Here is a 72,089-nt window from a genome sequence, read left to right as displayed (position 1 = left end):
CAAAGGATCTGAAACTTTGGATAAGATTATCAATGTGCAGCAGTCTCCTCTAAACAAGACAGGTCTGGGCTACAATGGAGAAACCTCTCAAGCATCCACCTCAAAGAGTTATCTTGATGCAGCAAGAAGAAATGAGCAAAAGAACAATGAAGATCATCAGGTAAAGCAGGGACGAATTACAAACAGAAACTATCAGGGGCAATCCATCTTAAGGGTGAACCAGCCACAGGTAAAATCTTCTCAATTTGGTTCAAGAATAGATGAAAATAGAAATTACAATCAGTTGGCTGGTAGATTCGATAACCGCAGAAGTTTCTTCAATGGACAATGCTTTTCTTGTCATAACTTTGGTCACAAAGCAGCTCAATGTGTTGCATATAAAACAATCATGACTAGGGAAGCTCAAAAACAAAGAAGTATGACAGGGATTACAAAAAGGACCTATAACAACTTTTCGGTTCTTGAAAATGAAGTCGAATGTTCTATTTGCAATAACTTTGGTCATGAAGAATCTGAATGCAGGAGCAGGTTTCAGCAGAAAAAGGAGCAAGCCTCAAGCACCAAAACATGGAGAATAAAGGAACCTCAAACAGAAAGATGTGGGATAGCATTTTATGCAGAAGGACAGGAAAATCTATGGTACATTGACAGTGGATGTTCAAAGCATATGACAGGCGATAAAGAAAAACTTGAATCTTATTCTGCTCTAGAAAAAGGAAAGAAAGTCTCTTTTGGAAATGATACTCCTGCAACTATAAAAGGAAAAGGCATTGCTCAGTTAAAAGAAAAGGTCAAGGCTGGAAATGTTTTGTATGTTGATGGATTGAAGCATAATCTTCTAAGTGTCAGCCAGATGTGTGATCAAAGAACCGAGGTTATATTCAGATCAAATGGATGTCTTGTTCGTGATCTTGATACAGTAAAATAGTGCTCAAAGGCAAAAGAACTCCAAATAATCTGTACATATTTGAAGAAGGACAACAACAATGCTATCTGAGCAAGGATGAAGAACACTGGTTATGGCATCGAAGGTTGGGACATCTAAGCTTCTCACAAATAAGGAAGCATGCAAATATCAGGCAGTTCGCGATCTTCCAGATATCAAAATTCCTGACAACACCATATGCAAATCATGTCAGTTTGGAAAACAAACCAGAACTAACTTTCCAGAGAAAGAAGGATCAACTAGCATGCCTCTTGAGCTAGTACATACAGATACATGCGGTCCTTTCAGAAAAATAACACCTCAAGGAGAAGAATAATTGATATTATTCATTGACGATTTCTCCAGGTTTGTCTGGTTAGGACTTATGAAGCACAAAGATGAAGCATTCGAAAAATTCAAATCCTTCAAAGCCTTGGTGGAAAATGAATCAGGTCACAAAATTAAGTGCCTCAGATCTGACAGAGGTGGGGAATTTACCTCAAATGAATTTTTTGATTTCTGTGAAGAACATGGGATAAGAAGAGAATCCTCTACAGCAAGAACTCCCCAGCAAAATGGAGTTGTGGAAAGAATGAACAGAACAATCCAACAAATGGCTCGTGCTATGCTTGATGAATCAGGAACTCCCGCTACTTTCTGGGGTGAAGCTGCACATGCTGCGGTTGTTATTCTCAACAAAACGAATGTCCGGGTGAACAGCACTCAAACTCCTCATGAGCTTTGGAATGGTAGGACTCCTTCGGTAAAGTACTTCAAAATCTTTGGGAGCAAATGCTATATCAAGAATACTGATGAGCAGCTTGGCAAACTTGAACCTAGAGCAGATGAAGGCATTCTTCTTGGTTATTCTCCATATAGCAAAGCATACAAATGCTACAATAAAAGACTTGGCAGAATTGTTGACAGCATTGATGTAGTGGTTAATGAGAAGGGATACATTCCTAGGCAAGTACATCGTGAAGACATCGAAGAAGATGAAGGCTACCCTCAAAGACAGAATGATGAAGAAGAAGAATCTAAAGAAGAACCTCAAGAAGAACCAGAGGAGCAAACAAGAATAGAAGAAAAGACTCCATCCAGATATGTTCAGAAGAACCATCCAGAATCTCAGATTATGGGACAGAAAGAAGCAGGTGTACAAACTCGAAGAACAATTGCAGAAGCTTCAAGCTATTTAGCATTACTCTCCTCAACTGAACCACAAAATGTGAAAGAGGCATGCAAAGATGAATGTTGGGTGAAAGCAATGGATGAAGAACTTGAGCAGATCGAAAAGAACAACACTTGGGAGCTGGTTCCTAGACCAAAAGATAAGAATGTTATCGGGACAAAATGGGTCTTCAAAAACAAATTGAATGAAAATGGAGAAGTAATTAGAAACAAAGCCAGACTTGTTTGTAAAGGGTATGCACAGCAAGAAGGAATAGACTTTGAAGAAACCTTTGCTCCTGTTGCAAGACTTGAGGCCATCCGAATGTTTCTTGCTCTCTCAAGTTTTCAAAACTTCAAAGTATTTCAAATGGACGTGAAATCAGCCTTTCTGAATGGAGACTTGGAAGAAGAAGTATACATTGAACAGCCAGATGGGTTCATTCTTGGAAATGATCCAAACCTTGTATGCAGATTGAAAAAGGCCCTCTATGGTCTCAAACAAGCTCCAAGGGCTTGGTACTACCGCTTGGACAAATATCTTCATCAACAAGGTTTTTCAAAAGGTTCAGCAGATAGCAATCTATATATAAAAGTTGAAAATGACAAATTGCTAATACTTGTTGTGTATGTAGATGACATTATTTTTGGCAGCAATGAAGAAGCTATGAGTCAAAGCTTTGCCTCGGTCATGCAGAAAGAATTTGAAATGTCCTTGCTAGGAGAACTGACATATTTCCTTGGTTTGCAAATCCAACAAAAGGAAGGAGGAATCTTTTTATCTCAAACCAAGTATCTCAAACAGATTTTGAAGAAATATGGCATGGAGGATGCAAAACCAGTATGTACACCCATGGTCACAGGATGTAGTCTCAGTGCAAATGATGAATCTGCAGCAGTACATCAACCAACCTACAGATCTATGATTGGAAGTTTACTTTATTTGACAGGTACCCGACCGGACATCATGCATGCAGTTGGAATAGTTGGAAGATTTCAGGCAAATCCGAAGGAGACTCATCTTCAGGCAGTAAAGAGAATTTTCAAATATCTTCAAGGGACTCAAAATTATGGCTTATGGTATCCTAGAGATACAGATCTTACTCTTCATGCTTATACAGATGCAGATTGGGCCGGAAGCGTGGATGACAGGAAAAGCACAAGTGGTGGTGTGTTCTTTATGGGTTCCAGACTGGTATCTTGGTTCAGCAAGAAACAAAGTTCGATTTCCTTGTCTACAGCTGAAGCGGAATATGTTGCTGTTGCATCTTGTTGCACCCAACTCCTTTGGATGATGCAGACTTTGCAGGATTTTCAAATCACTTGTACACCACCTATCCCCATCTTATGTGATAACACAAGTGCAATCAGCATCTCAAAGAATCCGGTTATGCATTCAAAAACCAAGCACATACCAATCAAGTATCATTTTCTCCGGGAACAAGTGCTTGAACAGAAGGTCAAGTTGGAGTATGTTCCTTCTAAGGAACAAGTTGCTGATATTCTCACCAAACCATTGCCCAGGGACACTTTTGAATACCTAAGGCAAAAGCTAGGGGTTGTTGATGCATCATCTTATTTTTGAATCTTTTCTGATTGATGGTACAGGTTCAGGGGGAGCATACAATGCATTGTTGGCATTATGGAGGATGGTCAGAAGGAGATCTTGGAAATAGCTGCAATATGTCTCTATCTCTTTCATGAAGGATTATGGTTCTTTGTTGCAGATCTGGTTCAGGGGGAGCATGATCTTAGGGGGAGCATACCCTTTGCCCTTGATGTCAAAGGGGGAGAATGAAGCAAAGTTTGTGAGGTTGCCATCAAGTCCAAAGGGGGAGATTGTTGGCATTATGTTTCAAGAATGGCTATATATGTTATAGTTGTTGTACTTGATGGCAACTCCCATGGCAAGGCTCTCTTTTTTATTGAAAATAAAGAAGGACGCAGGAAATCAGTTCAAAAGATGCGTACCCGCAGGTACACCATGCAGAAGCCGCGTCCAGAGACGCAGGCCAGCCGTTCAGGAGGTGCGTCCACCCAGTGCACACATTTTAAGGCAGAGAAAAGCACACGTGCGGGTTTCTTCTGATTTACTCTTGGTATCTAGCCGACGGTATTGTGTTATTAAGGTGTCGGCTCGTGGTATTGTTCCATGATTTGAGGAGGAGCTTGCCTATATAAAGCAAAGGAGATCATTTGGTTTGGGAATGTCTTTGGTTGAATATCTTATGGGGTGAGATCTGGTCTAGATCTAAAAGGCGAATCTACTGAAGGACTGAGATCTCTTTGGCGCAAGATCAGATCTGTAGATCTGACTGTTTGGGTTACTCTTAAAATCTTGAAATCATTCATACCCGAAGGTACGCAGGTACAGTGAAAGGAAAGCGCGCCGGGATGCAGTGTAGTATCTGGAGATCTGCGTGGGGACGCAGGGCAGACGAAGTTCAGGTGCGTCCGGGACGCCGTTCAGTAACTGGAGATCTGCGTGGGGACGCAGGGTGATCAAGGTTCAGGTGCGTCCCTGAAGCAAAAGGACGCGGCGCGATAGTGTTTTTGGGTGCGTCCCTGTAGCAAAAAGACGCGGCGCGATAGTGTTTCTGGGTGCGTCCCTGCAGCAACAGGACGCAGAGCAGTTGAAGGATCAGTGCGTGGGCACCCAGCGCAGCAGAAGGATCTCTGCGGGTGGACGCAGGAAAGCATAAGGAGAACTGCGTCTCGACGCAGGCCACAGAAGGGAAAATTGCGTCTCTGTCTTAAGATGTTCTGTTGATTGAATTTCTCTGTTGATAAGGTGTTCTAGGTTAGTTCTGTTATTACTGATCTGATAACTGTAGTAGACTGTAACTGCTATGTACTTGATGATCGTTTGATGCTTTATGAAAGGAAGTAGGGGGTTATAGCTCCCTTCCAGGAGAGACTGGAAAACGAGAGAGAGTTGTAGCTCTCTGCAGGTTGCAGCCTGCGTACTGGTAAAGGACTGCACCAGTACAAAACCATTGTAAAAGAAGTTTCTAAGTTGAAAGAAGACAGAGACATATTGCAGCAGGTGGTTTTCACCCACATTGGGTTTCCACCTTACATCTTGTGTTCTTTGGTGTGACTATCTGTTTTTCCTTGTTTATGCTCATTATTTTATGGTACTGACATGCAAAAATAATTCAAAGAACAAATAAGGAAGATTGATTAAAAGAGTTAGATAATACTGATTCACCCCCCCTCTCAGTATTATTTCCAACAATCAATGTTGTCAACAATTCTTCCAAGTCTTTTATTGTAACACTTATATGCTTTGCTGTGGGGAGAATAACCAAGGAGAATGCCTTCATCTACTCTAGGTTCAAGTTTGCCAAGCTGTTCGTCATTATTCTTAATATAACATTTGCTTCCAAAAATTTTGAAATGCTTTACCGAAGGAGTCTCACCATACCAGAGCTCATGAGGAGTTTGAGTGTTGTTTACTCGGACATTTATTTTGTTGAGAATAACAACCGCAGCAAATGCAGCTTCACCCCAGAAGGTTGTGGGAGTTCCAGACTCATCAAGCATAGCACGAGCCATTTGTTGAACCGTTCTATTCATCCTTTCCACCACTCCATTTTGTTGAGGAGTCCTAGCTGTAGAGAATTCCCTTCTTATTCCATGTTCTTCACAGAAATCGAAAAATTCATTTTAGGTAAACTCCCTACCTCTGTCAGATCTGAGGCACTTAATTTTGTGATCTGATTCGTTTTCAGCAAAGGCTTTGAGAGATTTGAATTTTTCAAATGCTTCGTCTTTGTGTTTCATAAGTCCTAACCAAACCATCCTGGAGAAGTCGTCAATGAATAATATAAAGTATTCTTCTTCTCGAGGTGACCTTGTCCTAAATGGACCACATACATCTGTATGGACTAGTTCAAGAGGCCTGCTGGCTGATCCTTCCTTCTCAGGGAAGCTGGTTCTGTTTTGCTTACCAAACTAACATGATTTGCATATGGTGTTTTCTAGAATTTTGATATCTGGAAGACCATGAACTGCCTGGTATTTGCATGCTTTCCTTATTTGTGAAAAGCTTAGATTCCCCAACCTCCGGTGCCATAACCAGTGTTCATCATCCTTCCTCAAATAGCATTGTTGTTGTCCTTCTTCAAATATGCATAAGTTATTTGGAGTTCTTCTGCCTTTGATCACTGTTTTTCCTATATCAAGATCACGAACACTACATCCATTTGATCGAAATATTACCTTGGTTCCTTGATCGTACATCTAACTGACACTCAGAAGATTAACTTTCAAGCCATCAACATACAAAACATTTCCTGCTTTGACCTTTTCTTTCAACTAGGCAGTGCCTTTTCCTTTTATGACTGCAGGGGTATCATTTCCAAAAGAAACTTTCTTTCCCTTTTCTAAAACACTATATGATTCAAGTTTTTATTTATCACTTGTCATATGCTTTGAATATCCGTTGTCGATGTACCATTGATTTTCTTGTCCTTCTTCATATAAAGCTATCCCACATTTTTCTCGATGCAGTTCCTTCATTCTCCATGTTCTGGCACTTAAGGTTTGTTCCTTCTGAGTTGTCTTCCAAAACCTCCTCCTACATTCAGACTCTTCATGACCGAAGTTATTACAAATAGTACATTCAATTTCATTTTCAAGGACTGAAAAGTTGTTATAGGTCCCTTTTGTGATTCCAGTCATGCTTCTTTGTTTTTGAGCTTCTCTAGTCATGATTGTCTTATAGGCAACACATTGAGCAGCTTTGTGGCCAAAGTTATGGCAAAAGAAACATTGGCCATTCAAGAAACTCCTGTGATTTTCAAATCTACCAGCCAAATGATTGTAATTTCTATTGGCATCCATTCTTGAGGCAAATTGAGAAGGTTTTACCTATGGCTGGTTGTAGCTTCTATTTGTCCTTAAAGTAGATTTTCCACGATTTTCCTGATAGTCTTTGTTCATTTTGGAGGAAAAATGTCCCTCATTTACCTGATGATGTCTATTAGGCCTTTGCTCGCTCCTCCTTGCTGCATCAAGATAACTTTTGGAAGTGGATGCTTGTGATGCTTCTCCATTATATCCCAGACCTGTCTTGATTAGTGGAGAACGCTGCACATTGATAATCTCATCCAGAGTTTCAGATCCTTTAACAAATTTAAGATTAAGAGCTTTTGTTTTCTCAATCTCTTTTCTAAGACCAACAATTTCACATTCCAATTTTTCATGATGTTTTTCCCTTTCAGCCAGTTGACATTGCAGAGAATCAATAATCATATTTTTCTCTTCTAAACAAACTTTGAATTTACAAATTTCTTCATAAAAAACTTCATCTATAGCATCCATGTAATCATCATCTTCAAAAGCCATTAAAAGTTTATAATTATTACCTTGTTCATCTTCATCACTATTTGAAAGTCCATCACTATCATCATGAGTGTAATAGCTTTTCTTATTTGCATTCTGTTTCTTGTTCCATCTAACAGGTTCCTTCCCCTTGTCAATCTTATCCTTATGAGGACATTTGGCAGCATAGTGACTAACTCTTCCACAAGCAAAGCATTTGAAAGGTAACTTACCTCGGAATCATCCAGCACCCTGTTGAAGATTTCTGACGAAATTTGATTCTTCTTCTTCTTCTGACACGTGTCCTGACTCATAGTACTCTCCTTTGCCTGAAGCCTTGAAGGCAACTTCTCTCATGTCTGATGGACCTCCTTTCCTCATTTCATAAGCAGTTAGAATTCCATGCAGCTGTGACATTTTAAGATTTTGTAGATTCTCCTTTTCTTCTATTGCAGAAACCTTAGATTCAAACCTAGGGGACAAAGATCTTAGAAATTTTTCAACCACAACAGTCTCTTTTATTTCTTCACACAAGTTTTTCATACAATTAACAATCTCATCTACACGAAGAAAATAGTTAGCCACACTTTCATCATTGTACATTCTGAGATTTTCATACTGAATTTTGATGGTTTGAAGTTTTTCTCGTTTTACCTGATCATCTCCTTCATAGCTCAGAACAATCTTGTCCCATATTTCTTTTACGGATTTATATTGCATAACCTTGACAAATTCTGATTGAGATAGACACCCTAATAGAGTATTGATCGCCTTTGCATTTGTTTCGTATTTCTTCTTCTCAGCCGGATCTGTAGGAGTTGTTGATGGAAAAGTATACCCTGTATCTATGATATCCCAGACTTCTATACCAAGAGATTGAAGATAGGCAGTATGATCCAGGTGGATATTGGTGGCCACCTGCCAAGTCCACCTGGACCCCACCATTGTTCCTCTCAACATTTTCAGTTTCCTTAATTATAGCGCAGTTTACTATTTTTAGCAGTTTTTCGGGTCCTAAACTTCTGGAGCTGTTTTGAGGCCCTAAACGACGTTTTTTGGGAAATCTAGCTCCACAATTTTTTATATAAAAAATTGTCTTTTTCGTTGTAGTCCTCAGAGAGATCTTTCCAACGGGCTATCATGCGCGTAAAATGGAGATCGTATGCCAAAGTTACGACCCCGGGAAGTTGATGTACCAATTTACCCAAACGGGGCCCATAGTTTGGCGTTTCATCTTCTAGGGTTAGGCTTTGGAATGTTAAGGGTTTTCCATTGTTTCTCAACAATAAATAGGCCTTCGAGCCTCATTGTAAGACAGTTCAGAGGCATGTAGCCGACACATCTCTTCTCAGAGATAAGCTACCAACGCCCTAGCTGGGTTATTTCTATTTCTATTTGTAAGCATATTTTAGTATTTTACAGTAATGAAATGAAGTATTATTTCCGCTGCATATCTGTCTTTATGGTTATCTCTGTATTTTATTGCGTTCCTTTTTAAATCCGAATCAGTGGTATCAGAGCGGTCTGTTTTTTCTCTGTTTTTCTTTGCATGTCCCCAACGAGGTCGGGATATAAGAAGTTAGGGCTTGAACTGGTCGAACCTTTGCGAGACCAGCCTCGCAAATCCCGACGACCTCCCATGGCGGATGAGAAGAAAGACGAGGGGGCAGGAGATCCTATCAAAATCTTGCTCGAAGAAGCCCTCGAGCGACAACGGAACGCGATGATGGATAGTTTTGCCCAGATCCTTCAGCGGCTACCTAGAGGCGACCCATCGGCTTCCAGCAGCTACTCTGGAAATGCCACGCCCTTTAAGGTACAAGTTAATTTTGAAATCCCCATATTCGACGGTCAAATAGACGCGGATGCCGTAGATAAATGGTTAAATCTGCTAGAGGGTTATTTTTCTGTTCATGAATTTTCGAGTCGGGAAAAGATTGTTTTTGCTCTTCTCAAAGCAGCCCCCCACGTCAAAGACTGGTGGGAAACCTACTGCGAACAGAAGGATGAGAATACCGGCTCACTATTTTCAGCCGCACCCACCTGGAATTCATTCCGAGATGCCATCAAGGAGCAGTACTACCATGTCGGAAGCTATGAGGATGAATACATAAAGTGGACCACGCTGCGGCAGGGAAGGGACCAAGACGTGCCGAAGTTCACCAATCTTTTCCATACCCTTCGCACAAAGTTGGGAATCAAGGATACGGAACAGCATTTGATACTCAAATATCGCGGCTGCCTGCATAAGTACATCCAGGAAGAAATAGAATTCCTGAACATCTCCTCGCTTGGCACAGCATATCGATATGCTGTCAAGATCGAGCAAAAGTTTAAACAAAGGAAGCGAGACTTTGGATCTGCGAATCAGAAGCAAGGGAAAGGTGCCCCTAAACCACAGAACAAAGGACAAAGCCAAGGCGGGGCAGCCCAGGACAACCCGCCAAAGCTGCAAGAAAAGAACAGTTCCGCGAAGCCGAAAAAGGACACGGGAAAATGGTGTGAGTTCCATAAGAGCTCCACTCACAACACAAGTGAGTGTCAGGCCAAGCAGTCACTGGTGGCTGAGCTAAAGGTTTCAGAATCAGATGCATGTTCCGACTCTGAGTCAGAACCCGACAAGGGGAATGACAAAGGGAAGTAGATCATTGATGCAGATCCCAACGCCACTGTTGCTACCGCCAAGGTCCAGAAAAATGAACCCGAAGATCCAGAGGAGGAGGAGTGTCTCTTCCACTCCCAGATGTGGGTAAAGGGCTCCCCACTACAGTTCATTGTCGATAGCGGGAGCCAAAAGAACCTCATTTCGGCAGAGGTCGTGAAGCGGTTGGGCTTACCAACCACAGCACATCCACAACCATACACCATCGGGTGGCTTCACCAAGGACGGGATCTTCGTGTGAGCCAGCAGTGTCGCCTTCCATACAACATCAAGCCCTTCACGGATGAGGTATTGTGTGACATTTCTCCCCTTGAAGTTTGTGATGTATTATTAGGGCAACCATACTTGTGGAAGTGACATGCTGTGTATGAATCAAGGCCCCGTGCTGTTATTATTACATTTGGAAACAAGTTGTACAGGATACCAGAGGTAGCACCATCTACCGCCATCTCTTTGATTACTGCAAAATAATGCAGTAAGCTCATTTCCAAAACCGGGAAATTTGCTTTCCTGATGATATGCCCTCAAGGAAAGAAGAAGACGGTGGCCACAGCTTCCAGGCAGGGCCCTTCTGCACGACAACTATAGATGGACAAGGTCGTGGAGGAATGCGAGGACATCTTCACCTCCCCCGCAGGGGTCCCTCTGCACTGTCATGTCAAGCACTCAATCGATCTGACCCCAGGTGCACCGTTACCCAATGGACCAATTTATCGACGCTCCGTTCTAGAGAACGATGAAATCAAGAGGCAAATTCAGGAGCTGTTGCATAAAGGTCACATCCGTCCGAGTTCATCGCCTTGTGGGAGCCCGATCGTGTTGGTACAGAAGAAGGATGGGACTTGGAGACTCTGTATTGACTATCGGGCGCTGAACAAGATCACTGTCCGTAATATGTACCCAATCCCACGGATTGATGACCTCTTGGACCAACTAAAGGGGGAAAAATATTTTAGCAAGATCGATCTAAAGTCAGGATATCACCAGGTACCAATCGAACCCTCTGATGTGTGGAAGACTGCCTTCAAAGCCAAGCAGGGCCTTTTCGAATGGTTGGTTATGCCTTTTGGATTGACGAATCCTCCTACAACCTTCATGAGGCTAATGGATGACATCTTGCAGCCATTCACCAACTCATTTGTAGTGGTATACTTGAATGACATTCTGATCTTCAGCCAGAGTTGGGAAGAGCACCTCCACCACATCCGACAGGTTCTCCAAACACTGCGGCAACACAAGCTATGTGCCAATTTGGAGAAATGCACTTTTGGCATGACCCATGTTCAGTATCTAGGATACATTATTGATGAACAAGGGGTGCATGTGGATCCAGCCAAGATCCAAGTCATTCGGGATTGGCCATCTCCAACCACTCTGACAGAGCTCCGCAGCTTTCTAGGTCTTGCCAACTTCTACCGCAGATTTGTGTTGGGGTTCTCTCATATCACTTGGCCCTTGAGTCAAGTCACCAAGGGAGGAGCGAAAGCAAAGTTCTTTTGGTCTGAATATCAACAGAAGGCATTCATAGAGTTGAAAGATCGCCTCTGCACGGCACCAGTGCTTGCATTACCAGATTTACAACAACCATTTGAGGTCGAGACAGATGCCTCTGACTATGCTATTGGGGCAGTCCTTACTCAACATGGGCATCCAGTGGCATATCACAGTGAAACACTTTCAGACACGGTCCGGAAGTATCCCACTTATGATAAAGAGATGTATTCCATTGTGCAGGCCTGCCAACAATGGAAGCATTACATTTTGGGGAAGGAAACGGTCATCCACACAGACCACCGACCCCTCCAGTTCATACAGACCCAAGGGAAATTGCAGAATGATCGCCATCAGAAGTGGTCTACATACCTGTAGCAGTTCCATTTGAATATCAAATATTAGAAGGGTAGCACCAATAATGTTGCAGATTGCCTCAGTCGACCACCGATCATGGCGTTAACCACTGTGCTCAACTCTTGTGGGCACGAGACTTCTGATTGGCCACTTCTCTACAAAAGCGACCCAGAATTTGGCCACACATACCAGACACTCTTGGAGGGTCGGCATGTTCCAGATTTTCACCTCCAGGATGCCCTGTTATGCCACCTAGGTCACCTTTGTGTTCCTTCAAGCGAGCATGCCAAGATGATTTGGGAAGCACACTATAGTCGAACTGCTGGGCATTTCGGGGTCGAGAAAATGGTGGCAGTACTGCAAATATATTTCTATTGGCCAAATCTTCGACAAGATGTCGGGAAGTATATCAGATCATGTACTGCTTGTGCCATTGCCAAACCGACCATTAAGAAGCAAGGCCTCTATAACCCGCTGCCTACCCCTAGTCGACCTTGGGAATCCATCTCCATGGATTACATGTCAGGCCTTCCTTCCACTAAGCATGGAAATGACTGTGTTTTTGTGGTCGTCGACAGGTTCTCGAAGATGGCCATTATGGCAGCCTGCAAGAAGAATATCACAGCAGAAGCCACTGCTAAACTCTTCTTCGAATGAGTGTGGGTGCACTTTGGGATCCCACAGTCTATCATCTCAGATCGGGACAATCGGTTTCTCAATACATTTTGGTCCAGCCTCTGGTCAATGCTAGACACCAAACTCACTAAATCCACAGCTTTCCATCCTCAAATTGATGGCCAGACAGAGGTTGTCAATAGGATGATTGTACACATTCTGCGCATGTACAACTCAAAGCATTCACGCACATGGGACGAGAGCCTCCCCTATGTTCAGCACAGCTACAACCGAGTTCTTCATAGCTCGACTGGACATATCCCTTTTCAGGTGGGCTTGGGATTCCAGCCACTATGCCCCATTGATGTGGCCATGCCACTTGTAGCTACTCACACAGATTCAACTCGTGTCCAGTCCGAAACAGACAAGGCAACCAGCTTCATTGAACACATCCAACATATTCGCCAGCAGGTCCATGACATTCTGGAGAAACCAAATTCCAAGTACAAGCAGCGACATGATCAACATCGGGTGCCACACAAGTTTCAGGTGGGCGACAAAGTTTGGTTGCATTTGCAAAAGGAACACCTTACTGGAGCCTATCAGAAACTGAGACCACTCTGATATGGTCCCTACACCATTACTAAGGTTGTGGGAGACAATGCATTTGAACTCAGCATTCCCCCATTCCTTGGCCTGCACCCAGTGTTCAATGTGGACCGCCTGCGGCCATACTTTCCACCATTGCTAGATACATCCGACATTGCAGAGCAGCTCACACCCACAGAATTAAATCCAGATTGCATGGAACAAGCTGCAACTGATCAAATCATGGACACACAGATCAAGAATACTCGCCAACAGAATATTCAATTGTATCGAGTTGTCAAAGTAGGCCAACTCCCTCACAATGGCAAGTGGCTAACCAGGGACCAAGTTCAGCAAAAGTTTCCCCATTTCATGGAGGAACTCAACGCAATGGGGACCATTGCTTCCTAAGGGGGGAGGAATGATCCAGGTGGATATTGGTGGCCACCTGCCAAGTCCACCTGGACCCCCACCATTGTTCCTCTCAACATTTTCAGTTTCCTTAATTATAGCGCAGTTTACTATTTTTAGCAGTTTTTCGGGTCCTAAACTTCCGAAGCTGTTTTGAGGCCCTAAACAATGTTTTTTGGGAAATCTAGCTCCGTGATTTTTTGGGAAAAAAGTCATCTTTTTTGTTGTAGTCCTCAGAGAGATCTTTCCAACGGGCTATCATGCGCGTAAAACGGAGATCGTATGCCAAAGTCACGACCCCGGGAAGTTGATGTACCAATTTACCCAAACGGGGCCCATAGTTTGGTGTTTCATCTTCTAGGGTTAGGTTTTGGAATGTTAAGGGTTTTCCATTGTTTCTCAACAATAAATAGGCCTTCGAGCCTCATTGTAAGACAGTTCAGAGGCATGTAGCCGACACATCTCTTCTCAGAGATAAGCTACCATCGCCCTAGCTGGGTTATTTCTATTTCTATTTGTAAGCATATTTCAGTATTTTACAGTAATGAAATGAAGTATTATTTCCGCTGCATATCTGTCTTTATGGTTATCTCTGTATTTTATTGCGTTCCTGTTTAAATCCGGATCACAGTAACTCTTACCTTCCAATATACAAAGTTTGTCCCATCAAAAACAGGTGGCCTGATTGATGCTTCCCTCTCGTAGTTGCTCATGATGAAAGATCTTCCTTCAAGCGATCAAGCTTCTTCTGAAGGACCTGCTCTGATACAAATTGTTGGAAATAATACTGAGAGGGGGGGTGAATCAGTATTATCAAGTCAAATATTCCTTTTTCAAAATCAAATGATATACGCAACTTCGGTTAATTAAACCCGCGTATATACGCAACTATGAAGAAGGAAACTAGCGTATACAAGGCAAACTTTTAATTTACTTTATCTTTCTGATGTTGATTGTTAATCTGTGTTTTTAGAATCAAATAACCAGTAACCAGAAACAGTAAAACAGAGCAAAAAGACAATCGCACACAAGAACACAAGATATAAGGTGGAAACCCAATGTGGGCGAAAACCACCTGCTGCAATTCATCTCTATCTTCCTTTAAATTAGAAACTTCTTTTACAATGTACTGGTGCAGTCCTTTACCAGTACGTAGGCTGCAACTTGCAGAGAGCTACAAACCTCTCTCATTCTCCAGCTTCTCCTGGAAGGGAGCTACAACCCCCTTAGCTCTTGCACTAGCCAAGATACTAGTACGTAGGTGCTGGCCTACAGAAGGCTACAACCTTCTCTTTCTTTCAGGGACCACGTTTCATAAATTTTCAGACTGGATCCACAAATAACATCAATCAAACATCAAGAATTTCTGCATCAACCAATAACCTTTTCACCAATCAAAACTGAATCAAAATAAGCACTTCTCTGACAACTATACCCAGATCACAGTGACAGTAACCACACACCAGATCTAAACCCAGAACACTACAGTAATAAACAGAAGCAGCTACTACTCAAAAGATATACGCTACTTCAATAACCTGAAACTTGTGTGCATACACTTCTGCGTATGGAACAACCTGCGTATACGCTATTTTCATTCACTGAACCAGCATGTAGATGCGCCTTTTCTTCACTAAATCTACGTACAGATCTATAAAGGATAATTCGCACCTTTAGATATTCAAATACTAATTAACCCAGATTATCAGATTTATAGATCAAGCAAGCGCCACATATAACAGATCAAAATCATAAAAAGACACTATCATTCAAGCTTAAATATTATGATCCATCAATAGAACTTGTCCTTCTCTTTTGCGCTAAGGTTCCTCCTTCATTAAGATCCAGATCTGCACCATAACCCAATTACCAATATTCCAGATCTAGCACTTTATTAGATATTCAATAATAATTCAAATGTATCTTTGCCACATGATCTCCTTCCACTTTTATAGTTTTAGGCCTTCCACAATACCACGATCCAAAACCATAATAAACAATACCAAGGACCTAATACCTGGGGTCAACACTTCTGACGAGATACCATGGTCCAAAACCATAGGTTCAAATACCGAGGACTAACTACCATGGACCAAAAGTAAGTTCTCCAACATATACGCGCTTTTGCTTGCATGAAAGTGCATGTATACGCATATGCGCCTTTGTAACGTCTAACCCACGTGTATACGCGCCTTTGTCTAGGTGAACATGCGTATATATCTTTTTCTTCATTTTGAAAGCCTGAACTGAGATCTGGTCCTGAGATCTATCACCAAAGGGAGTTGCCATCAACGACAACACCTGTGCCATAGCTCCAAACTTGTGCCATAATGCCAACACCTCCATGGTTTGCTGACATAACAAACTACTTAGTGGATGCACAGTTCCTTCCAAAGTTGTCTCTAAGGAAAAGAGAAGAATTATAAGAAAGAGATCCTCATTCACTTGGATCAGGGGAAATCTCTTCAAGTTAGGCCCAGATCAAATTTTGAGATGTGTCAGGGAGGTGTTATTATTTGTCATCCTTCTAGCCTATCATGATGGGCCTTGTGGAGGTCATTTTGCAGCCAAGAGGACATCCTTCAAGGTACTGCAAGTTGGTTACTACTAACCCACTCTTCACCAAGATGAAAAAAGATACACCAATTGATGTGGCTAGTGCCAAGGAATGGGGAAACCTACTGCCAAGGATGAAATACCTTTTCAACCTCAAGTGGCTCTTGAGCCATTTGAAAATTGGGGCATGGATTTAATTGGGCCCATTAATCCACCATCAGGGCAGAAAAAGTACATAATTATGTGCACTAATTATTTGACAAAGTGGGCTAAAACCAAGGTTGTCAAGGTAGCAACAGAAGTGAAAGTGGTTGAGTTCTCAAGGGAGAACATATTTTACAAGTTTGGGTACCCTAGAGAGCTAGTCACTGATTAGGGAGCTCACTTCACCTGACACCTGATTGAAAATTTGTTGAGGCAGCATAAGATCAAGCACGGGAAGTCAACTGCTTATCATCGTCAGGAAAATGGACAAGTAGAGGTTACCAACAGAGAATTGGAAGGAATTCTTACTAAGGTTGTGAGTAGCAGAAGAAATGATTGGGCTAACAAACTAGTGGAGGCCACTTGGGCCTATAATACAACCTGGAAGACAACCACTGGCTTCACCCCTTATGACTTGGTCTATGGGAAGAAGGCTCTTCTCTCCATTGAGTTTGAGTACAACACTTTGAGAATGGTAGCACATTCGGATTTGGATGTTACAAAGGCACGGAAAGAGAGGTTTCTCCACCTCAATGGTTTAGATGAATTCAAGATGCAGGTCCTCCTACACATAAAAGTGACTCAAGTACAAATAAAGGTTTGGCATGACAAAAACATCAAAGTCAAAGTTTTTCAAGAAGGTGATTAGGCTCTGCTATATGACTCCAAGTTCAAGAACTTCAAAGGAAAATTGATGACCAGGTGGTTGGGTCCATATCTGATAGAGAAGTTCCATGACAATGGGGTTGTGCAACTAAGTACCATTGATGAAGAAGGTATCCCCTTGACAGTCAATGGATACAGATTAAAAGCATATAAAATACCTCTATCAAGGGAAGAGTTCATCAATACCATATGTAAGGAGTGAATATGCTTGGAAGTGTCTTAGCTTCCAGCTCACCAAATTCTTGAAGACTATTTTATTTTTGAAAAAATGAAAAAAATAATAATAATAAGGGACCTAGGTGAAAACCTCTATTAGGCACCTGATGCCAAATTTTGGGTTTAAAACCTCCTTGAGGTAGCCCAAGAGTGAAAAAAGGAAAATAAAAAAGATTCCTGGGTGAAAACCTCCCTTGAGGCGCCTTGGGCAAGAAGACAAGTTGAAAACCTCCATTAAGGTGAACTGTGTGTCTTTCAAAAAAAAGGAAAAAAGAGAAGAGAAAAAAAATGACATGGTAGGGACCTCAAACTTGCCCAATAATAAAGTTCTTTGATTTTTGCAGGTTTTTAAATGAAACAAAGGACTCAGAGTTCGTAGGATATAAAGCCAAGCAGCACCCCATTCTTCCTTCATTCACTTCATATCTCCCATGCCTACTAGGTCTCCATCATCCATACTCACTTTTAGGCATCAACAACCAGTTTTTATGCAATTTTCTGACATCTACAGGGTTTCCAATAGTTACTACAGGAATTTCCTGTACTACTACAAGATGTCCTGAAACTCTATAGGAATGAAATTACGATTGGGAAATGATGATTCAGGCCTGTTCTAGGTTGAAATATGGGGCCATACACCTCACCACCTGTTACCCAACACCAAATCATGATCATACCACCCTCTGTGTCCATAAAGAAAAAACACTCACAAGAATAAAAAAAATTACAAAAAAATATAAAAAGAGAGTCCAAGGGCCATGCCATCATGGGCCTCACTCACCTACCACTCCATCTCCTCAATTTCCATCCTTCCATTCCTACATCACCACCCATTCCTCCTCCAAGTGAAAAAAAAAAAAAAATTATGAAAACGACAGCTACAATATTCCCTATAGTAACTACAGGAAACCCTATAGCATCCTGCTCTCTCACAGCAATAGTTCTCCATGAATTCTCCTTCAGCACCAAGGCAAGCAAAGAGCTCCATCACCCCTGCAAACACTATGAATCCCATCTAGAGCTCAGAAGCAGCAACAACAAGACCAAGCACCTACACAAAACAACAACAAAGAGGACAACCACATAAACAGGAAGAAACATATAGAAAAATGACCAAGGAAAAGCACTTACTTGAACAAAAAGAAGCAGAACAGAGTAACCCTCCAACATGCAAAAACCAAGCGAAAAAAGACACATTTATGGCACATCATTTGAATTCTTACCTAAGTACGATATCATAAAAGGGTAGGAATATGAAAAATTGAATTTTATAAGCTGGAGGTGGCCAGTTAACTTGGCCACCATTAGCTTGAAAACAAAAAGTGAACTCCTAGTCATCCTGACACGTGGCAACATCACATCAAGAAGAATGATTTGAAAAGTTGGTCGAGTTAAGTTGTGCGAGAGTGGGTAATGATTACGAGGAGAGGTTGCATGAAAAATAACGGTGGGCCAACAGTCCCAAAGAGGAAATATCTTACACTGCCAACCAATACAACGGTTCAATTAATCGACCATAAAAATAAAATATTCCAAAATATCATGCAGCATTTGTTCATTTTGAGATTAGACAGGATCAGGACCACCTTGTAAATTCATAAAGGAGGCAAACCTATTTCAGCCACCCTATGGGAAACAAAACTAGAGAAGCAACTAAAGGAAATGGAGGGAACTACAGGAAACAGTGGAAATTCACAGAAAACGCTAAAAGGGGGTTGCATAGGGTCCAGTCGCTCATAAATTATCCTCATACAAAGAATCACAGTGAAAGGTAGGTGGCCCATATCTCCTATGATTTCAATTGATAGCTAGGAATAGAAAAAAGTGAGTTTTTAAGTTGTTGTAGCTCTTTTATTTTTGATAAGCTAGCCATTAGATGAAAAAATCAAAATTCCATAGAAAAAATGATAAGTTAGGATATGGACCAAGAACAAAATTGAAAATAAAAAATGTTAGGATTTATTTATTATTTCAGGTCCATATCATAAAAAATGATAGGGTAGTTTCTCTAAAAAAGGGAGGCAAATGAAAAAATGTTAGATAAGCAATAAAAGGAAATATTTGCTTTCGAAAAGTTAATTAAGTCTGCTAGTTCAAACGTGCCTTTAAATTGTTGTTTAGTTTTAAAATAATGTTTAAATCCTCAATCAGGGTTTAAATTATTATACTAAACATGATCGCTTTTCAAATAGTCAATAAATATGATGTTGTCGTAAACGACGGAAACAAAAAAAAGTCAAATCAAGCACCGAATAACCACCGGGTACCTTTCAATGGATAGGATTCACTCCACCTAGATCAATGACAGAGGAAGCTTTTTGGCCCCCCTTCGGACGTTTCTCGTTAACACGAGGGGGGGTTCAAAAAGAAATTTTAATGGCTGCAATTTTTTGCTACATGGAATTCCCGTAGCGTTTCGGGCCCCCAAATCTCTAAACCGAAAACCACCGCACCCCCGTTGAAATATCAACGACAGTTTTCCTCCATCCAACCGTTTCCCTTGTTCCCATGCCATGGCATAGACCCGTTATCCCTTCCTCCTTTCACAACTCTCCACGTCAATAGTCCATCATATCTCACCCATTCGTCACCCGCCACATCGCAAATTCGTTGCTCCCTACGCTCCAAAGCCATTACCAGCCTCAGTTAACCATTTGATCTCCCGTTAGACATTAATTCTCACTCCTCTACAAATTAATTGCCTACATGTAAATTTAAACAACAAATTAAGCCCGATTTCATTAATAAATACCCCATGGCTCTACATTTTACCACTTTTATGCTTTTGTCCTATCACCTAAAGCCTTTTTTGCTCTATGTATTTTCCCCTGTCATCCGTCTTTCAACTAAAAACAGTTTCCAAATCTCTCACCCGCAAAAAAAATGGCACCCAAGGCTAGAACACAAAAAGCTATCAAAGAAGGAAATCCATCTACAAAATTTCTTGATTTATATCACCTTCCCCTTGTAGACTCCTTGTTCAAAACTACTGACTATGAATGCGAATTCAATTTTTACGAATTGCATTTATGGTTAAAGTAAAAATATGCTAATAAATAGGATCCCATTCATTTATGGGAGACACTTTTTCCCTTGTACTCCTTTCCCAAGACTCATCACTTCCCTGATTTAGTCACTTGGTGTCAAGCCAGGTATGATCTTGTACAAAGAACAATGATGACTCGGGATGGAAAAATCCTTATCACCATCACTGCTCAGAGCATAAACCAAATGTTAATGATACCTCCATCTAACTCCCTTAGACTTTTCTCACCAATAGCTCTCATGGACCTTTACAATAAGCTCACTTTCCCATAGAGGGCCCTTATCTTTGAACTTTTTCTACCAGAAGATATTGAATTACCCAAGACAAATCCACCTTATCCATCTTTTATGTTCCCTAAAGCCACTAGGCATATTACATCCCTACTATCATACCTCCTAGGCTATGAAAACGATCAATATGCTGATTTATCCATCCTTGGATTCTTTTCCATTTTCAGCAAAGAATATCAACCTGCTTTCATGTATACTTATATCCAATTTGTGGCTGATAATATACATGAACAATTTATGAGTTTCACCACTCAAGGAGTTTTCAGATATAGCTCAGTCATAATCCATTTGATTTGTTTCATCAGGGAGATTCATTGGCCATTCATCTTAACAAACAAGATGAGCAAGGAGTGAATCAATCAATGATTCACTGGACAGAGTTAGTGAAAGCAACATCATCAAAGTTTATTTCCTCTCGGTTGATAGATTATTTTGTACATCCACCTCTTCAATTACTCAATAGCCAGGTAGAGCCCAGAATTGGGGAAGAGATTAAGAAGACATTGCACTTATCAGAGAAGACCAAGACTAGTGACTGGAAACTCTACCAGAACTACACTGAGATTAGGATATATGGCAGTGAGTTGGCTCCATACAAACTACCTAAGTATGTACCAATGAGGATATTCTCACTGGAATACATCAGGCAGATGATAAATATGGATGAAGTCCATTTTTTCATAGTTCAAACTCAAAGACAAGGTAGGGACATTCATTTGTAATACTAGGTTTGCAGTTACAGAGGCAAACAAATTATTGAAGAGTATGAATCTCTAGCCAAGCTTCACCTGGTCTTATGATCCTTTTGGGATCATTTTAGCCTTAAGAGTTTAGTTGAAGGCAACACCTGACAACCATACTCCAAGTCCAGAATTGGAGAAGTTTATGAACTAGGAGCAGTGGTCTAAAGGAACTATCATAGAAGCAGGTGAACATGTTATATCCACTCCACAAGTAAAGACTCTAGTCACTCAAAGTGCTCAACATAAAAGAGCCAGAGAGGAAACTTAGTCAGCCATAGAATCAATTAAAGAGTACTATATACTACAAAAGAAATTGAACACTAGATTGTCACTGTCATCAGGAAGCAAGCCACCAGAAATCATTGATCTTGGAGATTTAGAATATGTTTCATTAGTAGGGACCACTGGTCCCAAACCTCCTTCTACTTCTTAAAATCCTTCTTCAACTGAACCAATGGATATTATTCAGTCAACTGAGACCAACTTAGCAAAAGATACTAATATCTTCTCGACATTTTTGGAAATCAAACAGAAAAATGAAAGTCTTAAATCACAAGTATACAGTTAGTTTTGGAAGAAGACATCCGCTTCTCAGCACATACTTCTCTCTTCCTTTGACAGTGAAAGAGGAGGGATGCAAATGGAATTTTTGCAAGCTCAAATTCCATTTCCCAAATCTACAATAGATTACAAGAAGACCATATTTGTGTTTGATGTTAACCAAACACATCCTATTGACCAAATGAATTTGCATAGGTAATCAGGGGAAATGTTATTTTCAACAATGACTACAACTGTCATGTCTCTTTCAAAGCTCAGAACTGCCTTGTCAAATGTGCAGTCACAAATAAGATTGAAAAATTGTCATCTTTACCTAAAGATAAAAAATTAAAGTCTTTAGAAGATATTATTATCAAAATTGGATATGATCCCCAAGATTGTAAATCAATTGAAGAAATACTCCACAAGAAGAATATAGAGATAAAAATGTTGAAGAAACAATTGAAAATGCCTTCAACTGAGGATCCCCAAACCAAACAGATGGCAAAAAATGAATAACACAGGGAGGAGATGTTGAAGCTCATTATTGAGAAAAACATACAGATCAAGAAAATGGAAGAGTAAATAGAACAACTGCTCAAGGAAAAAGAGGCAGCACAACTCACCGTGACCTCAATAACAACAATTCCCATAATAGGTACATATTTAAGCTCATCTCCTACTAACATTGCTTCCTCTTCAGCAATAGTTGAAGCAACAAGATTATCACAGGAGTTACAGGTACAAAAATAGCAAAATGAAAAGCTACTCCAGAAGTTCCAAGCCCTGGAGTCATAAAAGGTAAAGAATGACACCTTGTATGTAGAGGAAATGCAAAAATCACACAGGTTAGAACAAAGGGTCAAACAATTAGAGAGTGAGACTCCAACGACAAAATCTTTGGCACGGGCCAAAGAGGACATCTGGTTAGATATCAGCCACTCCATAACAAAAATATGGCCATCTATTCAAATTATTTTTGAGTAGCAAGAATTGATTGCTAGATGTAGGACAAAGATAGATAATCAAAGGGAAACATTGGGCACAAAACCCAATGAAGAAGTAGGGATGATCAAAGTACTAAACTCCAAGACAAGACAAAAGTTTCAAGAGATAAATATTCCAGATAGGACAACTACTATTTTTGAAATTAATAAAGTCCTAATGAAGAAGAATCTACTAACACAGCTGAAAGAAAAGTGTGAAGCTTTGAACATTGCAGTAAAAAAGTTTTCATTCTAAATTCAATATTTTGAAAAAGAAATGTTTACCAGAGTTAGTGACATCAGATGATTAGCTAGTAACAATGGATGATTATTGTGAAATATTATATACCATTGCAGCAGACAGTAGTCAAGTTGTAGGGATAAAAATACAGATCACTGGCAAATAGTTTTTGGAAGCTTTAAGACCTAGCCTCACAATCAAATATGAAGTTGGACATCTTTTTCTCACTAAACCCAATTTTGAAAGGTATACCAAATTTGATGAGATATTGAGAAGAATGGTAAATCTAGAGATACCAAGTGAGCATAGGTGGGATCAATTGTGTGAAACAATTGATTAACTTTCCATCCGAACAAGAAGACAACACAAAATGTTTTGAAGGAACAATGATCAACGACTCCCTACCTAATAGGGATACATCATTCAACAATTTTATTTTCCTATTTTGTTTCAGGCTATTTTTGTAATTAGTTTAGGATATGTTGTTTACTATCCAAACTAGTATAAATAACTCTCTTCTATGAGTTATTAAAGGTGGTACCTTTCCATAAGAAAATTTGTAAAGCATTGATGTACAAGATTTTTCTAGATCACAGATAATAAATCAAAGGATTCTGAATTTGGTATCATACAGTTTCATTTTCTTCTATAAGTTTTTCATTTTTTTCATTTATTCTGTTAATTTTGCATATGCTTAAGTTTTTCAGACACCACATCTATGCTATTGATCAAGATTTTGGCTGCTTTCAACTCTCTTCAAATAAAATACAAGAATCTCAAGTAAAAATTGTAGATGTAGTTGAAAACCCTATATCAAATCAAACTGATGTGTGGAAGTTGTTCTTTGATGGTTGTTGTACAAAAGATGGAGCAGGGGCTGGGGTAGTATTAATCTCAGCAGAAAAGGTTAACATGACACAATCATGTAAACTTTATTTTGAAGATACCAACAATGTAGAAGAATATGAGGCTTTCCTTCTAGGACTACAGTTAGCCAAGAGTTTAAAGGTACACAACCTGAGTGTTTTCACTGAATCCGAACTCATTGTAAGACAAGTTAGAAATATTTTCCAAACAAAGCATCCTAGGCTTAGGTCTTATCAAAATGAGGTTTTGGATTCCATTGAAAATTTCTTTGATGCCTTCAATATAACTTATGTCCCTAGAAATGAAAATATACATGCAGATTCTTTGGTTGTCTCTGCAAGCTCATTTAAGATTCCTGATCAAACACAAGTGTTATACCAAATCCAGGTCAAATACAGGCCATCCATACCAATAACCAAAAGCATTGGTAGGTATTTGAGGACGATGAACAAATAAAATCTTTCCTTCAACTAGTAGGTTTATTTTCTCTTCTGCAAATTGATGAAGATAATCTTGACATGATTAATCCTCAAATTAATGATGATCTAGAACTAAACTCCAAGATTGCAGATCATGACATCATACAATTATCAAACAAATTCATTCCGAAAGGGTTAATTCCTTTATAGAAATTATTCTATTATAATGATGTCCCTCGAAACCCTCCATCCATCTCTCCTGAAGATGACATTGAAGAAATCAAAATTGGAACTCAAGAACAACCACAAAATATAAAAATATCTGCATCTTTAACCCCAGAAATTAAAAATGAATATCTTAAGTTACTTAAAAAATACAAAGATGTTTTTTCTTGGTCTTATGCTGATCTTAAAACCTATGACACAACCCTCATTGAACATAAGATCCCATAAAAAGTAAAGCTAAATCCTACCAGCAAAAACTCAAAAGAATTAACCCAGTTCTTTTGCCAACTATTGAGAAAGAGCTTAATAAAATGTTAGATGCATAGATTATTCTTCCACTAAGATATTCTAATTGGATTGCCAACCTAGTAACTCTCAGGAAAAAGAATGGTGAAATTAGACTCTGTGTTGATTTTAGAAACTTAAATAAAGCATCATTAAAAGATAACTATCCCTTATATAAAATGGAGCAGTTACTTCAAAAAGTTTCTGGAGCTAACATACTTTCTATGTTATATGGTTTTTCTGGTTATAATTAGATTATGGTCGACAAGGAGGATAGGGAAAATATTGCCTTCACGACACCTTGGGGTACTTTCATGTATGCCAGGATGCCTTTCGGTTTGAAAAATGTAGGAGCTACATTCCAAAGAGCTATGGATATAGCTTTTGTAGGCCAGGTAAATGAATTTCTTGTTATTTATCTTGATGATCTTATAGTTTTTTCTAATTCTGATAAAAAACATTTGAATCACTTGATGGAAGTTTTTTAAAGATGTAGGAAACTTGGGATATCATTGAATCCAAATAAGTCTCTATTTTCTATCACAGAAGGGAAATTGCTTGGCCATATAATTTCTAAAAATGTAGTCATTGATCCAAAATGAGTATCAGCCATTAAGACATTATCATTACCAAGAAATAAAAAGGAAGTTCAGGCTTTTCTTGGTAAAATCAACTTTTTAAGAAGATTCATACCCAATTATGCTGAAATTGTCAAAGATATAACTGATATGCTTAAGAAGGGTCATGAAGTTGAATGGACTGTCTCTTCCAAACATGCATTTGATCAAATCAAGGAAGCTATTAATGAAGATCCAACCTTGGCCAGTATCTATTATACCAAACCATTCAGTATCTTTTCCTTTGCCTCTAAAACAACCTTTGTTGTTGTTTTACTACAAAAGAATGAAGATTAACATGACCAACCTATACCCTTTTTTAGCAAATTCATGAGAGATGTTGAGCTCAAATATGACATAATTGAGAAGTAAGCTTATGCCCTAGTCCAATCTTTGAAATCTTTTAGGATGTATGTTTTACATTCAACCATCATAACCTATGTCCCCAACAGTCCTGTTAAAACTATTCTCGCTCAACTAGATACTGATGGGAGAAGAGGTAGATGGATCACTCAAATTTTGGAGTATGATCTAACTATCAAAACCACAAAGCCGATAAAGGGTCAAGGATTAATTAAGCTTCTAGCTGAGTCCAATTGTAAGGTTCTAGGCATCAACTCTGTTTTGGAAGTACCAGGGGACAATCCACAAGAACCTTCCCAAGATTTGAATGAGGAGAATCCACAATAACTTTTTGTCTATGCAGAAGGGGAGAATCCACAAGAACCTTCCCAAAATTTGAATGAGGAGAATCCACAAGAACCTTCCCAGTATCCTAAAGAAAATAAACCACAAGAACCCTTACCTTCAGATCAGAACATTTCTATACATATTGATGAGAAATTTATTTTGTCAAATTGATATCAAGATATTGTAAATTTCTTGATTCATTTTGAAAGTCCTGCATCATTTTCCAAAATTCAATGTAAAACTCTCAAACTAAAAGCAATCAAATATTGTATCATAAATGAAAATCTGTACTGGAAAGACCCACTCCATGTCTTGTTATTATGTTTAACAGAATCAAAGACCGAAGGGATCATTGATCAGTTTCATGCAAAATTTTCCGGAGGACATTATGCTTGGAGAGAAACAACATATAAGATATTAAGGGTGGGATTTTATTTTCCCGAGTTGTTCTTACAAGTAGGAGCAAAGGTCAAAAGTTGTGTTCCTTGTCAAATTTTTATTGATAAGAAAAAATTGCTAGCTCTTCCACTAATCCCAACACTGGTCTCAACACCTTTTCTCCAATGGGGATTAGATTTTATTGGAGAGATTCATCCTACTTCAAGAAATCAACATAGATGGATCCTCACTGCAACAGACTATTTTACAAAATGGGTGGAAGCAATTCCAGTAAGAAATGCTATTGATGCAATAGTGATCAAATTCATTGAAGAAAACATTTTATCCAGGTTTGGTTGCCCAAGCCAGATTGTTACTGACAATGCCACAACATTTTCTAGTATTAAAATGATTGAGTTTCTCAAGAAATACCAGATTTTTTTACACGATTCAACTCCATATTATTCTCAAGGTAATGGTCTTGCAAAATCATCTAATAAAGTTATGGTAAAGGTTATTAGAAAAACTTTAGCAGATCATAAAAAGAGTTGGGACACTAACGTAATTTATGCAGTCTGGGCCTATAGGATTACTCCAAAGATATCTACTGGAAAATATCCTTTTGAGTTAGTTTATGGGAAGGATGCAATTTTCCCTACCAACTTGGTTTTCCCTATTTTAAAGTTTCTGCAGGAAATAACTGATGAACCTGATGATTTTTCAAGGAGGATAAATCAAATCATTGAACAAAATGAGGACAAAGATGAGGTCCAATACAAATTGAAAAAATATCAGAATAAAATGAAGAGACTATTTGATAGAAGATCCAGGGAAAGGGACTTCAAGGAGGTAGATTGGGTTCTAAGATGGGATTCTAGAAGAGAAGAAAAAGGAAAACATAGAAAGTTTGACAACCTATGGCTTGGGCCTCTAGCTATTGTTGAAGTAAAAGGGAACAACACTTTTGTGCTACAAAATCTAGAGGGAAAACATTCCACATTTCCTGTTAATGGAAGATCTCTGAACCATTATATCCAGTATTGAGAAGTTGAAGTAGATTTTACTACCATCATTGTAAAAAGTCTGGTTTTATTTTACTTTTCAATTGTCAGTATGATTTTTACAGAAAAGACTCCATAGCTCGAGGAGAAGGCACATGGATTTGCAAGTTCTTTGCAATCTATAGGAGAAAGTAGTCCCCAGTTGGAGTTGATGTTGTAGCTCTTTTATTTTTGATAAGCTAGCCATTAGATGAAAAAATCAAAATGCCATAGAAAAATTATAAGTTAGGATATGGACTGAAAACAAATTTGAAAATAAAAAATGTTAGGACTTATTTATCATTTCAGGTCCATATCATAAAAAATGATAGGGTAGTTTCTCTAAAAAAGGAAGGAAAATGAAAAAATGCTAGATAAGCAATAAAAGAAAATATTTTCTTTAGAAAAACTAATTAAGGCTACTAGTTCAAATGCACCTTTAAAATTATTGTTTAGTTTAAAAATATTGTTTAAATCCTTAATCAAGGTTTCAATTTTATAATAAACATGATCGCTTTGCAAATAGTCCATAAATATGATGTTGTCGTAAATGGCGGAAACAACAAAAAGTCAAATCAAGCGCCAAATAATCACTAGGCACCTTTCAATGGATAGGATTCACTCCACCCGGATCAATGGTGGAGGAAGCTTTTCGGCCCCCCTTCGGACGTTTCTTGTTAATGCGGGGAGCTGGGGGTGGGTCCAAAAAGAAGTTTTAATGGGTGCTACTTTTTGCTACATCGCATTCCTGTAGCATTTCAGGCCCCCAAAGCTCAAAACCGAAAACCACTGCACCCAACCCCCCACCCCTGAAATCCCACCGGCTTTTTTCCTCCATCCAATCGTTTACCTTCTTTGGCGCCATGTCATAGACCTGTTATCCCTTCATTCACAACCCTCCACGTTAGTAATCCATTATATCTCACTCATTCGCCAGTCGCCACATTGCAAAGCCATTGCTCCCTATGCTCCAAAGTTGTTACCACCCTCAGTTAACCGTTTAATCTCCAGTTAGACATTAATTCTCGCCCCTCTACAAATTAATTTCCTATGGCTAGATTTAAATGGCAAATTAAGCCCGATTTCATTTATAGATATCCCATGCCTCTACATTTTACCACTTTTCTGCTTTCATCCTATCACCTAAAGCCTTTTTCGCTCTGTGTAATTTCCCCTTTCATCCATCTTTTAATTAAAAACAGTTTTCAAATCCCTCACCTGCAGAAAAATGGCTCCCAAGGCTAAAACACAGAAAGATATTGAAGAAGGAAATCCATCTACAGCATTGCTTGATTTGGATCACCTTCCCCTTGTAGACTCCATATTCAAAACTACTGACTGTGAATGCGAATTCTATTTCCACGAATTGCATTTATGGTTAAAGTAAAAATATGCTAATAAAGAGAATCCCATTCGTTTTTGGGAGAAACTTTTTCCCTTGTACTCCTTTCCCAAGACTCATCACTTCCCCGATTTAATCACTTGGTGTCAAGCTAGGTATGATCCTATAAAAAGAATAGTGATGACTGAGGATGGAAAAATCCTAATCACCATTACTGCTCAGAGCATAAACCAAATGTTAATGATACCTCCATCTGACTCCCTTGGCCTTTTCTCACCAATAGCTCTCATGGACCTTTACAATAAACTCACTTTCCCATAGAGAGCCCTTATCTTTGAACCTTTTTTACTAGAACATGTTGAATTACCCAAGAGAAATCCACCTTATCCATATTCTATTTTCTCTAAAGCCACTAGACATATTATCTCCCTGCTATCATACCTCTAGGCTATGTAAACGATCAATCTATTGATGAATTCATCCTTGGATTCTTTTCCATATTTAGCAAATAATATCAAACTGCTTTCATGTATAATTATAGCCAATTTCTGGCTGACAATATACATGACAAATTACAAATTTCACCACTCAAGGAGTTTTTAGACATAGCTCAGTCATAATCCATTTTATTTTGTTTCAGCAGGGAGATTCATTTCCCGTTCAGCTTAACAGAAAAGATGAGTAGGGAGTGAATCAATCAGTGATTCACTAGATAGAGTTAGTGAAAGCAGCATCATCAAAGTTTGCTTTCTCTCAGTTTATAGTTTCTTTTGTACATCCAGTTCTTCAATTACTCAATTGCCAGGCAGAGCCCAGAATTGGGGAAGAGATGAAGAAGACATTTCACTTATCAAAGAAGACCAATACTGGTGACTGGTACCTCTACCAGAACTACACTGAGATTAGGATATATGGTAGTGAGTTGGCTCCATACAAACTGCCAAAGTATGTGCCAATGAGGATATTCTCACTGGAATACATTAGGCAGATGATAAATATGGATGAAGTCCATTTTGTCTCAAGCAAGAAAAAGTCACAGTTCAAACTCAAAGCCAAGGTAGGGACATTCATTTGTAATACTAGGTCTGCAGGTACAAAGGCAGACAAATTATTGAAGAGTATGAATCTCCAGTCAAGCTTCACCTAGTCTTATGATCCTTTTGGGGTCATTTCAGCCCTAAGAGTTTAGTTCAAGGAAACACCTTACAACCATACTCCCAGGCCAGAATTGGACAATTTTATGAACCAAGAGCAGTGGTCTAAAGGAACTCTCATAGAAGCAAATGAACAGGTTATATCCACTCCGCAGGTAATGACTCTAGTCACTCAAATTACTCAACATAAAACGGCCAGAGAGGAAACTCAGTCAGCCACAGAATCAGTTAAAGAGTACTATATACTACAAAAGAAATTGAAAACCAGATTATCATTGTCATCAGGGAGTAAACCACCAGAAATCATTGATCTTATAGATTTAGAAGATGATCCATTAGCAGGGACCACTGATCCCAAACCTTCTTCTACTTCTTCAACTCCTTCATCAACTAAACCAATGGATATTATTTATTTAACTAAGACTAGCTCAACAGAAGATACTAATATCATCTCAACATTTTTCGAAATCAAACAAAAAAATGAAAGTCTTACACAAGTATAAATTCAGTTTTGGAAGTAGACATCCACTTCTCAGCACAAACTTCTCTTTGTCTTTGATAGTGAAAGAGGAAGGATGAAAATGGCATTTTTGCAAGTTCAAATTCCATTTCCCAAATCTACAGCAGATTACAAGAAGACCATATTTCCGTTTGATGTTAACCAGATATATCCTATTGACCAAATGGATTTGCATTGGAAATCAAGGGAAATGTTATTTTCAACAATGACTACAACTGCCATGTCTCTTTCAAAGCTTAGAACTGCATTTTCAAATGTGCAGTCTCAGCTTAAGATTGAAAAACTGTCATCTTTAGCTAAAGATAACAAATTTAAGTGTTTAGAAGATATTATTATCAAAATTGGATATGATCCCCAAGATTGTAAAGCAATTGAAGAAATATTGCACAAGAGGAATATAGATATAACAACGTTGAAGAAATAGTTGAAATTGACTTCAACTGAGGATCCCCAAACCAAAGAGATGGTAGAAAATGAACAACACATGGAGGATATGTTGAAGCTCATTATTGAGCAAAACATACAAATCAAGAAAATGGAAGAGAAAATAGAAAAATTGCTCAAGGAAAAAGAGGTATCACGGCTTGTTGTGACCTCAATAACAACAATTCCCATAACAGGTACAGATTTAAGCTCATCTCCTACTGACATTGCTTCATCTTCAGCCATAGTTGAAGTAAAAATATTATCACGAGAGTTACAGGTACAAAAACAACAAATGAAAATCTACTCCAGAAGTTCCAAGCCCTGGAGTCACAGAAGGTAAAGAATGACACCTTGTCGGTAGAGGAAATGAAAAAATCACATAGGTTAGAAAAAAGGATCAAACAATTAGAGAGTAAGACTCTAATGGAAGGCACTTTGGCCCAGGCTAGAGAGGACATCTGGTTTGATATCAGGCACTCCATAATAGAAATATGGCCATCTATTCAAATTATTTTTTAGCAGCAAGAATTGATTGCTAGATGCAAGACAAAGATAGATAATCAGAGGGTAGCATTGGGCACAAAACCCAAAGAAGCAACAGGGATGATCAAAGTACTAAACTCCAAGACAAGACAACAATTACAAGAGATAAATATTCCAGATAGGACAACTACTATTTTGGAAATTAAGAAAGCCCTAATGAAGAAGAATCTACTAACACAGCTGAAAGCAAAGTGTGAAGTTTTGAACATTGCAGTCAAAAGGTTTCATTATAAATTCAATATTTTGAAAAAGAAAGATTTACCAGAGTTAGTGACCGTAGATGATCAACTAGTAAAATTGGATGATTACTATGAAAGATTATATACTATTGCAGTAGACAACAGTCAATTTGCAGGGATGAAAAGACAGATCACTAGCAAAGAGTTTTTGGAAGAATTAAGCTCTAACCTCACAATCAAATATGAAGTTGGACATCTTTTTCTCAGTAAACCCAATTTTGAAAGATATACCAAAGTTGATGAGATATTAAGAAGAATGGTAAATCTGGAGATACCAAGTGAGCATAGGTTGGATCAATTGTGTGAAACAATTCATTAACTTTCCATCCCAACAGTAAGAGTGCACAACAGTGTTTGAAGGAAGAATCATCAACAACTCCCTACCTAATAGGGACACATCATTCAACATTTTTCTTTTCCTATTTTGTTTCAGACTATTTTTGTAATTAGTTTAGGATATGTTGTTTACTATCCAAACTAGTATAAATAACTCTCTTCTATGAGTTATTAAAGGTGGTACCTTTCCATAAACAATTTTGTAAAGCATTGATGTACAAGATTATTCTAGATCATTGATAATAAAGCAAAGGATTCTGAATTTGGTATCATACAGTTTCGTTTTCTTCTATAAGTTTTTCATGTTTTTCATTCATTCTGTTAATTATGCATATGCTTAATTTTTACATAGATATCAAGTGAGAATAAATGTGTTACATTTTTTCTTAAAATTCCTTCTAAAGTCATTATCATAAAGAGATTGAGATATTGTACTCTCTATCTGAAAGGCTCCCTCTAAATCATAAAATTGTCAGTATCTCATGTAATTTTAAAGCATGTTTTGTTTAACTTTTGAACATTGGACAAAGGTTTTTCCACTTATGATAATTTATCTTTCTATCTGAAATTTAAAGCAATCATATCTCCTTACTATTATTTCTGCACACCTTATAAATTTAAATCACTGTGTGTTAAATAACAGTGCTTTGGTTATTTATTAGTACTAGCTAAAAGAGTTAAATACATCATTATTACAGTTTGTTATATGTATTGGTCCTCCATAAAAACTAAAACCAAAACCCCAAAACATATATCTTAGATGCTCTGGCATGATCAATTGACAATTATCATCTCAGAGGTACGACATAAGTGATTAAATTGGGCTTGGGAGGTTTAAAATAATTGTGAACAATTTAAAAGTTGTGTGGGGATAGGGAGAAGTTGCATCCATCCACCACCCTCAGTCACCCTAAAAACTAAGGTTAACCTACCAAACTCCCTAAAGTCCACCGACCAAAAAAGGAACATGACATGAGGGTTTAATAGAAGGGAACCCACAGAGGCATCCAGGATACACCTCCATCCCCCTATGGAAAAAATATTTAGAAGGCATAACTGGTTTGGATTATTTCAGCTTCTTAAAGGGTATCATGAATATGTAGCTCAAGAATTTTCAATGGCGCTTAACCCTTAGGCTAGAATTTGTGCTGCTACTATTCTAAGAGGATTATCAATTACAATTACTCCTAAAGTAATTAGCAAAATCACTACACTTCCTCAAGGGATGCCATGAAGAAAGGAGGATAAGGCTACAAAAAATTTTGCAAATAAAAGCTTCCTTTTAAGGGATGAAGAACCAATTGAGGATAAATATGGGATAAGAAGGGAAATCCTTCCCTACCCTTGGAATGAGGTGAGCTATCATATTCTCAAATATATCTCTTGTGAAGGGAGGCTCAATATAGTCTATGGCTATCAATTTAGATTCCTCCATGAGTTGAGATTTTGGGAGGGGATACCCATTGACAGAAGACTCAGTATACCCTATGTCTTACTGCAATCAATAATAGACATGAGCCTAAAAGTCCAAGAGGGAAAACATCAACAATTAGCACACCATGGGCTTATTAAGCTAATACTAGAGGATGCCCTGAGCCAACTAAAAATCCTCATTCAATGATCCACATTTAGATGCACAGATAGAGAGCCTGTGATTGAAATACAGTCCCTTGAATATGATAGCAACAATACCTTTAGTGCAGAAGAAGAACTGGAAGAGGAAGAGTAGGCATAAATAGAGAAAACATAGGGAGAATAAGAAAAAGAAGAAGGAGAAGAAGAGAAAGGTGAAGGGAAAGAAAAAAAGGAAGAAACAAGCCCTAAGGAACACACCAAGGAAAGGGAGGAATATCCAAGGTTGTCTCCTAAACCATCTGAGAGGGAGGTAGTTGTTGCCTTGACTTCCCTAAGCACACCTTTCAATTCAAAAGGGAAGAGATAGAGGCAAACTCCCCCCTATTTCAAAACAAGGAGGAGCACTAGGATCAAACAAGGGAAACCACAAACACCCACCAAGACTAAAATCACTATTGAGGACTCACCAAAAGAGAAAGAAAAGATAGTTTCCCTGGAAATAAAAGGTGAAGAGGGCACATCAAAACAAGCTTCCACAAAGTCTCCCATCACCTATGTTAGAAGGCATGTCACCAGGTCATAATAAATAAAGCAAGACAAGGAACCTTTGATCCCACCTCAGAAAGGAAAAATCCTTCTACAAGATCCTCAAACAATCCTACAAAAAACATTGTCAGAACTACAGGTAACATAGAAAAAGAAGCACGAAGGACAACAAGGACAGGGGAAAGGCAAGGAAGTAGCAACACAAGTGTAGGAGGAGGTAGATTCTCCCAAGGCATCTAAAGGAGAATACCAAGAGCTGCAGGAACCTAACCTAGAGCCCAATATTTGCAAATTTCCAAATCAAAGAAGGTAGAGGATGTGGCCCATATGGAAGATAAGCTAATGGAGATGGGCAGAGAGTTGAGTAGGATAAGTGACAGTGAATGAATTATGAGATCTCAACTAGAGGGAGAAAACACATGGATAAGGAGGTAGGTACAGGGAAAAGATAGCCAATTGGCCACCATGGAAAGCCTCTCCATAGAGGTACTCCAGTGCAAGATACCACCAAAATCATATGCCTTGTACCTCAAAGATCAATGGCTGCAATTTCAGATAAAGACACTAGCACAATAGGGGACTATGCCTTTCCAAGACTATAGGAAGTTCATTGAGCTATGTGACAAAATAACACTAGAGGATAAGGCCAAGACATCTAAATTCTACTTGCACAACTTGGCCTTAACATACTTGAATGTGTGGGACCCCAATGCAAAGTTGGGGGACTTACAACTAATGGCCCTTGCATCATGGATGAGTCATGAGGAGGTCAAGGCTAAGGAGGTGAAGAGGGTGTTGGAAAGAGAATAAAAAGAGCCCCTTTACATCATAGAAGAACTGAGAAATTCAATGGCTATCATTAGCACCCCAACATCATCACCAATGATCCCCGGCTTGCACCAAGATACCTAGCTACACAAGAGCAAGCAATCACACATTTTGGGAACATCTTGAGATTGCTATGGAATGAAAGCCAGCAAGCATGTGAAAGGAGATGGGGCACTCTACCATACAACCTAAGGATCAAGGAGTATCATTCCACTAAAAGGATGATAGATGGACTAGAAAGGACCCCACTATATAAGAATGCACTTCAGAGACTCAAAATCAATTCGATTAGTTTGAAACTCAGTCCACACTGCACTGTAGAGACTCAAAATCAATTCGATTAGTTTGAAACTCAATCCACACTTTCTATTGGGTATGCTAGAAGGTATAAAGGAGGAAGAGGAAAGAAAGCAGTGGAAGAAAATAGAGAAGCATGCAAGGTTTTATCCACAAGAGGAAAATCCATCAACATAGGCCTGGGATGTCAGAGAGGCCACAAGAGCTATGAAAGACATGGACATAGACTAAGCTTCTAAGAGGATGAGAAACACTTTCAATAAGGGGGTGATGATGAGTCTCATCAATAAGTACATTATATGGGCCTTAACGCCAGTCTCCATCTTATTAAAATCAACTTTTTTCACATTTCTTTACATATTTTATTATATTTTTCGTAGGGAGAAGGGTAAAGGTGAGATGTTATGTCATGTGTTCTAATGTGCATTAATTATAGGATTTCAAGCATTTTTTGGCTAATTTAAGTGTAGGAACTTGAAGTAGACAAGCAAGAGGTATTTTAGGAGATTGGGTCTCCCTCTTTAACTCCTCAATCACTCAGATATTCCTCCACCAAATCCATCATCTCGGAGTTACAAGCAGCCAAGGACACTTAGTTCATTGGCAACCAAATGAGTGATAGTTCAAGAAAATTTAATCTCGAGTTTGGGAGGCAAGCCTCCTAATTTTAAGGAATTTTTTGGTAGCTTCATTTATATGAATAAGAAGGCCTATGGCCTCATTAGGATTCAACTTTTTATTGTAGCCAAGAGGCAATTTCGAGCTTAAGATATTGTGACTATTATTCTCATGTTATTTTTTACATTTTGGTGATAATGAAAATGGTTTCTTTGATCCAGCACTGAGTTGACTCATAGGGTTGAAGGTCTTGGGTTAGGGCCCAACCCTAGCAGTAGAGCTTCCTCTTATTTTTGTACATGTATCCTTAGATTAGAATCATAGATTAGCTGCTGAAATTATTCTTGTTTTGTTTAATTTGCAAGTGTTTGAATGATTGGTTAGTTTTGCTTCCATTAGGTGAATAAGTATATCAGTGTTACAATAGTGAAAGAAAAGACTTCAGAAAATCTTATGACAATGGCCTCATCCTCATCTCCCTCATGGGATCATGGTTTGAGGGCGCCACTCTCACAACCCCAAAAAATGAGTTATCTTTTGGTTATCACATAGCTTACGGTTTCTTATTGAGTAGGTCATTGTTCATGATTTCTTAGAAGCACTTGAAATTGTCATTTTGGTTTCTTAGGTTTATTTTAGATTAGAAAGCATTCCATTCTATATATTTGATCCACTAGCCATCAATAGATCAATTTCTCAAATTCAACTCACCTTTTCCACATTTACATAAAGTTGTGCATAAATGAAGAAATGAATATGTGTTCTTGTAAAAGTTGTTGTTCTACAGGGATAAATCATTCCACCAGCATCATCTAAGTCTTCTCCACCTCTCACCAAACCCTACCAACCATCAATTTGGATTTATGTTTTGTAGCCACCATGGATAGCCATCTTAAGCAAATCCAACCATCCTGGAGAGTTGGGTTGATCCTTGGGTAGTTTGCACCTTCCCCATACCTTATTCCACCATCATCCACCTTCCCAACACTTCCTTTCACCTTCCCTACCTTCCTACAACTTTCATATAAGTTTCCTTTAGTAAACCAGGACATCTTGTAGTAACTACAGGAAATCCTGTAGGAACTAGAGGAAACCCTGTAGCAGCTTGTTTTAGACTATTTTGGGCAGAAATAATGATCAAAGCCTAGGGTAGGCCTTAAAATTGACCTCCATACCCCTCAATGTCATTTATGACCAATTTTCCCATACCTTCCTCCCCTGCAAAATATCAGCTTGATTAGTTTAACATTCACATTTCTAAATTGAAAACTGAAACACTCTTTTCTGTAATATTTAGCTAATGCATGCATACATCAGTCTTAGCAATGTTAGGATCATTTCCATGCCTAATTAGTCCATATAAATAGGTGATAGAATGCAAGTTTAAATTAGGTCTCTTTTGCAATTAATGTGTGTTAATTCCTAGCAAGGTGATTTCATGTCATTTTCAAAGCATTTTCTCTTTAGCACCTTCATTTCCTTAACATAGGCAAGCATTTACTTTCTGCATTAAAGATAGATCTACATTTACTCTCAGTAGTCAACCTCCTTCTATTCAATAGAAGACTGGTTTGAAAAACCGTAGTGATCTATCACCCTAGTTGAGAAGTGACAAGAGTAGACTATTGCATCTGTTGTGCATATAACATTGACATCTCCAAGTTTGTACAAACCATGAGTTGATAAAGTAAAGTTGGTTTCCCTAGGAGTTGCAGCATCCTTGTTGCAATATTAGGGCTCATCAACCTTAAAATCAGATGAAAAATACCTCCAATAGCTTCAAGAACTTGATCCACAACTCAACTTAGGGTCCTATTACAAATATATTGAGGGAGGAAGGATCATATCTGAAAATTTTGCAGTCTCACTCCTCTATGAGTTGGAAATAGAGAGAGACAAAACACATAGGTGGATGCAATTTTCCAAATCTATGAATGTAGAAGATGTGGGCCTCATGGAGGAGAAAGTTACTGAAATGGGAAAGCATTTGAGTGATTTGAGACTAAGAGAGTCAATTATGAGGGAGAATCTACAAACAGAAAATAGAAGGTTGAGAGAGCATGTGCAAGAGAAAGATACACAACTTTCCACTATCGCAAGTCTCTTTAAGGATGCCATACAGTGTAGGAAACCATCAAAATTCTATTCTCTTTTCCTCAGGGAACAACCGTTGCAATTCGAAATTAAGATGCTAGCATAGTATGGATATTTTCCTTTTCAATACTACAGACATTTTATTGAATTTTGCAAACAATCTAGTATGGAAGATAGGGAAAAAATAGTTGAATTCTATATGCATAATTTCATTCTAAATTATATGAATTTATGGGATCCAAATTCAATATCGGGAGACATGCAACTAATGGAATTAGGATCTTGGTTTACTCATGAAGAGGCAAGGGCCCAGGAATTGAAAAAGGTAATGACAAAATAAGAGAAGGAACCCTTGTATATGAAAGTGGAGCTAGTAAGCCATAAATTTGTCATAAAAAATCATAACCTTATTTCCTCTAATCCTGTTTTAGCACCTAGATGTATAGGAACATAAGCACAATCCATTCTTCATTTTCAGGACACTTTTAGGATGTCAGGAACAAAGAGTCTACAAGCTTGTCAGAGAAGATTGCATGCCTTACCCCACATTCTACAAAACAAAGAGTATCACTCTCCTAAAAGGATAAGGGATGCCTTGGAAAGAACCCCATTATGCAAAATAATCATGCAAAGCCTAAAAATAAGAAAGATAGGACCCAAAACTAGAACACCTTTATTGTTGGGATTACAAGAGGAAGGGAATGAGACAGAGGAACAAAACGTGTGGATAGAGATAGAGACAAATGTAGCTTTTTATCTGCAGGAGGGCACACCAAATGAGGTGTGTTGGGATGTTAGAGAGGCCACCGGGTCCATGAATAAGATTCATGTCGATGACTAAGTTTCTCAGAGGATGATCAACACCTTCAGTAGGTGTTGGGCATGGAATCCCCCCATAGCATGTTTTGGGGCTCAAAGCCCAAGTTTTGAGTAATATTTTTGTAAAAACTCCACGAATTGTGGGTGGGGAGCGTGAATTGTATGTCAGAGTCATAGGGTTTTCCACCCTAAGTTTTGAATGTAGTGTCTACCTACCCATGGTCCAAGGATCATCGGATTGTATAAATAGAGTGAGGCACTAAGTTGTAAAGGAGTTAGAAGGAATAAAGTAGAAAAACCGAATGGAGTCTAGAAGATAGTGAGCATAGAGTGAAGGTCTAAGTGCTTTGGGTCATAGTAGTAGGAAGAGGCTCTACAACTGAGTGCATAGAGGCCTAGTAGAGTCTGCAGTTGAGTGCACGGACCTTTGCAGCTGAGTGCATAGGGTAGAGTTGGGTCTGTAACTAGGGAAAGAGATAATAGAGAGAAGTTTGATTCCAAATCTTGTGTATCTATTTTGATTTATTATATGGTTAATATATTTTGCAATTGTATTGTTTTATTTATCACGCACACTTGTATGAATGATGAACAGTGTTAAGTATAACTAAACACATATAGATCAACTAAGTGATCAACTAATATCAGGTTTCTAATAAGGGTTTGTGTAATAATGCAGATCGAGCCTCGAGTAGAGTTGAGAAGGCAGCATCATAGGTTGCGGGGTACTGATAGGTGCACGTAGTGACGTGTGCGCAGGGTAAAATCACGGACCACCAAAAATCATCAGACATCTCTATGTTGTGGAAACCTAGTTCTATCACCCTCCCATACTACTTCGGGTGAGACCTCAATCCGTGCTCCACAGACTGTCGTTGAAAGGGCTAGTACTACAAGTATTTGTTTGGCTAAATCACCTCTGAACCTGGGTTAGGCCCCTACAAGCCAACAACTAGTTCCATTGCTAGGACTGAGATCTGCATAAGGGATGTCTGATGTCGTGGCATTGGAATCTAGCTAAGAAATAAATTGAAGGGTGGTAGGAAAAAAAGATTCACGAGTTCGCGGTGCAGCAAAACAGGAATCCACGAGTATCTAAGGAACAGTGGTTGGAGTGCTACTTATATACCAAAATCCATGAAATTTTCTTTGCATCCTTTCCTTCTGAGCTGTATGAGTGGATCGCAAAGCTAGTAGACAGACAGGGAAGGTGTAGGTTCGAAAAACCAATCGCGTGGACTCCAGAATTAGTGCACAAACTAGAAGCATCAGAAGATAAGATCGCGCGAGCTATGAACCATTGGCTCGATTGAACTATAGGAGGATTTATCACTGAGTTCACAGTAGATATGACCATCAGATACAGTGAGGTAGAATGGCGCTTTCTCAAAGGGCCGCGAGGTAAGTATATTAAATATTTGAACACTTGGATTAAGATGCTATTCTGTGAAAAGCAGGTTATGTGAATAAATTAATGTTTGGGACTACGCGAAGTGGGAATATCTACAGAAACAAAAGTAGTGAAGAATTAGAAACTAGTCCCTTAATTTCACCCTCGCAGAAAAGCGAGGAAGAGCTCACAAAAGTTTCTCTAAGAAGCACAATCAGTTTGATAAGGCAGCGAATTCTGTGCTTACCACCTCCACCTACACCGCCACCAGTCTCACCATATTCACCTCCATTTCTGCCCATACCACCTCTGCCACCACCATAGTTCAATATGGTGAGTGCGATCAAACTGCAGGTATTCAGAGGAGTAGGGAATGAAGATCTGAACCAATTTTGGTTCGTGGTAAGGGCAGTATGGGAAGCACAAGGAGTAGTGGATGAAAGTATAAAGAAGGGTATGCTGGTAAGCGCATTGTAGGATCATCCATTGACATGGAAAATTAAGAATTCTAATGACCATTAAAATGCAGGAATCATAGAAATCCAGGCTGTGCTGAACAGGGAATTTAGCAGGCCAAAGTCGGAGACACAATCAATTATCAGGTTTAAGGAGATCTGGATGCTCCCAGGCAAGACACCCTGGGATATGAACCAGAGACTGAATAGTATGATTCGCGAAGCCAACATGACTTTGACAGATGGGCAGCAGCGGACAGGGTTTGTGGCATCACTAACACCGCATTTAAGGACGGTGCTGTCACGACAAAAGATTTCCACCCAAGCTAAAGCTTTGGAGATGGAAATGAGATTGCATGAGACTCCTATACAAGATCTTGGTCTGGGAGTCCAAAAAATCCACACACAACTACAAAATTTGTGTCTAGAAATGCAAAATTTGAAACAAGACAGGACACCTCGGCTAGAGGTGCGTGAGGAGGTATGGTGCTTAAAATGCAAAGGCAAGGGGCATGACAAGGACCACTATCCAGTTTTCATTAAATTACTTGATGGGAGGAGGGTCGATGCCGCTAAGACCTAAGGCACAAGTAGGGCCAAGCGCAGCACTTGCACTGTGGTGCATGATCTCTCAAATAGGAGGAAAACACACTACATATAATTGTCATCTATTGCAGAAGTATAGGTAGACATCCTAGCAATTGTTTTGTAATTTTTGCAGGTCGGTAGGCCACAATGAACGCACCCACAGAAGCTACAAACTAATGATGGATCGTACTCCTACCTACATGGTATAGATTGAAACGCGAGCCCTCAACCCAAATGCAAGAATGGCGCGGGTTGAATTTCAAAGGCACGGATGAGGTCGAGGTGGAATGGGACCAGGAAGGGGTCACATACAACTAATTTGTTACAATTGCGGAGGGCTAAGACACTATGCCCGCGACTGTAGGAATCTGATGAGAACATCATGTTTGTATTATACTCAATTTGATCATGAGGTAGAATACTGCCCTACATTGATAGTGATGCTGCACAAAGTAGGGGTACTCCAACCTCCCCTGACTCAGAATTTGTAAATGATGAGGTCTGAGTTGTGCGAAGAGGACCCGAATGTAAACATAGTGCTCAGAAGCAGTATCACGATAGGAGATGACAAAGGTAAGTAGCCTAAAGAAAGTGCATGGGTTCACAAGGCTCCTACAGAGGAACCTGAATTTGATTTAGAACGTGTGAAGGAGACATTCATGGAAGCTAAGAAGAGCTTCATGGAGGCCTCCACTTCAGGTAGTAAGGATCAACTAGAACCAAGGATGGATCCTTCAATGCTCACTACCTTTCTAGAGACATGCATGAAACTGCTACGCGACAACAAGGCTGTAAAATGACTACAGGAACTTATCACTAGGTGCGCAAGATCAAGAGAACCACGTGTGGTCTAGAAAATTAGAAAGCATGCATTGCGCACAGGAAGGGAAATGAGACTGACTGCACAAATTGGAGAGTATGAAATGGATCGCGTAATTCTGGATCTCAGATCGGACATGAATGTACTACCAAAACAAACATGGGAATGCATGGGCAGACCCACACGACAATGGCAAGGATGCAGTAAGAAAAGGATTTAAAAGAGCAAGTGGACGCAGCACACCACAAGGAAGTGTTAGGACTCAGAATTGACCAATTTTGACCTTATATTTTTGCCATAATATTATCCTTTTTCAGTCATAGGTTGAAAGCTTTGATTATATAATGACTTAATCACCCCAAGGGACGAAGTAACTCTCCGCATATCTATATGTTTAATTGTTCATTGCATATTCATGAATATTTTTATATTTATCTTTGGAAAAGCTAATTAAGTTGCCAAGTAATCGCTGGACTATCTAAAGTTTGCAGGAATTATAATTCATAGTTGCTGTAACACCAGAAACAACAACTACGCAGTTGCTGCAACACCGGAAGCAGCAACTACACAGTTCCTATAGCCAGCAACGACAACCATCTAAAGAAGGGGAATGTTATTTTTGCAACAACTAGAAATAACAAACGGCAACTATCTGGAGATCGCCAGAATTCCACGCTAACGCGGCATGATCAGCAACTGTCCAAAAAGGGCAAAACACAATTACAGTTGCTAAAGTATCAGGAATAGCACGGGTTTACTAAATCAGCAACCATGGGGAAACGGCGAAGGATAATACAAGGATCCCAAGAGGACGGTCGAAGTTCGGTTACCAGCTGTGTAACAGAAACAAACTCAAGAAAGAATACACTGTCGCACTGTTATAACAGCATCCTGTAACTCTTATTTTTGGTTAACTGAATGAACTGTGATAATCTATTGTAATAGATGTCTCCTCTATAAAGAGGAGACATCTACATTAGAGAAGGGGGGAGAAATAGTTTTGTAAGGGGAATTTTGAAAAGACAACAGCAAAGTCTGAACTTTTATTGTACTGAATCTTTTGGCAGATGAATAGAAGATTGTTCTGAGTACTTAATCTAGCAATTGTGTTCTGGGGAATCTTGTGAGAGGGACCGGGCCCACCTTCCTCACAAGATTCACCCATTTACTTTTCTGTCAAGTGTGTAAGTGTGTTTGGTGATTTCTTTATGCTGATACTCTGTTTTGGATTCTGTAGCATTACCTCTGATAATTTCCTTTTTGCTGGCACTCTGTTTTGTTAATCGTTTGAAGTTGTACTTCACCAGTGAATTAGAATTTCAGTGTGTATTAGCAATCTGGTTACAAGGGCAGGTGCTGAATGTCCTTGCTTGGAGGATAGGGTCCTGATCCTCTGATAACAGAGCATCCACCACTCTTCTTTTCGGATTTGTTATCTTAAATTAACTGCTTTCATTTTATCTTTACAGTACACTGTTATGACATAACGTGAGAATTACGTATACTACAGCTTTTTAATTCTTTTAGAGTTAAGTACATACAGTACGCAGTAGCCTTTGAAATAAAAAGACTTTCCCAGGTTGACAATTTAATGTGGTACTTGATTGTTAATTAATAAACAATTTAACTAGCCAACATTTTGGCGCCGTTGCCAGGGAAGGCAACTATAGATTTCTAAAAGCATTAATGATTTCTTTTTTAGAATAACAGGTGCATGAGAGGACGCAGGAAACCTAATTTCACAGGCGGCAAAGGCGGAGGAGGAAGAAAAACTTATATTGACGAAATCATCTCAAAGGCTGAAACATCACAGAGGACAAGTTCCCGGAGACCTCAGATCCAGTATTCCTCACAAACAGATCGACAGACGGAGGAAGTACTGGGACCTGAAAGGAAGCTAGAAGTACCAGAATACACTGAGGAACCGGTAGAAGAACCTGAAGAAACAGAAGATAAAGAAGATAAAGCAAGTGATTCAGGAAAAAGATCAATGGAGGATAACAGAACAGAAGGAAGAGGGGAAAATTCGCTCTCTACCCTAGAATTCCCTATTGGGGAGCTCCCGAGAGGGGCAACTCCCATGAAAAACAATCCACTCTCAGCATTACCCAACTTTCATGGGTTATCCTCTGAAGACCTGGATGAATTCCTCTTTGAATTCGACATACTACGTAGAAGTTATGATTATGTGAGCCCTAATCAGAAAATAAAATTGTTTCCAGCAACACTGAAAGGGAATGCGTTAAGGTGGTTTATGAGCTTAGGAGCTCAGGCAATCACTACCTGGGATCAGATGAAAGAAAGCTTTCTGGCTAAGTATCAAGATTACTGTCGGACAAGAGAAAGGAAAGAAGAATTGTTTAAAATGGTTCAGAAGGAGGACGAGAATCTGGAAGATTTTGTGGAAAGATTGCAGTATAATCTGCAGCGGTCCGACCACCCTAATATGAGTAAAGATATTCTGAAAACTATATTGTTGAAAGGGGTACGAGATGACTGCTTGGACATGTTAAACATGCTGGGAAAAGGGGACATTTCCAAGGAACCATTTGATGAAATTCTCAATCTCTGCATGAGATGTTCAAGAGGAGCAGTAAGCAGATCAAAAAGCAGGGACAACGTATATTCAAGAGTTCAGAAGTCAGCAAGCGGAGGAGCAACAAGGGCTGAAATAGGTAATTTATTAGAAGAATTTAAAACTGAGATGTTAAGCTCTTTTTCTTCACAAATTGATGCTCTACAGGTAAAGAAGAAACAGGCAGAAGCAGAAGCTGCCCTAGCTATTTTTTGTTCCAAATGCAGAGAAAAACACCCACTCAGGGAATGCCCACTAGATAAGGTACCAATCTGCACGATCTGCGAAAAGGACCATGAGACACAGCAATGCCCCTCTCTGCCTGGAATTAAAGCAGCATTGCAGTCAATTGAAGAAGAGGCTGAAGAAGTGTACCTGATGACAGAGAGGAGGCAATGGCCACAAAGACAAGGTATGAATTCTAACACAGCATTTAATCGTTGGAATAATCATTCTCCTTTTCAAACAAATTACCCACCCATGAACCAAATGCAGTACCCACCCTTTAACACAATGATTTTTCCACCTATGCAATAACCAAATCTCCCTTTTCCTGATCCTACCATATGGAATCCTTGGGCTCCCCAGCAACCGTATTTCAATCAATGGAACCCAGGCTGGGCAGCCCAACAGATGCCATTTCCTCAACAACAATAGTCTCTTTCCTTACCATCTAATACTCCTCCAAATAACCAGGCAATTAGACCGCAGCTGCCTGTGCAACCCAACCCCAACCCAAATAATAATAAAGCTTTGCAAGTAATTGATATTCAAAATCAGCCTGTCTTCCCCATGCAATGTAACGATATCCATCTTCGTTCAGGGAGAATTGTTGAACCCACCATTGATGACATCACTGACTCTGATAAAGAGGAAGTTAGAAAAGAAAAACCAGCTAACAATAATGCTGAAACAGTCGAATCAACATCTAACAACAATGACCAAACAGCAGATCCACCATTCCCTGAACGATTGGCTCTCACTAAAACACTGGAGCAACCTGCTTTTAACCTTTTAGGTGAACTACAGAATTTATACATTAAAATTCCATTGTTGCAAGCACTAAGAGATGTTCCCATTTAAGCTAGGACTGTTAGAGATATCTGCATTAAAAAAACCTGGAAGAAAAGCTAAGGACCCCCTCACAGTTCATGTGATGGGAGAACTGACTGCTTTAATGACAGAAAAAGATCCTCCTGTGAAATATGGTGACCCTGGTCACCCTACAGTAACAGTTCAGGTTGGAAAAACTCTTGTCTCTAAAGTTCTAGTAGACTTAGGAGCTACAATAAATATTATGACACTGGAAATAGCACAATTGCTTCAGTTAAAAAACTTTATTAGGGAAACACCAACCATCCTAGAATTGGCTGATCGCTCTACAATTAAACCTGAAGGGGTCATTGAAGATTTAATAATTTTCGTAGAATCTTGGAATTACCCAGCCGACTTTGTGGTGTTACAAACTGAAACAAAGTTGGGGGGTCATCCGCTGATTCTAGGAAGACCTTGGCTGGCTACAACAAATGCTTTCATTCGCTGTAGATCAGGATCAATGACCATCTCTAATGGATAAGAAACAAAACAGCTTACCCTTTATCCTCATTCTACACCCATGATTAATAATGACAACTCTGTATGGGTAGATTATGAGGATGAAGAAACCCAACCTATATTGACTATCGGACAAGCCTTAACTTTCAAAGATTCTACTGAAGATGAATTAATCAGCAGCTTCATTTCTGAACCTTCTTCGGTCAACCCAGAAATGTACAGTCACTTTACTGCAATCTTGGAATCTGAATTTCAACAGAACTTGGAAGATAAAAATTTATTTCAAACAGCAGTAGGCAGCCCCTCCAAAAGTACAACAATAGAAATTGAGCTTGGCAAAACATTAAATATAAATCCTAATTTAACTGACAATGAAAAACAGCAATTAATAAAGTTACTCCAGGAAAATAAAGAAGCATTTGCATGGGACTATACAGACATGAAAGGGATCTCCCCTGAGCTATGTACTCACCGGATTTATATTAAAGAAGGATCCCGGCCAGTCGGTCAACCCCAGTGGCGAATGAATCCCAATCTAAGGGAAATTTTGAAGGAGGAACTTCAAAAACTCTTGAATGCAGGATTTATATACCCTATATCTAATAGTGAGTGGGTTTCCCCACTTGTAATTGTACCCAAGAAAAATGGTAAATGGAGAGTATGTGTGGATTACAGAGCACTGAATAAAGCCACTCAGAAAGACCATTTCCCTTTACCATTCATTGATTAGGTATTGGATAACTTCACAGGTAAGAAATTCTTTTCATTCTTGGACGGGTTCAGTGGATATAATCAGATTAAGATTGCACCCCAAGACCAGGACAAGACCACGTTTACTAGCCCTTGGGGGACCTTTGCTTACAGGGTATTTCCATTTGGGCTATGTAATGCTCCAGCAACATTTCAAAGAGCAGTGATAGGGATTTTTTCTGATATGCTAAATGGTTCATTAGAAATATTTATGGATGACTTTACTCCTTATGGAGTGACTTTTGAGGATGCACTGCAGAATCTTGAAAAAGTACTTAAGCGGTGTATAGAAGCACACCTTGCCTTAAGCACTGAAAAGTGCCATATGATGATGAATCAAGGTATTGTATTGGGTCACTTTGTCTCATTCCTAGGAATTCAAGTCGATCCAGCTAAAATACAGGTAATTCAGACTCTCCCTATCCCCAAAACACAAACTGATGTAAGAAGATTTTTAGGACATGTTGGATACTATAGAAGATTTATTAAGAATTTTTCCAAAATAGCTTCTCCTTTATTTGTGTTATCAACAAAGAATGTTGAATTTAAGTGGACTGATGATTGTGAAAAAGCATTTAATGAACTTAAACATCAGTTGTCTGCAGCTCCCATTTTGAGAGGACCTGATTGGGCACTACTGTTATAGACATTTTTGTGCCTTACAACATTGAGCATGAAATGTCCATAATCTAAGGGATCCAAAGTCCCTAAACATGTTGTTCCTACCCCTAGAGGAACAAGGCTAACAAACCACAGCAATTCACAGAAGTTCTCCACCAGAAACTGCTCAAAAACAAGTCAATTCAGGATCAATTCAATGGCTCCACTAGCTGTTTGCGCTGAATGTCAAAGCCAACACTGGCTACCTGCGCTGAATGTCAAAGGAAACACGGGCTACCTGCACTGAGCAAGAGTTGACATGTGGCAAGTTCATTCCACGAAGTGTCAAAACCCAAGAAGCTTCCAAAATCTTCCTCAATGACACTTGCCTCAGGAAATTCGACTGGTGATGAGTAAGAGGTTCCAAATCTCTAAGTGGAAGCAAGAACCTCCAAGTGGAATCAAGAACTGACAGAGGGAGAGGACACTAGTCAGATCTCAAGCTGACTCATCCTCTCTCCAAACATCTATATATGGATCTCTCCTCCATGAGATCTAGAGGCTGGAATTTTGGTTATTGCAAAGAATTGTTGTTGGTTTGAGATTGGAATCATTGGGTGCTTAATGCTTTGAAGGGGGTGAAGATAGGAATTCCATTTGCTGGGAAGGAGATGCTGGATTAGAGCCCTCTGGGTTGTATCTCTTCCTGAACCTTGTTACTCATCAATAAAGCTATCTTGGTTTCTCCTATATACTGATGTATCTTGATATATGATTGCATTAGTATGTTTAGTTTATTTCTAATCCTGAACTAGTTATGAATATGAATCCATGTCTTGTGTAGTGTTCTCTTCTTGTGATCTTGCAGAAACCTCTTGAAGCTGGGCGAGCGAGAAGGCAAGTAGCTGGGAACTCACAAAGAGAAGAGAGACCGGATCGAGGGACAAACGAAAGACACCGGTTAGTCCATCTATCTCTCTTCATTCTTAATTCATAAAGGGAGAATACTAGAATAGCTGTCTCTGTTTGTTGCTAAGGCACTGTCACACCTTAGGTGGATAGGATTGTCCTGCATAGGCATTTTTCCCCACAACAAATTGGCGACTCCACTGGGGAGATCTATTTAGTCATTTTATTTGTGTTTCTATCATTGTTTGTTTCATAGACTCGATAGCAACAATCGAACTGCATCTGCTATTCCCGGATGCAAAGTAGACAGTTGCTGCTTTGATCCAATAACTGGACTTGTCCATGATCTGAACAATGGACTCACAAATGACTTGATGATCCTTTGTGATAGATCTTAGTACTCCCTCAAAGCATCCAATTGATTGTACCTTGCTTGTTGCTTTTATTTGGCCTAAAACAGTAGATTAAATAGCAATCTGTGACCCAGAACCAGTGAGAAACGAGAGTTTCTCCTTCAACGTAGACCCTGTGAAGGGATTCTGCATTTCAATGCAGGTCCCGTGAAGGCTACCTGCGCTGAATGTCAAAACCCCTGTGTTGAGGTTGCGCTGAACCAGTTAGGCCTTGTGCAGCTGGGGTTCTCTGCTTTGTTTTGCCTTGTTTTGATCTTTGATTTTTGCAGCCTGTAACCAGCATAGGTACCAGTCTGATAACTCCTTTTCTCTGCTTAAATTCCACCTCCTTTTGTACAAAAAGACTGTGAGTGTTTTTATGTGTTTGTGGCGTCATTTACAGTTTTCCTTTGCATGAGTGAAATAGTCATCCTGTAGCCCTTGATTCAGATCTGTTGATTGTGATCTGAGAAGAGAGTTCATTCGTTGTTTGCAGTTGATTATACATTTGCTTTTGCTTATTGGTTTGAATTTGTCTCTTTTAAGTGTCGAAACAAGTGTTCATTTCGAAAATCGTTAAGTGTTGTAATATCTTCTACCCTCTCTGATTTCGAAAAAGCAAACTTGTTTGTATTTGTCATTTAAAAGCAAAATCAAAGTTGTACAAAAATATTTCTTTGTAGGCATCAATACTAAGAAAGCGGAAAACAAACACCTACATTGTGCATTTGCATCTTGATAGTTTGCATGTTTGATTTAGGAAAAGTGCATTAGAGTGTGCTGATTGCTCTTTGAGAAAAGATGGTGTCTTTCTTTTCCCTTAGTAGCTAGGATTTTCAAAGTTGAAAAGATATAAAACTTGCTTATCATCTTTAGACTGCATTTAGGAATTGTATCATACATCTCGTGGTGAACCTTGAAAGGAAAACTTCTAAAAAGATCAACCTAAAATAAATTGAATGAACTTAACAACTCTTTGCAACATAACGCACAACATAGAGGTCTAGGCTAGAGACGTGTTCCGGCGTCGTAAAGCCTGGTGACTGTCGATCTCGTTGATGGTGGGTGATTCCTCCTGAGAGACGATAGCGCCAGTACGGATTGTGCTCCCACGTACCGTCGCGTATATATTGGGAGACCCCTATAGGCATAAAACCTTTATCCATAGGAATCCGTGTCGGCCGCCCTACTGATCGCAATGCACTGAACACAGCATTCAGGAAGATCGACCGCCCGTACCCTAAAAAGTATTCTGTGGTTTTGCGAAAAGTTTGGCACACCCTCTGCCTAGAACTCCAGAGCAGTTCCTTTTGGCCTTTTTCAGACTCTATAACAGAAAAAGTCCATCCGAGCATTTGTCACTTCGGGCTCGTTAAAACATCGAAGGAGACTAGAGTCATCTTTAGCTTTTTCTCGACTCTTTAAAAGTGAAAAAGAAAGTTGTGTCTAAAAGCGTCTAAAAAATTCATTTAAATCGGAAACACACTTTCCCCTTTTGTATTTTGGTTGATCGAGTAATCCGCAATCGTGGAAGAAAGTCAATTGAAACCCTGTCGTTCACGGAGGCTTATGAGTCAACTGTCTTTGTCTCTGAAATCGAAAACAGTATGGACAAAGCGAACTCGTTTAACCGGTTCAAAATCTCCTATCAAAGTTAGAACAAGTGTTCCAACGACATCTGAGATTCCAGTTACTCCAAACATTTCTGGAAACCCTGCCTCTACAGAAGAAGTTCAACAGCAACAGAGGGACAGTAACACTGATCCTAGTCTGGGAGCAAATACTTGCGTTACTGAACCAGTTCCATCTGTAACCGGTTCAGAGAGTCTTGCTCCTCAAACAACTGTCGCTGTCGATTCAACCCCTTCTTCAGCACCAGAAATATTTTACGGACCTCACGGTCTTCCCCTTCCACCTGGTTTGATTGCGATAGAGGAAATTGTAGAAGATCCGCAAGCAAGTACTCCAACTCATTTTGGAGTCGGGGTCACTCTATTTCCTTCGACATCAGAAGTTAGTCTACCACCAGTGGAAGTTCCTGTAGAATCGCTAGGCAATATGTTGGATAGACTCAAAATGTCTGAACAACCATCAACATCTAGGACTGTGTCGAATGACACAGCGACAGTAGAACTCCCTGCCGTCACTCCGACAATGTTTGCCGGCATACCATCTGTCCCAACTAGCTCTCAACCGCTAGAAGGAGTCCACCCAGGGACTATTTCGACAGTGTGGTCCATTCCAGTTTGTTCTTCCGGAATAATATCCGGCAACTCTTATGTTGACTCGCCAGATTGATCCATTTGGAGGTCAATTTGGGCAATCCAGTCCCCAAGGACAAACAATCCCCTTGAGTTCCGGATTGCTGCCGTATGGGGGGCAGTATGCCCTTTCATTACCCCCTCCGGGAGGGTATCCATACGGGAGTTCGCAACAGTATTTAGGTTATACTGGAGTTACATCAAGTGGTTGGGTACCTATGCTACCTCAACAACCAAGGGTTGTATATTCCATGCAACAGTGTGTACCTATGTCAAACATCCCGACCACACTGGCTATTGTGACAGTTTCGCAAGTTCAAACGTTGCCTGTTGTATGTCAACCTCAGATTTCTCAGGTTGTAATGCAACAGCCCCTTGACCCTGTGACTCAACCACAATCGCTAACTGGTGGGGCGACACAGGTCCAAACGGGTACAATTACCCCACACCTTGGTCCAACGGTTAGTATAGCGCAACAGAACATGGCTTCACAACCGTGGTTGGTGCAATACCAACAACCACAATTCCAGCAAGTGTACCAAGGTTCTGAGTAGCAGATCTTTGCGAACAGTGGACAACCGTACATTCAAAACGGTCAAAACCAACTGCTTTACAGTGGTCAAGTCCACCAACCGTATCAGTCATACCAACATCAATTACATTATGCTGGTATGCAAAGGCCCACTGCTCAAGCAATTCCATTGTACCCTGGGTATGCTTCACCTAACCTGAATCAACAGTTACCATTCGTGGCAACTTTAGAGTTACCCGATTTACACCGGTTAACAAATGATCCGATTGCTTACGCCCCATGGTGGCCAGCGATTCCCCACAAACTTCCATCGTACATTCCTAAATTTAATGGAAATCCAGGTGAAGACCCATCGAATCACGTGATGACTTTTCATCTATGGTGTTCATCAAACACCCTGAACGATGATTCGATAAGGCTTCGCCTTTTTCAGAGGACGTTAACGGGTCCAGCGGCTAAATGGTATATTGAATTACCTAGAGCCTCGTTCGACAATTTTAGCTCCCTAGCCACGACTTTCTTAACCCATTTTCAATTACCGATAAGGTATGAAATGGGAACAGAAATCTTAAACAACTTCAAACAGACAACGACCACTCATATATCCGATCATATACATGAGTGGCGTCGTCATCGTAGAATGGTGAAAACATACGTTCCCGATCAGCTATTAGCTGAATGGTTTATCAAGTCATTACTTCCTGCCATAACGGAAGATGTGGCCAAGGGGGGAGTCGTAACGGAAGAGCAAGTTATTGCTCGTGAACAATATCTAGACTTAGTCTACACTCAGTCTGGCACGCTCTACGACAAAATACCTGACGCCCCTAGACCGGAATTCTCAATTCCTCCTCCTCCTAAATCAAATAGTGACTCTCATGCCGGCGATGGTGTGATTGGCACGACAAACGCGAAATCGACAAGGGCTTCGTCTAAGAAAGCCCGTAAGACTTCAGATCAAAATGCAAAAGAAGAAATTCTTGCTTCGGAAGTAAATGCCGTATCAGCAGATAAAGGCAAAGGAACCAATCAACCAGGAAGCAAGAAGAAGCAAAACAAAGGGAAGAAGAAGAAACAGGGTGAATCATCTCCTGGAAAAACTTCTTCAAACCCTCCTGGGAAAGGGAAACCAAAAAGTCCATGTTTTATATGTGACGAGGATCATTGGATAGCCGATTGTCCATACAGAGCTGAGCTTAAGAGATTCTTTAAGAGTTCGCAGACCTCAGCTGTGTTAACTGATCCGTTCCCAAATCCAGGTCAAAATCTGGTTGATAGTGGAAATGCTTCCCCGTCGCAAGTGCTTATGTTGTCGGTCTCCAAGCAACAAAATGATGCTTTGATTTCGACAAGGAACAAAGATTACGGGAATCTGCAGCTGTTGAACGACAAAGGTAAAGATCAACCAAGCAGTTCGACAACAACTTCGACAGAAGTTGTACCGCCCATCATTCCTGAATTAACAATAAAACCGCCAAAGGGAGTAGTACACAAGTCGACATTTAATCCTCGCGCCAGAGCGGCGCAGCATTATAACATAGTGGAAGATTTGGCCCAATCGCCATCAGCTATGTCGACTCTTGAAGTACTACAAAATTGTCCATCCCAAAGGCAGGCTTTGTTATCGGCTATTGGTGGGGTTGATCCTAAGGATTCCAATCTTGTATCCTTCGACCACAAAGGATACGATCCTCAATTACCAGCTCAACTAGCTTTCCTTATTCAAGTGAAAGCCCTCAACAAAAATGTTCACCAAACAATTATTGATGAGGGGGCATCTACATGTATTATGTCGATGAGTTGCTGGAAAACTTTAGGGTCTCCAACCTTGTCGCGATCTTCGACGACATTGAAAGCATTCGACGGAAGGACCTATACCCCGTGCGGTATCCTTAATAACTTGAAGGTTGAACTGGGGGAAAAAACAGTAGAAATAGATGTAGAAGTCATCGATGGGAATCTTGACTACAACATCCTACTGGGAAGACCGTGGATATATGCCATGGCAGCTGTAGTGTCGACTTATTTTAGGAAGATCGCATTCCCTTTTCAAGGAGGGATTACGATCGTCGACCAACAAGACTTCCTCCCTAATGGTTCACAAGTTACAGGAAGCATTCCCATGATCCATGGAAGCAACCATTCGCTTCAAGATATCGGAGTAGGCCTGCTGAAAGACCCCACATTAATGGGAACTTTCGCACTTCCACCTCCAATCTATATAGGAGAAGTAGCGTTGGTAAGAGCCTGCAACATGATATCTTCCACGAAGATCTCAGAAGACGATATCAACATGGATCATGAAATGGTTTTGCCCCCAAGCCCTATAGAAATATTGTAGCAATCAATGTTTCGGGCATGGAAGGCGAACCCAAATCAACGCTCATCAAGCGTTTGGGTAGATAGGTCTAGAGAATATGTTACCCCATTAGATCCTTGGTCGAAAGTACATGGGACTGACGAAGGAATCCTACAATCAATGTTGATTGAGGGGGCACCATGGAATGATTGCCACCATCGTTCCCTTCTTCCAGATTATGAAGAAGATACTCAACAAGACCTTTACCACCCTTCAGTTTTTGAATTCCTATCAAACACTGTAAATACGGTGGATTCCGAGCAAAATTTATCCAATATTGAAGAGACTATAGCCATAAATATATCTACTAAAACAAATGTTGTAGAGAATATTTATGTCGGCAAAGGTTGTTCTCCTTCAGAACTGGAAATATATAACGCTCTTTTTCGCGAGTTCAGAGGTGTCTTTGCTTGGTCATATGATGAAATTCCAGGCATTGACTCGAGTATTGTTGAACACGAAATTAAGATGTATCCTGATGTCAAACCAGTAAGACAACGGCTTCGGCAGGTGCACCCCAAGAAAGCCGCTGCCACTAAAGCAGAAGTTGAAAAGCTCCTCCATGCTGGTTTCATCTACCCGGTTCCTCTAACCGATTGGGTATCGAATATTGTCCCTGTTATGAAGAAACAAGGGACAATTAGAGTGTGTGTCGATTATAGGGATGTAAACCAAGCTTGTCCGAAAGACAACTACCCTACACCCTTCATCGACCAGATAATTGATGAATGCGCCGGATGCGAAATCATTTCATTCATGGATGGATTTTTAGGGTATAATCAAATAAATATCCACCCACAGGACCAGTCAAAGACTGCATTCATCTGTCCGTGGGGCACATTCGCTTATCGAAAATTACCCTTTGGTTTAAAGAACGCAGGGGCGACGTTTCAGAGGGCAATGAATTATGCCTTCCATGACATCAAGAACATCATTCAACCATATCTCGACGACCTTCTGGCTCATTCGCGAAAGTGGACTGATCATCTGCAGCGTTTAAGAGCGATATTTCTACATTGCCGACACTACAAGATAAGACTCAATCCACACAAATGTGTGTTTTGCGTCGGTTCTGGTCGTTTACTTGGCTTCGTAGTTTCTAAGGATGGGATTCGCTCGACCCTTGCAAGGTTAAGGCAATCATTAATTTGCCTCCACCTTCAAATTTGCTTCAGATTCAGAAACTCCAAGGGAAAGCAAACTTTCTGAGGAGGTTCATTCCAAATTACGCAGAACTTGCTAAAGGTTATACTCGTCTTTTGAAAAAGGATGTACCTTTTGTCTGGGATCAGGTGGCGCAAGCTTCCTTTGATGCTCTGAAAGATTCTCTAGTAAAAGCATCATTAATGTATGCCCCGGACTATCAAAGAGATTTTAACCTGTATCTGGTTGCAGCGGATACGACCATTGCGATGGTTTTAGTTCAAGAAGTCGATGGAATTGAACATCCTATATATTATTTAAGCAAAAACTTGAATGATACAGAAAGCAAATATTCTTATGTTGAAAAGCTAGCACTCGCTGCTGTTCAAGCGATACAAATATTTCGACATTACGTCCTCTTTCGGAAAACTACCATTCTATCAGATTGCAACCCCATGACTTATATATTGTCGCGACAGTTGCTGGGGGGCAAATATTCAAAATGGATAGAGATCCTTCAAGAGTTTGATCTGGAATTTGTAAAATCCAAATCAAAGAAAGCTTTAGTTTTCGCAGAATTATTGTGCGATCTCCCATCGTCGTCCAACGATGAAACATCCGAAGAATCAATCGTGGACGAAAGTTTGTTTCTGATATCTACAAGCAATGAGTGGTATGGAGATATAATAATTTATCTCCAAACCCAAAAATTCAGGCCTAACACCTCTCACTCAGAACAGAAACGTATACGATACCAAGCAAAAGACTACATGATCGTCGGTGATACGCTTTACCGTCGTGGTATCGATACAGTTCTGAGGAGGTGCCTTACCCATGAAGAGGCCGAAAAAGCCCTGAATGAGTGTCATTCAGGCGCGTGTGGGGGGCATCAATCTGGATATGCTACAGCACAAAAAATCTTACAAGCAGGATACTTCTGGCCAACCATGTTCAAAGATTGCATAACCATAGTCAGAAGTTGCCATGCTTGTCAAATTTTTGATAGCAAAACCAGAAGACCACCCGCACCTTTACAGCCAATAGTTGTTGTTGGGCCTTTCGCCAAATGGGGCATCGATTTCATGACATGTAACCCCACCTCGACCAGGGGGCATGGGTATATTATAGTCGCCGTTGACTATTTTACCAAATGGGCCGAGGCGATGCCTACATTAGATAACACTGGTGAAACAACTGCCCTTTTCTTTTTCAATCATGTAGTCGCCAGGTTCGGCGTACCACAGGCTATAGTTACAGATCATGGGTCGCATTTTCACAATCACATGATGGTTGAATTAGCTGCCAAGCTAGGGCTATCCCACGACAGCTCTACCCCGTACTATCCGCAAGCCAACGGACAAGTTGAAGCGATCAACAAGGTCCTGAAGCGTATGTTGCAAAGGATGATCGGAGTTCACAAAAGAAGGTGGCACCTAATCCTGTACTCAGCCTTGTGGGCTTACTGAACATCGGTAAGGAATGCGACCGGGTTCACACCTTTCCAACTGGTGTATGGCCTGGAAGCAGTCTTGCCAATCCAGTGTGAAATCTTGTCTCTTAAACTCACAATTGATCTCCTCCCCGGAACTTCGGAAGAAGAGGCCCGTTTCTTGGAATTAATCCAATTGGATGAAACCCGTTGTGATGCCGCTTTGGCTAACGAAGCCCATAAGAAACGAGTCAAGGTGCAGTTCGACAAAAATGTCAAACCCCGTGTCTTCTCAGAAGGTGACTTGGTCTTGCTTTATGACCAAGAATCCGATAAATTGGGAGCAGGTAAATTTAATTCTTTATGGATGGGCCCCTATATTGTTAAACGAGTGTTAGCAAAAGGAGCCTAAGAGTTAATGGATTATGACGGAATTCCACTGGCGCAACCCTGTATTGGGTTGTACCTCAAGCGTTACTATGCTTAAATAGTGACTAATATGCATGCATCTCAATTTGCGTTATTATGCTGGGGGCATGCAAAATTATAATCGAGCAGTTTTAGCACACAGTTCATGCTCGTTAAAAAATAAACGCAAGATCCGAGCAGTTTATCGTATAGTTCATGCTCGTTAAAAAATAAACATCAAATCGAGCAAATGTTTCCACCTGTGTTTAAGCTCATTAAAAAATGAACTATCCCGGTAAATAACTACTGTGAATGTAATATCATCAGCCATTAAAGCCTTGGTCGTGTTTGCACCGTCACCTCCACTTTTCCATTGGCCGATCGTTCACCTCCATATGTTTGTTTACCCATTTTGAGGAACAGCTGCGAAGAGTGATTTCACCTAGCCATCCTTGTGACACTGCCGTGATTGGAAAATTCCAACCTGTACCTGGAATCAGCTGCTAACCCTGTTTATCACTCGTTCCTCAAAAGACGAGTCTTCTTTAAGCTCTTTTCAACTGACTCGTAAAATATGAAAAGATTGCCGAGTTTTGGCCTTCTAGCTCGTTAAAGCGACCGAAAGAGCTATCCCTCGTCTAGATTTTAATCTTTTTAGACCTGAGGGATTATTGCACAAAAAGATCGAGCGCTTGTTTTATTCGGCTCGTTAAAACTATCGAAAACTCATCCCTTCTGTATTGTTTTATACTTTTTCAACCTAAGGGATTAGATGATGAAAAAGGACTTTTGGAGTTAACTTTATGTACCTTTTCAAACTCTCTAAAAATGAAAAGGACCGAGTTATCCTTGTCGTTAGACTCGTTAAAATCATTAAATAGCGACAAACTTGTCTTTAGACGAGAACGAGTTTCACTATCGCTAGGCTCGTTAAAACATAGCGATGGGCTTGCCCGAAGGGCAGGTTATAGAACAAGAATATGTTATCCTCCTCAAGCTTGACAAAAATAAAGAGGTACTGGTCAGCAATGACTGGGGAAAAATTGGGAGAAACTCAAGAAAACTTTGATGGTAGCAAGTCGCTCTTGAACATGACACTTTTTCTCCGTACCACAATCGGGTTGGGTTGTTTCATTCACCGGTCACATCACCATGGTCTCGCCATACCATCCATATTTGGGGTAATGCTACCAATCCATCACATCAGTGTCGCCATATGTTCAAGAGAAGTCGTTCAGAAAAGTCAACCGTGTCCCATCCACTGCCGTACATTATCCTTCATCCTTTCATGACCGCCACCCTGAATCATATGTCACAGATCGTTTTCACCTCAATCAAAATCATTAGCTCCGTTCCGTGTCACTGATGTGGGATTCATTAAGGCCCTCCTTTGACGGATCGCTTCTTGTCGACATCAGCTCATTATCCAAGAAGTTGATCTAGGAACAACCCCTTCAGTACTTTGAAGCTTGCATGCCTCAATGGCAAGTTTCTCACTTCCGGCGACAGGTATACATCAATGACCTTCGACCGAAAGATTTTGCATGGTGTTCGACGCCAAGTCCTTTATTCACACCACGTGAATTGTACTGTAGTACCTTGAGGGTCATTATCATTATCGGTGATTCCTCTCGCGCTTGTTAACGGTTTACCTCATTGACTGGTAATCAAGCGATGTCTTTCCATGTTCGACTTCAGAACATTTCTCACATGGATCGACTTGTACTTAGAGTGAAGATCAAACGAGTTTGAAGACCCCGGATCTAGTTTCATCCATCCGGGCTGCGATATATATTCAGGAAAGATAAAGACATTGACATGTACATCATTGCAGCAGATGATCATCCTACTCAAAGGATGATAATTTCATCAAAATTATCAGTCTACCATTAGACGATCGTCTGTTCTATGTACAGAAAAATGAATTTATAAAGCTGAGCATGGGAATGCCCACCTCAGATAGATCATGAAAGCAGTATGAAAAATAATGTATTGTATTGTATCTTATTACAGTTCTCCTCCCAGCATTGGATGAACTTCGGATCCCCCTGATAAAGCATTTCACCCGATAAACGGCCTCATACTTTAGGGGGCAACTGTTATAGACATTTTTTTGCCTTACAACATTGAGCATGAAATGTCCATAATCTAAGGGATCCAAAGTCCCTAAACATGTTGTTCCTACCCCTAGAGGAACAAGGCTAACAAACCACAGCAATTCACAGAAGTTCTCCACCAGAAACTGCTCAAAAACAAGTCAATTCAGGATCAATTCAGTGGCTCCACTAGCTGTTTGTGCTTAATGTCAAAGCCAACACTGGCTACCTGCGTTGAATGTCAAAGGCAACACTGGCTACTTGCGTTGAGCGAGAGTTGAAATGTGGCAAGTTCATTCCACGAGGTGTCAAAACCCAGGAAGCTTCCAAAATCTTCCTCAATGACACTTGCCTCACGGAATTCGACTGGTGATGAGTAAGAGGTTCCAAATCTCCAAGTGGAAGCAAGAACCTCCAAGTGGAATCAAGAACTGACAGAGGGAGAGGACACTAGTCAGATCTCAAGCTGACTCATCCTCTCTCCAAACATCTATATATGGATCTCTCCTCCATGAGATCTAGAGGCTGGAATTTTGGTTATTGCAAAGAATTGTTGTTGGTTTGAGATTGGAATTATTGGGTGCTTAATGCTTTGAAGGGGGTGAAGATAGGAATTCCATTTGCTGGGAAGGAGATGCTGGATTGGAGCCCTCTGGGTTGTATCTCTTCCTGAACCTTGTTATTCATCAATAAAGCTATCTTGGTTTCTCCTATATACTGATGTATCTTGATGTATGATTGCATTAGTATGTTTAGTTTATTTCTAATCCTGAACTAGTTATGAATATGAATCCATGTCTTGTGTAGTGTTCTCTTCTTGTGATCTTGCAGAAACCTCTTGAAGCTGGGCGAGCGAGAAGGCAAGTAGCTGGGAACTCACAAAGAGAAGAGAGACCGGATCGAGGGACAAACGGAAGACACCGGTTAGTCCATCTATCTCTCTTCATTCTTAATTCATAAAGGAAGAATAATAGAATAGTTGTCTCTATTTGTTGCTAAGGCACTGTCACACCTTAGGTGGATAGGATCGTCCTGCATAGGCATTTTTCCCCACAACAACTACCCTTTCATATATCCTCTGATGCCTCATACACTGCAATTGGAGTTGTCTTGGGTCAGGAAGAAAATAGTCTTCCCTATGCCATTTATTTTATCAGTAAGAACATGACACCAGCTGTATTAAATTATACAGTCACTGAGAAGGAATTCCTAGCAGTTATTTATGCAATAAATAAATTTCGACATTATATTACTAGCTACACTACTTTTGTGCATACTGATCACTCGACCATTAAATATTTGATGAATAAATCAGTTACGAATGCCCGAGTCACCAGATGGTTGTTATTATTGCAAGAATTTGACATCACAATTATAGATAGGCCAGGAAAAGAAAATGTAGTTGCTGATTTCCTTTCTCGATTAAAAACTGATGAAAATGCTCCATTAGATGATTCTTTTCCTGATGAATATTTATTCGCAGTATCTGCTCACTCACCTTGGTATGCAAACATTGCCAATTATCTAGTTGCAGGAAAACTACCATCACACCTATCACACAGGGAAAGAAGAAAGATCATCCAGAAAAGTGCTAGGTACAGCTGGATAAGCGAGTGTCTTTTCCATACAGGAATCGATCAGGAAATCCGAAGGTGCATTGGTGAAGATGAAATTTATGATGTACTAAAAGCTTGTCATGATGGCCCTTGTGGAGGACATTTTGCAGATAAAAGAACAGCACACAAGGTACTCAGAATGGGTTATTATTGGCCATCACTCTTCAAAGATGCTAGAAAATATGTCAAGGCCTGTGATAGCTGTCAAAGAATGGGCCAGCCTAATCACAGGGATGAAATGCCACTCAATCCCCAGGTAATTCTTGAACCTTTTGAGAAATGGGCATTAGATTTTATAGGTCCCATTAATCCTCCATCCAATCAAAGAGTTTACATATTAGTATGCACATATTACATGAATAAATGGGTAGAAGCTAAGGCACTCCTGAAAGCTAATGAAGAAGCAGTACTAACATTTTTATTTGAAGAAATCTTTGTTAGATTTGGATTGCCTAGAGAATTAGTCACAGATGGAGGACCTCCTTTCAACTCTCATGGCTTCAAAAATACGCTTCAGAAATATCATATTAAGCACAAAATGACTACACCTTATCACCCCCAAGCAAATGGGCAGGTAGAAAGCACCAATAAAGTCATAGAAGCCATTTTAACAAAAACAATAAAGGAGAATAGAAGGGACTGGTTTCAAAGGTTGCCCGAGGCATTATGGGCCTATAGAACTACTTGGAGGAATACCACAGGTTTTTCAGCCTATGAATTAGTTTTTGGAAAGAATGTTATTTTCCCCGTAGAGTTTGAGATCAAAACTTTAAGAACTGCTTTAGCTGTTAACCTTGATTTGACTGATGCACAGACAGCCAGGTTACAGCAACTTCAAGAATTGGATGAGAAAAGACTGGATGCCATACATCAGACAACCATGATACAGCAACAAAGAAGCAGGTGGCATGACAGAACCATCAAGCAAAAGCAGTTTCAGAAAGGTAACTGGGCTCTACTCTATGATTCCCATTTTGAGAATTTCCAAGGTAAGTTAAGAACAAGGTGGTTAGGGCCTTATGAAGTGGATGCTGTTTTTCCAAATGGGACAGTTAGACTTTTAACAATTGATGGAAGCAGAACACCGCTACTAGTGAATGGCTATTGACTTCGGCTATATCAGAGGCCTATTTCTAAAGAAGATTTTAAAGCCACTTGCATGGCAATTAAACAGTATTCTTTTCCGGGGGAACTTGTTGTCCCTCAAAGCACTTAAATCTTTGTTTATTTATGCATTTTTTTGGATTAGATATTCTTTTTATTTAGCTACTAATAATCCCTGCCAAGGGTTACCATATTATGTTTCAGTATTTTGCAGATTTGAGCTGTGGAAAATAGCTGAGAACGAAAGCTTTAAAGGAATCACTTTGCGGATTTGGAATTCCCGTTGCTGCAATTCCCGTTGCTGCAACACCAATTCCCGTTGCTGCAACACCAATTCCTGTTGCTGCAACACCATTTCCCGTTGCTGCAACACCGATCCTCGTTGCTGCAACACCTTTTCACGTTACTACAACATCTTTTCCCGATGACGTAACATCACTTCCAGTGGCTGCAACACCAATCCCGTTGCTGCAACACCACTTCCCGATCTCGTAATACCTTTTTAGAAATCCTCTCATTTACAAAAACACCAGTCTTATCACCTCAACCCCCAAGAAACGAATTTTTATAAAATACACCACTTATTGTGATGATTACAATACTCCACTATCACTTCCCATCATTATTATTAAAAATCGCCGGTATTCCCATGCTCCTAGACCCGCTGTAATCATTATGATCCAGCAAAAGATAAGACAAGACTTTTTGACGCAGCAACCAAAAAGTTAAAACATAAAGGTACGCATCATTATGTATGGACATTAAATAATAGTTAATGCGGAGAAGCTGATAGGACTACCAAATAATTGTACTTCCAATCATATCACTTACGCGTAGGGGGGGATTACCAAAGCGCTCTCATAATTACATACTACGCCAACTGCCGCCACCCTTAACTCTCCCGGTAATATGTAAAAGTCACCTTATCATGGCATGTTACCATTTGCAATGGTTTACTCTGAACTGAATTCCGAAGCTCGGCTCTGAACTGTGAAATTCACTGAAATAACAGCTATGGGAGGAAACCTCATTACACATGAACCTGGCACAACAGCACTTCTTGAGCTCTATCCCGAGGTTTATCAGATCTTTCTACAAGCGGGATGGATAGATTATTTTAGGAGACTTCCAGACTTCGACGCGCAGCAAGTCCTCGAGTTTGCATGCAATTTAACAGAGGGATTTTTTGTCGTTCAAGGAGTTCGAATTCCAGTCACGGAGGAAGCCATAGCCCAAGTTACCGGGCTACCAGCTAATGGCATACGATGGTTCAGTAGGAAGCACTTGATCCTTAATGCGCAGCAGGACTTTCTTCGACCAGGCGAGCAGGTAGAACCCAAGGGCAGAGGCATAGCACTTCAGTCATTACCTCAACCGTGGCCGAAAGTTGCTGAATTTGTGAAGCAATATCTGACGTGCGAAGGCCGGTACCAGGTAATTTACCAGCACGATTTTGTCTTGTTGAATCATTTGAGGAATGGTCAGTTGATAAATATGCCATATTATTTATTGGGATGTCTCAAAAATATGTCACGTTATACTGTCAACGCAAAGCGTCCGCTTCTTTCCCTGAAACACCACCGTTTAGCCCAATCGCTGATAAATAGAGGCCTCGCCTTAAATAATCCTCCACCCCCCATTAATCCCCACCAAGAGGCAGAAATTCCACAGCCAGAACATGAAATTCCTCATCAAGAAGAGGAAATTCTTCACCAAGTTGAAGACACACCTCAGCAAGATGAAGAAATCCCTCAGCAAACAGAAGACAGTGCTGAGCAAATACCTGAAGAAATCCCTCAGCAAACAGAGGACATTCCTGAGCAAATACCCGTAGAAATCCCTCAGCAAACAGAGGACATTCCTAAGCAAATACCCGTAGAAATCCCTCAGCAAACAGAGGACATTCCTGAGCAAATACCCGTAGAAATCCCTCAGCAAGCAGACGACATTCCAGAACAAATGTCCAAAGAAGTCCTCCAGCAAACACCCCCACAAGTTGCTGAAAATGAACAATCAGCGGTAGAAATACCCGCAGAAACAATCCCATCCCCCAATAGAACCAATCCTTCCATTCCCATACTTGGTATTTCTACCGATGACTCTGAAGATAACATACCTATTACTCTCCTCAAACGGAAAATACAGCAGAAAAAGGGAACCCCACCAAAAAGAAGAAGAACTAGGGCTTCGGCTAAAGCAGTTGCTATTTCTGCCACCATCCCTATCTTAAAGAAAGCCAGCCGGAAAAGAAAAATGTCTGAATTCCCTGCTTCTCTACCAAAGCAAAGGACTCGGTCGTCTGTAATAGCTGAAATTCCTAGCCATACCCTCCCTAGCTCACCACCCATCACCTTAAAAACCCGCATTCCCACCAGCCCTGGAAACTCCTCTCCCTCACCCTCGGAGGCTGAGATGTAGAGTGTTCACAGTTTCGTGACATCATATTTTAAGACAGCTGACACACAAGAACCAGCTGCCGACACCCAAGGAAATATTGGCCAAGAAGCTGCAACACAAGAAACAACCACTACCCCAGGTGACACACAAGAACCACCTGTCGAGGGTATAAGGGATCAAATCAATGATGAAGCACAACCTCTGCCTCCACTGGAACCTACTACTCCACAAGCTCAGCCTACCATAGCTACTCTGCAGGAAGAAATTGAATTTCTGAAGTCCCAGATTCAGGACTACCAGGAGGAAATAATAAGGGTCAAGGAAGCCTATCAAAATGAATTTAACCTGCATATTTTAGCACGAGTAGCATCTGCAGCAGAGAAGAGTAAGGACAATGAATATGTGTGTGCCAATTGTGGTGAGATATTTACTCAAGCATGATACAAGGTAGTGGAAGAACCAATGAATGAATTTCCTGCTATTGTGGTGGAAACAAAAGAACCTGTTGTTACACGGATGGAAACACCACAACCCTCTGCTCAGACAGAAGAACCTATTGTCACACAAGAACCAAGAGGCTCTCCAGAAAAGGTGCAGGAACAGACAGAAGAACCTGTTGTCACACAAGAACCAACAGGCTCTCCAGAAAAGGTGCAGGAGCAGACAGAAGAACCTGTTGTCACACAAGAACCAACAGGCTCTCCAGAAAAGGTGCAGGAGCAGACAGAAGAACCTGTTGTCACACAAGAACCAACAGGCTCTCCAGAAACGGTGCAGGAGCAAACAGAAGAACTTGCTGACACACAAGAACTAGTAAGTTCTCCAGAAACTGCACCAGAGCAAACAAAAGAACTTGCTGACACACAAGAACCAGTAAGTTCTCCAGAAACTGCACGGGAGCAAATAGAAGATCTTGCTGAAACACAAGAACCAGCAAGTTCTCCAAAGACTATGCAGGAGGTAACAGAAAATAAAGAAGAAGGCAGAGATTCACCCTGGCCTACCCAAAAGGAAGAAATAGTTACAGCAAGAAATGAAGAAAAAGGCATAGACTCACCCCGGCCTACCCAAATCGCCATAGAACAAGAAGAGGAAGCAGACACACAAGAAACAGTACAGAATATAGAACATGAAGAAGAAACAGTAGCTGGAAATGGAAAGGAAGACATTGGATCATTCCGGCCTACTCCAAGTATCACAGGACAGATTACCTTTGTTGATACCTTTACACAAACAGAACTTCCTTCTGTTAGTGATGCATGCACAAAAACAGATAGTTTTCAGGAACTAAAAGGAAAATGGTGGAGAGAATATGAGCTGTCACAAGGCAAAGCATTCCAACAGCAAAAGGGGACCTGGTTCAATTATGCATATAAGAAATGGGAAGCACTTGAGCAGTGTAGAGCTCAGTACAAAGAAATTAAGGAGCTAAAATCCATATTGTCCCAGATGTTTGAGTTATTCCAAAGAATACTTGCCACAAGGAAACCCTCTTTCAATTATGCAACATTTTTGAGGGAAAGACTCACATTCTTACAGATAAAGGCTGTTAGAGAAGGTAGACCTCATCAGGTGGTTACATCAGAGAAATTTATGCAAACCTTTGCAGAGGCACCTAAAAATGATCAAAATTTGTTATGCGAGCTTTATCTCCATAATGAAGCCATGTCCGAAGAAAGAAACATGAATATGATACCTGTTGTTGGCGACATACAGCTGAGAGCCTTCATATCCTTTTTAGCTAACCAACTTACATGGCAGAACGCCTTTACCTCAGCTCAACATAATGAACAGAATTGCCTTCTGTGGATTAGAGCTGAACCGCAGAACGCAACCACCTTCATTGCAAAACATCTAAGAATGGTAAGTGATCCTGAAATGAAGGACCACGTCAGGCAACTACAAGCAGTGGTCCTGAGAGACTGTCAACACTATGTGAGAACTAAGGCACCCTTGGCTGTCAAGGCAAATAACTTGTTTTGGGAAACTACCCCAAGGAGAGGCAGGAATATCACCCTTATAATCCACCTAATTTACAGGTAGCACTCTCAAGGGTACCTTACTATGTTAGATGCATGCAACACTGTGCTGAAAATTGGATGGGCTACAGATTTAAATTTCCACTTCTATGGTTATCTGGTGAACAATACAAGGGTCACTTTGGATTATCCAACAAGGAAGAAGCAGCAGCATGGAGGCAAATACAGACTGTCTTTGGGTTCAGGAAGAAGTTTGATGCCACTTCCTATAACTATTGTCTCAGTAATCTACACTGTTCATCCCAGTACTCAGACTCAGACTCAGAGTAAGCATTGCATGGGGACATGCAATCTCTTCAGTTGGGGGGGATGTTAGGACTCAGAATTGACCAATTTTGACCTTATATTTTTGCCATAATACTATCCTTTTTCAGTCATAGGTTGAAAGCTTTGATTATATAATGACTTAATCACCCCAAGGTACGAAGTAACTCGCCGCATATCTATATGTTTAATTGTTCATTGCATATTCATGAATATCTTTATATTTATCTTTGGAAAAGCTAATTAAGTTGCCAAGTAATCACTGGACTGTCTAAAGTCTGCAGGAATTATAATTCATAGTTGCTGTAACACCAGAAATAGCAACTACGCAGTTGCTGCAACACCGGAAGTAGCAACTACGCAGTTGCTACAGCCAGCAACAACAACCATCTAAAGCAGGGGAATTTTATTTTTGCAACAACTAGAAATAACAAATGGCAACTATCTGGAGATCGCCAGAATTCCACGCTGACGCGGCATGATCAGCAACTGTCCAAAAAGGGCAAAACACAGTTACAGTTTCTAAAGTATCAGGAATAGCACGGGTTTACTAAATCAGCAACCATGGGGAAACGGCGAAGGATAATACGAGGATCCCAAGAGGACGGTCGAAGTTCAGTTACCAGCTGTGTAACAGAAACAAACTCAAGAAAGAATACACTTTCGCACTGTTATAACAGCATCCTGTAACTCTTATTTTTGGTTAACTGAATGAACTGTGATAATCTATTGTAATAGATGTCTCCTCTATAAAGAGGATACATCTACATTAGAGAAGGGGGAAAAAATAGTTTTGTAAGGGAAATTTTGAAAATACAACAGTAAAGTCTGAACTTTTATTGTACTGAATCTTTTGGTAGATGAATAGAAGATTGTTCTGAGTACTTAATCTAGCAATTGTATTATGGGGAATCTTGTGAGAGGGACCGGGCCCACCTTCCTCACAAGATTCACCCATTTACTTTTCTGTCAAGTGTGTAAGTGTGTTTGGTGATTTCTTTATGTTGATACTCTGTTTTGGATTCTGTAGCATTACCTCTGATAATTTCCTTTTTGCTGGCACTCTGTTTTGTTAATCGTTTGAAGCTGTACTTCATCGGTGAATTAGAATTTCAGTGTGTATTAGCAATCTGGTTATAGGGGCAGGTGTTGAACGTCCTTGCTTGGAGGATAGGGTCCTGATCCTCTGATAACAGAGCATCCACCACTCTTCTTTTCAGATTTGTTATCTTAAATTAACTACTTTCATTTTATATTTACAGTACACTGTTATGACATAACGTGAGAATTACGTATACTACAGCTTTTTAATGCTTTTAGAGTTAAGTACATATAGTATGCAGTAGCCTTTGAAATAAAAAGACTTTCCCAGGTTGACAATTTAATGCGGTACTTGATTGTTAATTAATAAACAATTCAACTAGCCAACATGAAGCAGTTCTAAAAGTGCACGTCTAGCCATGGATTGATGAAGCCTTCACAATCACGGTGGATATTGCCAGAAATATCACATAGATTCAAGGAATACATGCACAGATGCAGTGCAGCACGCCAAAAACAGAGGGTTCAGAAGCAAGAATGTAGCAGGTTCAGCAGGCAACAGCTCAGTGCACTGCCGACATTCAGACCGTTCGGGACCAGCTAGAGGGACTCCATGCCAAGATCATCGTGCCAACAGAGTGACTCGAGGACGAGTCACGATGTTTGTGCTAGGGATCTGTTGGGAATGGAATCCCCCAACTGTATGTTTTTGGGCTCAAAGCCCAAGTTTTGAGTAATATTGTTGTAAAAACTCCGCGAATTGTGGGCGCGGAGTGCGAATTGTATGTCAAAGTCATAGGGTTGTCCGCCCTAAGTTTTGAATGTAGTGTCAGCCTACCCATGGCCCGTGGATCATGGGATTGTATAAATAGAATGAGGCTCTAATTTGTAAAGGAGTTAGAAGGAAGAAGGTAGAAAAACCAAATGGAGTCTAGAAGATAGCGAGCATAGAGTGAAGGTCTAAGTGCTTTGGGTTGTAGTAGTAGGAAGAGGCTCTGCAGCTGAGTGTGCAGAGGCCTAGTAGAGTCCACAACTGAGTGCATGGACCCTTGCAGCTGAGTGTGCAGAGTAGAGTCGGGTCTGTAACCAGGGAAAGAGATAATAAAGAGAAGTTTGATTCCAAATCTTGTGTATCTGTTTTGAGTTATTATATGGTTGATATCTTTTGCAATTGTACTATTTTATTTATCACGTGCACTTGTATGAATGATGAACACTGTTAAGTATAACTAAATACGTACAGATAATCTAAGTGACCAACTAATATCGAGTTTCTAGTAAGGGTTTGGGTAATAACGCGGATCGATCCCCAAGTAGAGCTGCGCGAAGGAAGCATCGCAGGTTGTGACATACTGATAGGTGCACATAGCAACGTGTGCACAGGGTCAAACCTCATACCATAGAAAATCATTAGACATCTCTAGGGTGCGTAAACCTGGTTCTAGCACCCTCCCATACTACTTCGAGTGAGACCTCATCCTGTGCTCCGTGAACTGTTGCCAAACTGACCAGTAGTACAGGGATTTGTTTGGCTAAACCACCTCTGAACCTGGGTCAGGCCCCTACAAGCCAACAATAGGGGGTGATGATGATTCCCATTAAAAGGTATATCTTGAAGGTCATTATGATATCCTCTATCCTTAAAACTATCATTTTCTCACATTTATTCACTTTTTTGGTTATAATATGCTTAGTAAGAAGAGTAAAAGGTGCTTTTCATTTTTTGTGGCCTAATGTGATTAAATTGTAGGAAAAAAAAGCATTTTTGAGGCATTTACTATGTAGGGTCTCAATGAAGACAATTAGGAGCGAATCTAGGGAGGCTTATCCACCTCCTTAACTCTCTAACTTGGCTTGAGATCACCAAATCCTCACGCATAAGCTTGAATTCACTAACAACCGAGTAACTACAAGTGTGTGAGAAGATCAAAGAGGACACGATCCACAATGTTTTAGATCTAGGAGGAAATAACTCATATTTTCAAGGGAGTTGCTATCAGCTACACCATTGTATAAATAAATGAGATGAAAGGCTTATTAGGACTCGAATTTTTTATTTAGGTAGGAGTAGCTACTGATCCCAGGGCTTGACATTGTCATTGTATGAATGAGACTATTACTTTTTGACAACGAGAAGTTGGTTATTAAGTTGCACATGAGGTAGTGTTAGAGGGTTGAAACCCTTGGTTTTGGGCCCAACCAAGAGGCTTTGGTCCTCTTTTTTATTTTTGTCTTGTTCTTAGTATAAATTATTTCATTGCAGTAGATGTTAAGCTATAACAACCTGTGATTGCAGGGTTCCCTATCACCTCTCTTATGGGAGAATGGTTGGAAAGATTTAAAATCTCAGTCCAAAAAAAATTGTTTATGATTTCTTGGAAAACAAATAGATGTTAATTTTCCTTCTTAATATTTATTTTTTGCAACTTAAGAGTTAGTCCAGTGATCAGAATATTGTTGTGGCATAGAATAGATGTTATTCAAATTCAACTCATATTTTTCATCATATTTTATATCACTGTGTTAATGATCAATTGATGCATGCATGTGGCTAATTGCAGGATTTTGTTGATATGCATGGGAGAGAATCTCCTTCATCTCCACTTTAACTTCTCCAACTTCTCCTTCCACCCTTCAATTTTTCTCCCAAAACTTTGTTTCCATAGTCACTCTATTTAGACAATTGAGGACATTATGGGTATTCATCTTGGTGTAAGATATACCTCTAAGAGGTCTTGGACTTGGATAGGAGGCTTCCCCAACCTTCCTTCACTCCATCCTACCTTCATCCACCTCTTCATGCCTTCAATACAATATATCCACCTTAAAAAGGCTCTCAGAATCCCTCCTATAACAATACAGGACCTCTTGTAGTAGCACTAGTAGTTGGTCTGTAGCACCACTATCCTCCACTTGCTTTTCTCTGCACTTCAATCTTAGCCCAGCCAATATGAATAATGACCTCAAATTTTGATTTTATTATCAAGAGAATCTCATATACCACTCTAGATACCTCTTTTTATCACTACAAAACATGGTAGAATTAGTGTTTTTTTTATTCGCAAGAGTGATACAAGTTAGAATTTTGATTTTCAAGAAAATGTTAAGTAGATCAATGGTACATGAAAATAGGTTATTGATTTGATGGATTATGCAATATAGATTAGCTTTAATTTTTCAGGTATATTAACCCTTTCTCTTTCATGTAATGTTAGTTAGCATATACAAGTTGAACAAATGGCATTTTCATTTTCAGAGTTAAGAATCAATGTCAATTGTGATTTCACTATAGGTAATTTGGAGGAATGATGTTTGAATACCTTGATCTAATGTCATGAGTAAGGGTGGCATGAGTGGAATATAATATATTATGCATGTAACACTATCACCTCTAAGTTTGCATGAACCTCGGGTTGATAATTTGAGTTGAGGAGCCCCTAGGAGTTGTAACACTCTTGGTTCAATACCAGGGCCCACCAACTTGCTTCACCTCCTTGCGTAGGAAGCCTTTCTATTCTCTCAACCTTTATTTGTTTATTTAAAATAATTATGCATTAGAACTTATTATTTTAATCGGGTGGAAGGGGGATCCTGACTTATTGCGAGTAGAGGCAGTTTCCCCTTCAAAGAAGTATTTTGAGACCTCTAATATCTGTTTTCTTGCTTTATATTTTCCCCTTATCCTTTCTCTAATAGATTGGACATGAATTAACCCATATGTATATTTACACCAAGTTGAGTGATTTAGACACTAGCATAGGTGCAGATCTAATAGGTTCCCTCAAGGTTCTCCTATTGGACGAATCATATTTACATATGGACTTAGCTCAACCTATGGAATTTTCCCAAACAAAGAATGGGAACAACATAAAACCAAGCATTATGGTTGTCACACTTCTCTTTTATTCCACAACAAATTCCCCTTTGAGCCATGCACATTTCACACAATGTCTTATTAATAAAACATGAAAGAAAAATATACAAAACCCAAAATAGAAACACGAGACAAAGAAAATGGTGACTGAAGCCAAAAAAATCATACCAAAACAAAGCAAATGTAAAGACTAGATGCAGATCAGGAAAGAAGGTGGATTCAATGCAAGAGGAAATAAATGAAACTAAGCCTACTCTTAACCTAATAAGCTAGAAGGTCAGGGCTACGTGTAATGATATTTCCAATGTAGCCATTTTAGTTTCTCTGACTTGCAATCAAAAAGATATGAGCAATGAAAACCAAAAGATAACAATGCACAAAAGAAAAGGTAAGAACTTGAAAATATTGCACATATAATAAAAGGTCTTTCTTAAATAGAGAAAGATGTTCCATATTACCTAACTTTACCAAACCTACCACGTTAACTTTTCCATGAAAACCATAATCAAGCAAACCTTGATGGATCCCTGTGAATCTACCTGCACTTATATTGTCTTGCTTCGCAAACATCATGAAATATCAGAACTTGCTTCTAGAAAA

This window comes from Pinus tabuliformis, chromosome 9 (assembly GCF_031772625.1).
Source record: "Pinus tabuliformis cultivar Carrire ecotype Pingquan chromosome 9, CPIR1, whole genome shotgun sequence".
NCBI lineage: Eukaryota > Viridiplantae > Streptophyta > Pinopsida > Pinales > Pinaceae > Pinus > Pinus tabuliformis.
This window is presented reverse-complemented; position numbering follows the sequence as displayed.